The sequence below is a fragment of the Cygnus olor genome, chromosome 8 (genome assembly GCF_009769625.2).
Source record: "Cygnus olor isolate bCygOlo1 chromosome 8, bCygOlo1.pri.v2, whole genome shotgun sequence".
In the NCBI taxonomy this organism is placed as follows: domain Eukaryota; kingdom Metazoa; phylum Chordata; class Aves; order Anseriformes; family Anatidae; genus Cygnus; species Cygnus olor.
Window position 1 is genome coordinate 14912919 of NC_049176.1, and position 72089 is coordinate 14985007.

The following is a 72089-nucleotide window of genomic DNA, read 5'->3' on the forward strand; positions in this document are numbered from 1 at the left end:
GATTAGCTTTATTTCAGTGCATTGCAGGCTCTTACTTAGGCACAGGTACAGTTCCTCTTCAAAGTTGTTCAGAGTGGTTTCTCAAGGCATTTCACTAGCTGAACACACTTTTCTAAGATGGACAAGACAGCAAGGCACTCAGACCTTCTAAATGCTTGTGAGCCTGCTAGCTAGCACCTGGGAGAAGTAATTACAGAATGTGAAAGATGCTGAGAAAGTTATCAGGCTGATGAAGGATATGAAACACTAAAATACACATTATTTTATCACGGCTGCTTTCCTAGTTAGAAAATCAGCCAACTTTCTGGAAGCTGTTTTGGTCTCCCCCCATGCCTAATACAGTCCCTGAAACACTGCATGTACGGTGAATAAGGAGTCCTGTGAGGCCTTGCATTGTTCTGGTTATGGTGAACAGTGATATCATGGGTATTATGCTGCCAGTGTTATGCATGACTTCAGTTCCTTGGGTTTACTTAAATTATTTAAATAAATGAATTCTTTACAGAAAATATGTTTTCCCACATCCCAGTTTTAGATGACATTTTTTTAATAGCTTTACATTCTCACCATTTATGTTTTCTTTAAAATACAGTCAATAAGAAAAATAGTGGTTTTTTAAACAGTTCTAACAATTCTGATTTATTTCATTTAAATACAGACATATCCAAAACTTTCATCAGTATAGACTTCCAAATTATTGTTAAATAATTTGTTAATAAATTTGTTAAATATGTTAAATAACATCAGTTAAAACCTCACCTAAAGTTATAGAGAGAAATTAAGGAAATATAGCTATAAATGTCATTATCACTTACATATAAATATAAATTTCTGAATAATTCAGTTGTGAAAAAAAAATTTAAAAATGGCTTAACATGAAAGGAGAAAGCAGACTCTCAATTAGGACCAGGCAGGTAAGGATTGGCCATCCTGTATGGAAGAAGTGAGAAACAGTCTCAGAGTTTTTAGCTAGCATTCAGTGACAGAGGAAGTTTGATTCCCATATGAAAAATAGCTGGATTTTTACCACAAAATATAATGAAAATTCAACAGAAAGTCTCAATTGATTGGAGCTTTTTCCCACTCTACAGTGAAGTCCTGAAATGGGATGGTGTTTTTCTGATCAAGAAAATGTTGTGGACTTGGGTTTGTTGTTTTCTTCTGGAAGTGGGAAAAAACAAAACAAAACAAAAAACAAACCTTGAAACAGAAGCCAAACTGTCAGGAAAAAAATATAGCCTCAAAAAATATATAATTTAGAACATCTGCTGCTATATCTACAGTGAAATGATCAATGTAACCTGGGGAGATTCTCATGTTAGAGCCTTATTAAATAGAGCATGGTAAAAACAGATCACCAGCTACAAGAATATCTGAGTTTGAGAGGAAATTCTATCTTGATTTGGGACAAAAAGCAGAAGTTGAGATATTCCAGGCTTAAAATTCCCTCAAGTGGATTGGATCTCCTAAAACATTTAACTTCAACAAATGCAAAAATATTTTTTTTTACTTTTTTTTCTCATTGAAAATCAATTTTAAGATTTGGAACTTGAAATTTGGAGAGGTGACCATTTGCCAAACAAATCAAACAACCCTGAACATTAGAACAGAAATTTTATCAAAAGTAGCTCTTTCTTACAGTTTCAATTTTAAACAAGTTGGCATTTTCTGATAGAAAACCAATGATCAGCTTTAGACATAAACAAGTTTCCTAAGGCCATATGGTAAGCCCAGAGCATCTGTTTTTTATTATAACAAAGCTTCAATGCCCATCTTTTGTATGCGTCGAATCCAAGATGAAAGCCTCTAGCTTCAATGTATTTGCTTTTTTTTTGGCACAACAGAGGACAAAAAAACAATCTCTAGAGTTCAGGAGGCCCCCTGGATACCTCAGATCTATTAAAACACAGATTATTAAAACTCATATGTCTACTTCATACAGAATCTTTCTGAGAAAGAATTAATTCTCATGCAAATTGTGTGTCTAAATTACAGCAAATCAAGTGCATTTTACAACCACTGTTGGCTAAGACTCTGTGTTTTGTTCTAATAAATCAGTTTGAGGGATATAGTGCTCCAAAATATCTTTGTTATTTGCCAATTTGAGGAAAGTAATGCTGTCTCCTAGAAATGGAAGAGACAGTTCTTGAAGGGATTACCTAGTCCAAGACTGTAAATCATTGGAGTTAGATGCTACTGCAATATATCAAAGTCTTCTTGCATACTAGTGCCCAAAAAGCACTGAGTTGAGGTCAGGCTCTAACCGTATCCTAAAATTACACTGCAGAAGCCACCTGTTTTTTTCCCTACATCTGGTGGGTTTACTATCCAACAGCACAGTAGGAATTCCTGATTTGAAATCTCAGTGTGAGTTTCCCACATGCAGAAAAGCACTTCTCAGTGCTTAGTCTGACACTGTGGTATAATGACTCTCCAGGATCCCTGCAATCACAAGCATTACTATATTTCATTTATGTTCTTGATAACAATAAATACATGGAGGATTGCCATATGATAATTCAAAATTCCCATGCTAAGAACAAGGAGAGGGTAGGAAAAAAGAATGAACTGCACATAACATTGTCTTAATCACAGTACTCACAACACCTCTAGAAGGTACACAGTTTCACAATGACTGAGGATCTCTAAAACTGAATATCAGAAAGTAATGCTGGCAAATATCATTTGCTATTATATGGAAAGGAGCTAAGGAGCTTAAATGCCCAGCTGAGACAATGAGAGGGGACATATGAAAGAAAAGTCAGTGAAATACCTTATTTTTTTCAATAAGTGGATCAAGTCTTTTGGTAAGAAATCTGAAGTCAAACTTGATGACTTAGAAAGAAGAAAACGTCGCATTCTAGAAGCTTTTATAAAAACTGATTTTTTTATGTATATAAATCTTATTTAAAATCTTGCAAACTTATAAAAGAAGCAGAAAAAAGTCTACGTAAGTAGGAAAAGAATGAACACAAGGAGATAATCAGGATGTTAGGCACCAATCAGTTCCTGGAACTGATTAGAAATACTTTGGAAAGCATTATTCCATCACTATATCTTCCTTTCTCACCCTGTCACAGTCTTAAATAATATTTTTTAGTTTTTTGCCTGAATTTGCATGGGCAAGTCTTATTTGGACATTGATTTTGGAAGCATTTTGTAAAATGCGTGTGTTTTTTTCCAGTATTTCATTAAAGGAAAAAAAAAAGAAGAAGAAGAAGAAGAAGAACAGAAGAGAGAAGACCATTACAGGATTACTTTAATGTTTCATTACTGTACTATTTTTTCCAGAGTCTATAAATATGCAGCATAAAACATCAAAGGAAACACAAAGCAACTAGACTTATTCATTATGACTTTATTCAAAGTAAGTGTAATTTTGAAAATATATTTAAATGGTAATAAAAAAGGAATTTGACATTTCAAAGTTTCTTCATGTCTATCACGTCTTTTTTTTTTTTTTTTAAACTCTAGACATTACAAGTAACAGTGCTGGTTATTTTAGAAGCTGGACAGCACCAAGTGTTACCGTTAGCATTATGCAATAAGGATAATTATGTGCTGGCCTTGCATGTTTCACATTACTTTTCACAGTTTGGGATCCATGAGACAAACCATTATACAAGTCACTAAAATCTAATTTCCTCTGTGCTGAATGTCTTCAATGTGCAGGTCCAAGATTAGTATTAAATGAAAATTATATTGTTCAACTAGAGCTTTAGAGATTTAAAATTACTGTTTCAAAACAGAGTGAATATTCTTAGATAAACTGTGTTTTTAATTAAATATGTATGTATTAAGTTATTTCCTTAATTACAGTATCTTCATTGCCTCATATTGTTTTAAATACAGTTTCTTACATTATTATGTTATAAGATCAAACTGGTAATTGTCATTTTTCCTTTCTTTGTGCTTATCTAAGCTTGCAGTGTTAAGTCTCACTTCATTTGTCTTTTTCAACGGCAACGCAGTAATGAAAGCCTTACGAAAGAACCTCAGGTCTAACCAGGGCTTTCTGCCCACATTCCAAGCTAGCAGGGAACCCAGAAACCAAGAGAGTTTGAGCCACATCCCCAGAATCCAAAGGCACTCTTGATGTAGAAGCAGAAAATTAAATCTCAGGTTCTGGGTCTCCTGTTTTCTGCATTGTGCTGGGAATGAAGAGGGACTAAAAGCCACCACTGAGCAAGGAAGCCCCAGAAGCTGAGGTCCAGCCTCCAGTTCGTGCCAGGCTTCATTATTTCATGATTATTTCTAAGCTTTTTTTTTTTTTTTTTCCAAGTGTTCCCTTCTTCAGGAAACTCTCAGAACTTCATTTTTTTCTTTCCCAAATGGAAGAATGACCTCTTCCTCTCTTTCATCAAATCACTGATGTTACAAGGAATAGAAAATCTAATCTGTGACCCACTCTACCTCAGACAAAGCCAAAGCTAATAAAACAGAGATTCGTCTGGATGAAATATAAAATATTTAAAGATGTGGGGAAGTTATAGTTTTATTTTGCTGGTCAACTCAAAGGAGGCCCATTGACATTGTTGAGTCCATCATTTATCTTCAATAATAAATAAGCCAATCATTTCAACGTTTATTGGTGTCAACATCCTCCCTATGTCCACATATCTAATGAAACCTCTCACCCCATCTCTCCAGTGAAACTACTTAGAAGCCCTCACAAGGGTGAACTGGCATTTTTCTGTACTTGAACAGTAAATCCAACTTGTCAGGAGATACTAGCCTCGACTTGTATGTCCAGTATTACATGATACATTCAAGGGCCAATAAGCAGACTCCACTCTTTGTGGGCCTTGTGTCCAACCCATACGGCTGCTGAAACTGTGCACCCCCTCATCTGACAAAAGTCTTGGGATGGCTCTCAGGTGATCCAGGCTCAGATATCAGGGAGACCTCGGGCTTTCTAGGTACCTTCAGCAAGTCGGTCAGAATGACAGATTTTGCTACTCCTCCCTAAATAGACAAAGGGAAAATTACCCTAATTTTAACGTCTACTGACCAGTAATTCTGTCATTTTACAGTAGCACAGCAGGACTAACAGCAGGAAATACTTATCTCTGCTTTGTTTTTTATGTATAAAAAAATCAGTTAAGGAATCCGCAGTAGCCAAAACGAGAGCACTCAGCAATGCACTGAGCCTGTGTTAATGCTTGCAGGGTGAAAGTCTCCAGATTAGATGCTGTCCTTCCCTTCACCTGGATAATGACACACTTTATAACACAGAGCTTGCATGAAAGGATGTCTCTCTGCTGTAATCCTACTTAACAGATAATAAAATTGATATGAACAATACTGACAGGTGATGCTCAGAAAAACAACAAAAAAAATCCATCTGACAACTTGTGCAGAATGTCTGCAATCTCTCCAACACCAGTGTAGGCACTTCCACTTGTCAAAGTGGTTCTAGTGGTTATTTCAAGAGCATACAAATTCATTATGTTCAAACAGAAAAGGAAAAACTGAACTTCTTACAAGAGTAGAATCTGATATATAACCTGTTGATGGAACAAGGAAAACATTTTTTTTTTCCTTGTTAACTTACAAATCAGCAAATTAGAGAGAAGTGAGTTACTGTTCTACCTGTTTTGATAATTTTACTCACATAAATACATGAATTTTCTAGAGCATTTTTTTTCATTTTTCTCTTCCTCTTTTTTTAATTTTATTATTTTTCTAGAAAATGAAGTGGTAGCAAATGATGGAGAATCTAAATGTGTTAATGTCTTTCCTTCATCAAACAGCCATGAATATACATGACCATAATCTTTTGCTATTTCCAGCTACTTTGATTTATGTTATGGATAACATGTTTACATAAAGCTAATCTCCACAAGAAGTGACAAAAGAGGAAAAAAAAAAAAAAAAAACACAAACAAACTGTGGGGAATCAAATATCACCTAAATCAAACTGATCTCTAACGTAAGCCAGACAAAAACTGATGAAAGCACCCAGGATTTGTGAGAGTTTATTATGAAGATTTTTTTAATATCAAGATTTGTGATTCATGACTTGTGAACATGATTCATAAAGATAAGCAGACAAAACATTAGTAAGGGGTGAATTCTTCAAGTCATGATGAAGGTAATCAAGCTGCCCAGCCTACGAAAACTGATCCAACATCTAGTGTTTATCACTTTTGTTTTCATGTCAATGATTCCCAGTCACATACCCAAAAAACTAATTTAATCTACAGCAAGCTGTTTTCAGCATGATGGAAATGCAACTGAACAAATTTCTGCACATAAAGCTTCCACAATAAATGCCTTTTGACTGTGGCTGCCTTAATATCTTTTTTCTCTTTGTTCTGTTTTGTGCAGTGAGATTTCGCCGATCCCAGGCAGCCATTGATCCTGACTTTTGGCAGGTCTACTAAAATTGCTCCCAGCTCAAACTGTCCAAAATGGTCCAAAATCTAAAGATTTTGGGGGTGGTTCAGTGCTTACTCCAGACAACAGTTCAATCAAAATGACATTCTTCCACATGGCTCAGTGATCCCCCAGACAGTATCGTTAGAATTATCTAATGATCCTTAATCCTAATGATTAGCATACAACTAGTGACTCCCAAGCATTCAAGCATGAAGCATATCAGCTATATTTTGTCCATTGTACTGGGCATTTTCCTGGCCTTTCTTAGTCTTACAATAGACTAAGGTCTGATATAGCGTAATTAAGCACAATTCCAGTCTGAAATTCCAAGCCTTCTCTACCTGTCTCTTCTACAGGTACAGGCTGACAAAAAAAAAAAAAAAAAAGGGATTGGGAATAGTCAGCAGTGCAATGAGATATATACACAGACACATCCTATTCTCATGAGGATCCCCTGCTGTGTGCTCGCCAACCTATCTTATTCTTGCATGATATAGACATATTTTAAGACACCTCAATCTGAAAACAAATCCAGCCACCAGTATAGTCCAGGAAATGGCATAAGCTTCTCAGGGATTGACGTGAAACTGGATACTCTTTCTTGTTTCTCTTGAAGACAGGTGGAATTTTTACCCTATTTCGATCATAGAAATCTCTTCGCATTCCACTACCTCTGCTCCTCCAGACACATAGATAAATGCCTTCATCCCCCACAGGAGAAAGGCTCCAGTAATTATCACCTTCCGTTTTTAGCTTCATACATATTCTTGGTAAAGGCTCAGCTGACCTTGATGCCTCCCTTGATGGGACATCATCTTCCTTGCCTGTTTCCATCACCCTGTACCTGCAAACCACATGACTATTATGCAATTGCAGTACCATGGCCAAAGAAGGGGCATTTGTGGTTCCATTGGAAATGACAAGTGTCCACCCTCCCTATCTTGGGATTTTCCAACCATTGCTCTGTTGAGCATTGTCTCTCCTTCCTTCAAACATGGGATTCTGCTGTATGGTTCTATAGGATCTCTATGAATAGCTTATGGATCTCCAAGTTGTCCTGCTTGAAGGTAAATAGCCTGCTCATTTCATTTTGTTTGTGACTCAGCATCTCAAGCAGAGCATCCCTTCCACAGATGAGACCACCACTGTCCCTATCAGAGGCACACAGTGCTCCTGTCCACAGAAAACTGGGCAGCCCCATCCTCCCTCAGGAGCTTTGCCTTGGTCAAGGTCTCTAATGCGCTGTTATCTCCACCCAGTGTCAGAAATCACACCCACACAAGATCCAGGGCCATTTTGCATTCCTGCAGCTCTTGCCGATGGGTTGTATAGCTGCTCCCAGGTGCATTGGTGCCTACATAATCAACAGGCAGTAATAAACCACTAGACTGGGTACTCCTAAATTGGGAATGGCCAAGAAAAGACAACTTAGAGTGGCCAGAGCAAAAACCTCCAGGAGCTTTGAGAAGCCAACCCTCACTGGTGTTGGCACATCACCAGGAAGGATCCAACAAAAGGTGAGAGCTGAAGAAGCAAGCTGGGACATGCTGACTGTGTTACTGTGCTCACTAATTCATAGAATCATAGAATCATAGAGTATCCTGAGTTGGAAGGGACCTATAAGGATCATCGAGTCCAACTCCTGGCATCACACAGTTCTAGACCAACAATTTAGACCATATGACTAAGAGCATAGTCCAAACACTTCTTTGACTCCAACAGGCTTGGTACAGCGACTACTTCCCTGGGGAGCCTGTTCCAGTGTGCGACAACCCTCTCAGTGAAGAACCTCTTCCTGATGTCTAGCCTAAACCTCCCTTGCCTCAGCTTGACACCATTCCTGCAGGTCCTATGACTAGTGATTAAGGAGAATAGATTGGCATCTGCCCCTCCACTCCCGCTTGTGAGGAAGCTGTAGGCTGCAATGAGGTCTCCCCTCAGCCTCCTCTTTTCCAGGTTGAACAGGCCAAGTGACCTCAGCCGCTCCTCATATGTCTTCCCCTCTAGGCCCTTCCATCTTTGTAGCCCTTCTCTGGACACTCTCCAACAGTTTTACGTCCTTTTTGTACTGTGGTGCCCAGAATTAGAGTACTGAATAATACCATAATTCCAGGAAGATGTCCACTGGCTTTTCAGAGAAGAAAAAAAAAAAAAAAAAAAAAAAAAAAAAAAAGGTTCTATTTGGTGGTTTTGTGTGCTCTGTAACAAATAGAAATTTTGCCCTTAAACTCTCCCTTAACTGAGGCCTGTGGTTTGTCAAGATTTGTTTATCTCCATTGTTGATATATATATATGCATATATTAAATTACAGAAAACAAAATTATTGCTGTAATTATTCACTGACAGAATCTTCACCAGACAGCTCATAGTCATTATGTGATAATATCTACCTTTTACTATTTTTCTGCCAAACCCCAAGTAAATCATGAAATGTAGCCTTCTTTTTTCAGTGCAATATATACTTTATTTATTTTATGGTTGTTCTGTATATGTGAAATGCACTCTGTTCAAAGAATTGCATTGCTGTTATTAGAAATAATGATCCAAATGTATTCCAGGACATAATCTATAATTCCTTGAATGTTTCATGTGCAGCAGGTAGAGCAAAAGGTCTTTAAGATATTTTTGAGTAACTATATTACTGTCTGTACAGACTTTTTTTTAAGCAGGTCTTGTTATCAAAATTATTTCATTTATATTTTTACTGTATTTATGTGCTCTGTTTTAATGCTGCTTTACTTAATTTGGAGATCAGCGTGTGGAGGAAGAGGCATTTTTTCTGACCCATGCTCAGTGAAACAAGGAAAAATGTTAAAAATAGATATGCAATATGTATTAATATTTCAGTGCACAAAGAACAAAATCTGATTTGCAAATTCTTCAGAAATGAACCGTGTAGAAATATGGATTCAGACCTGATGGCCATACAAAAAAAGCAATTTAGATTTGATCTGACTGTGAGGATGTTTCTGTTCATCTAAATATATATATTATTGGAGAGAAACTGAGCAACTTTTTTTTTTTTTTTAAACAATACCTGTGAGTATCATTCTAGAAATCTCTCTCTTCATGAGCTTGTAAAAAAGAACCTTAAAGCAGACGGAAATCATGCCAGTTCTACACATCCATTTGTTATGAACACGAAATGAAAGCACTAATAAAGCAAGATAGCAAAAATGCAGGGTTTATTCAGTGGAAAGAAAAAAAATAAAAAAAGTTGGTCAATGCCAATACATTTGACCACCTTTTTCTTTGGGTAAAGAGTCCTGAGGCATGAATGGGAGACAAAAAGTCCCTTTCGTAATCAATCTACAAAAATGGTACTGCTTTTTCCTCCCAGATCTTCCACATATCTTAGCTGAATCCTCTCAATATTCCTTGGGTGTATTCTTCAATAAAACTGAACCTCTGCGAACAACACACACAGTTCCCTCATGACATATCGATAGCTCTGTAAAATGAAGTATAAATTAGTATTAACATTTGCAGATCTGAAGCATAAATCCTACTTATCAGGCCTACCTTTACTGAATAGGCTGTTTTTTTTTATTTTTTTTTTAAAGTTATTTACTTCCTACAGCAAATAATGCAAAAGGAAAATAAAAGTCTATAGAGAGAAAGAGGAGAGGAGAGGAGAGGAGAGGAGAGGAGAGGAGAGGAGAGGAGAGGAGAGGAGAGGAGAGGAGAGGAGAGGAGAGGAGAGGAGAGGAGAGGAGAGGAGAGGAGAGGAGGAGAAGGAAAAGAAAAAAGAAAAGAAAAGAAAAGAAAAGAAAAGAAAAGAAAAGAAAAGAAAAGAAAAGAAAAGAAAAGAAAAGAAAAGAAAAGAAAAGAAAAGAAAAGAAAAGAAAAGAAAAGAAAAGAAAAGAAAAGAAAAGAAAAGAAAAGAAAAGAAAAGATGTGAGGGCAGTAATACCCACTTCTCTCCATTCCACACTGCTATTGAACTGTCAAGACTCTTCTCCCAGCCTTGCATCTGGAGACTTACTTAACAATGTAAGAAACAGCCACCCTGAGACAGACCAAAAGTCTATTAAATCCAACCTTTTGTGCTTAGTGGTAGCTATTTAGGGAAAGAGCATTAGGAAAAGACAGAAAAAAAGTGATCTTTTCCCCATTATTCCCTGCCAGCTTTTGCCAATCTTTAGTTTAGGGACTTCCTGAACAGAAATTTAAATGGCAGCATCATGTTAAACCACCCTCAAAAGACCTTTCTTCCTGAATTCTAACCCACTTATTCCTTGCTTTTGCTACAGCTGTGGGTAATGTTAAGATTTTTTCCTTTTTCATTTGTTTGGTATCCACTGTGAAAGAGTCCCTTTCCTTCTTCAATTGCTGCTGGCTCTGGATGCATGTTTAAGATTTTATCAGTTCCAGCACTGAAGGAACTTAGTGAATGAAAATGTGCTTTTGTTCACATTTTGTGCCTTTACATTAGAGAGGAAGAAAGTGTGCTTGTCTAGGTGACAGAAACTAAGTGGTTATATCTGTTGTAGCCTGCTTCCTTATCTGCTGTTTCCTATTGTTTCAAGAAAAAACCTTTCTAATGGGGGAGGAACAAGATATAAAGTGTAGAATAAGAAAATAACTGATTCAAAAGGACATTTTTCTATCCCTGGCTGCTAAAGCCATGACCCTGTTTGTGAACAATGATATGTGAATGGGATCTATGGCCGTTCACTGTGTCACTACTGTGCAGAGAATATCCATAATCTTTTCAGATATCCTGAGAGATAGAAGACACAGGAACACTCTCTGCTTGTCTACTTATAAAGATAATAGAAGACACTGAATCTGCAATTTTCATAGGTGTAATCCCTAACACCCATGCTGAAATCACTCTTTCTTCCTCTGTCAACTCCCCCTTGCTGCAGTTCTTTCACATTTGAACTATTTCTGCTCTTGCAGGGAGCCTCCCCTACCCTGATGTGGTCTGCAGGAACATAAAATAGCCTGCATGTAAAGACTGCAGGCTGCAAGCTGAGCAGAGTTCAGTGGCTTGTTCATGTCAAGGAGTTTATGCCTAGTACAACAAACAAATGAAAGCTGGAAGAAAAAGAAGACTTGTATTTGGGGAAGGGAGAGGGAATGGGAGTCACTCCAGAGGCCTAACAGATATTCATTCTCTGTTATAGGTACTAAATTTTTTCTAGTGGAGTCTACAGTCAATTTCAGTACCAGCCAAAAATGTCATATCAAAAATTCAGGTTCTTCAGGACAGCCTGTTGACCCTAAACATTGCCCGCAGTATGTGTTGCACCACCAACTGCTATGTGACTTCAACTATGGTGTGTAGACAAACACCTAAGAATTTGGCCAAGGGTCTCCAGCTCCAGGGTCTGTGCAATCAGGGCACCCAGATGCCTTTTGGGGCAGGGAACCAAACCTCTCCATAGCCAAATCTTCCGCAAAGTGCCATAAATTCATTTTCCCCTTCATTTTTATTAAGGTGTCACATTATGTGGACACAGGAAACTTTATGCACCTGTTAATAATCAGCTGGTTATGCTTGGGGTGGGTGAGCATAATGCACTACATTGGTGCCAACATCTGAAATTACAAATGAAACTTCAGAATTCTGGCACTGACTGCTTACATATAAATGTATTTCCCGAGTTTGATAATACACAAATAATAGAACAAAACAAAACAAAGCAAAACAAATGATGGTTCTAACTGACAGTTCCTATTGTACTTCAAAATGAAAGCATACTTCACTAAAGAGATTTTGCTGTGAGACAACATCTTTCAAAACTAGCTATTGGAAAAGAAATTTCCATTTGAAATAATAATCACATATATACCTGTGACTGAACTGACACTGAAAGGGAAGGCATTGAGATAGTCATAAGCCTAAAACAGATTAATTTGTCTGGATATGATACTGTTTTCCTACACTGCCCTTGCAAGACTGAATTATGCATCAGGTGGTTACATTTCATTTATCAGATTACTTCCCTTGCTCTGCCATCCATGAGCAGCATTAACTACGGCAGTACTAGCACAATGCCACACGAGCTTCTCATTGTCTAAACTGTAGTAGATTCTCAGCCCAACAGAAAGTACACAATGGATTTTCTTATCATGCCACTCACTGTCCCAAATCTAAAAAGGACTTGGTTTCCCACTTATTTCTTACTGCTTTCCCTGTTTTTCTGTTGCAGCTTTGCTGTATGTCTAGCTTTTTGTCATGCTGAGCAATAGACAATCACTGTATCACAAGGTTTCTCAATTGCAAATAGCAGGTCAACCATATATTTTAGTTTTTGTTAATCTTATTTTCAAGAGACCCCGAATTCTTACAAAAATGAGAAACTCAGGCTGCCTGCTTATATTTTTTAATAGTTTTCTTCAGTGACAGCGATTCTGTTGTGCCATGCTGGGCTGTGCAGAAAGACACAAGCAGTGATAATGTGGATTTGAATTAGCAGGTACCCCTATGGCTCATGAACCCATAGAAGGTACAGGGACGCAAGTATATGCTCTTTCCTAATAGCAGTGCAGCGGCTAGTACTTTGGCTTAAATGCAAATAATATTTCAGTTCCTTTCTCCTCCCTCCTCCTCCAAACACCCCCCTCAGTCAACCAGAGAGACTTTAACAGAGGGTATAGCCATAGCAAAGAGTGATGAACAAACACGTTTATTGAAATCATGCATCACTAAGTCCCTCTTCTGCTTTGCTCTGTTGTGCTGCTGGACACACAACCAGCCCAAAGGAGGGTACAGAGAGCCATTAAAACAAAAGGAAGGATGTGGTAGCCGAGTCCCCGGCACATGGTACAGTCTGGGGACTATTACACTGGGATGGGAGGTGGCATGTGTAAGGGCAGAAAATATTTAAGTGCCAGCTTCCTACAGGCATCATTCAAAGCACAATGACAATTTCAGTGGGTTTGGACTAGGTCCAAACTGCACCAGTGAGGCCTGAGTGTATTGTTGGTAGTTACTGGTTTTCATCATGCTTTTTTGACAAAGTATCTGAACCCCAACCTGCAACTTAGGTACTTTTCTACCTAATGGTGCCTGTTGAAGAGTGTTGTTCATTGTTCAACAAACACCAAAATACACTGCAGATGTGGTGAAGAATTTTCAATTAAATAACATTTTAAAAAAAATGTAAAGATTTTAAAAGATAAAAAATAATCAAGTTCAATAAACATATTTAAAACCCAGATATGTCCTTCTGAATGCACCCTGCTGCAGATGGATAGAAAGTGGTGGTCAGTCTCCTTCAGCTGATGGTTATCATTTTAATTCGTTCTACAATAACTTAAAGTTTAAATGAAGACTAGAAGGGTCACTAGAGGCCATTTCTGATATTCCTAAAATGCTGCCATCTACTACCACTGCCACAGAGGAAAGACAAACATCATGGAAGACCTTGAAATAAAGACCTGATTAAAGCAATCTTTATTCCACTGAATTAGCTGCTCCTGTTGGCTGTCAGTGACATTTGGCTCAGGCCTGGGCACAGCAAGAGCACTGGAGGCTCATCTCAAGCATCCCAGATGGCTGCCCACAGATTTACTCATTCTGTAATTGCAGTGCAGTGGTCCTTTAATAAACTGTGTGATAACAAAGACTACAATAATCTGCATTGGCCTTCATCATACCAGTTTATTTAGACTCAGTAAAAGCTACTGTTTTGGTAGAGGGGAAGTAGAAATCATTCAGTCTGCCTTGGCTCTTTCCAGGTAAGAAGAGTTATCAAAACAAAGATGCTGGCCTTTCTCTTCTGTCTGAAGAAGAATGGGATGAAGTCATCACCAGGAAAACACACGAGTACTCTGGCAGTATCCGTCTCCTGAAAAATAAAAAGACTTTGTGACTCCACTGGAATTATGATAAGGACAAAATGAACTTGATGGCATCAGCATTCCATATATATATTATATTCCTTACAAATAAAAGTCTTAATTAAAAAGCCTTCTACAAGTGTTTGTAGGAATACTTATATTTTTTTCACAATAAATGCAAGGAATTGCAAGAAGTACCTTCTCCCTCTCTAACATACCCAAATATGTATCTGTAGAAAGGAAGGAAGGAAGGAAGGAAGGAAGGAAGGAAGGAAGGAAGGAAGGAAGGAAGGAAGGAAGGAAGGAAGGAGAGAAGGAAAAAAAAAGAACATAGAATGAAAAAGTTCAATGTAAGTTCAATTAATAACACATTAAAAGTGAACATCTGCATATTTATCTCATTTACAATGAGAGAAGACATTGGGAATGTTCTAAAATCCCGTAAAAAATTGAAGGGCTTTACAGTCATTTGGAGTTTACAAGAAAAGTAACAAAAGTATCAATGCATAACTTCTGGACCTTTCATGAAATTTTGTACCCGAAATGCAAATTTCTTGCAGAAATATGCAAAATATTTTTTCAATCATATCAAATATGAAAAAAATATATGATTACAAATTGAAAGTAAGTAAAATTCAGACACACCAAAATTTTCATGCTGGTACTATTAAAAGGAACAGGAGACTGAGAAGATTGAATTTTTATTTTCGATATTTAATTTGCTCTTTGTTTGACTATGAATGAAACACCCTTTAAAATATTACAAGACATTTAGTAAGTGATCTAAAATGATTAAAAACATTTTTTTTAAAAGGAGAAGCATTTCCAGTAAAGTGCTTGTCAGCATCAATTTTCTCATCAAATTTAAAACGAAATAGCTAATGAGGGCAACTCAGCCCCACTAACACTGTTCGAGATGCAAAGTTAAGTTTCAAAATACTCCCTCCATTTTTAATATGGTGATTACAAGAAAAGCAATGCTCCAATATGTTAATTTCATGTCTGTTTTTCTGCTGATGTTACTCTTCATTTGAAGATTACTGTCAACTTCTATTCCACAGGAGATCAAAGTGAAGCATCCAGTTTGTACCAGATGCCATCATACAAAATTACATTTAAGAGATCTCAACATAATTAAAAATGTTTCATAAACCATCTCAAAGAGAAAGACTTACTGTACCATTTTTTCACTCTTTAAACATCTAAAGGGAAGGTGCCAAAATGTGACTAGAAACTTATGCTAAATATACCATCCTTTTCTTTTCAAGTTCTTATTAATTATCTCACCTGGAAACCACTATAAAGAGGAGAGTGCAGGTTGCCTTTTGAATGCTGAGACATCTGGGTTCATTGTCCCTCTGTAAGTGTCCCACTGATGCACAGGAAGACTGTGGCAGGCTGCAATAAGTTTTCCCAGCTTGGAAAACGAAATACAGAATATAGAATATGTCCCCAGTACTGAGCTTATAGTACTGAGCTTATGGTGGGAATATAACCTTTCAGGAAAGGCTCACCTGTGTCGTGTAATCAGCTGGAGTCATGCAACAGGGCTTACTTCCTCGTTGCACCATCCTGACCCCATAGGGCAGTCCTGTCAGAAGTGTGGACTTTGTCACCCACTGGAGCACTGTGAATGGGAAAATGCCAAAGGCCAGAGGAGAAGAGATAAAGGTGGCCCAAGCCACATTCTGTTTCCAAAATCCAGCACATAACAGCACCAAGAAGAAACAACAATGCTAGAAAAAAAAAAAAAAAAAAAAAAAAAAAAAAGTTTCAGGATTGAACCTAGTTTAATTTAGCTTGTAGAATCCTTGTAGTTTTAAATATCATGCTTTTTTTCTACCTGTTTATTGTAGTTTTTTAACAAAAGCATTGATGACTGGTACCAAAGCTCAATGGTCATGCATGGAGTAAGACACACTCCTATACCAGTCAGACCACACCAATATACACCAGGTAGCATAGGCTGGTCCAGGCCTCAGAGTCAAGCCATCACCCTTCCCTTCCCTCTCCAGAATTACTCAAAAATCATCCCCCTTGTCACCCAGGAAACCAAGAAGAGATGCAGCTAGCCCTGAGACCACAACTGAAAAACAACGGTTTCACGCTACATAAACTGTCACCCGCTTCCAGCATCACCATTTCCTTCCACATAGCTGTCAAGAGTTAACTACTAAGGCAAGGCTGTTTCCCACTGACTTTTTTGTATTAAACAGTTCACAAAGGTACTGTACGGACTTAGTACCACAAAAGAGACTAATTGAAGTGCATCCAGCTGATAATGATGCCAAGAATATGACTATAAGTGGCTTCAACTGTTTATAGACTTGAAAAAGATGAAAACATCCGGTCTGGCATGAAAAGGGGCTGCCAAATCCATCCTGCAGAGCAAATAACAAAGTTGGAATTCATTAACCCTTCTCTGTTTGCTTCTTTAATAAAATGAGATAAATCTTCGCCCAAACTATCAATGAGATTTATTTTTTTTTAAATGATAAACAAATGGATAATAGAAGGTACTTGGCAAAGTATTCCATTGAGTACCTTGGCAGCCTGTCATTGATAATGGAATTGTTGTCTGATCTTCAGTCATTTCTAATTTAATTTACCCCCAAAACGTACCACTTCTTCTTGCAAATATTTCTCCACAATGTGCCTATTTACCTTCCCAAACCAGGAAGAAATACATTAGATGATTTAAAGGGTAGCCTTTAATGCAATTTAAAGCCTTGCAAATTGATTTTCCTTAATGAACTTTATATCCTGACATCCTGTCGTTTTTCCTCTAGTACATTCAATTAGGCTATAATCAGTTATTAAGGGTTAGATAATGGAAACGTGACATCATCCACACAAGGCAGAAATTTTTGCAAGAGATTAATTAAAATCTAATTTTCATGCAAGATTAGGCCATCTGAGCCAAGAGGTGCCTATAATAATTGAAAAAAAAAATCTAGAAAACCATGGTGGGTGAAATGAAGAACACCCAAATTGGGTAGATAGATGTTCAGATGAAAGGGAATGACAACACTTTCCTCTTGGGCTTGCAAGAGACAGAACATTTGCATGTTCATTTAAGAAATGAATTTGCTGTATTCACACAGTAGGACAAACATGAATCAAAGCATTTCCATTCATTCCTGTAAAAGAGCTGAATACATTTATTTGTGGATAAAAACCAATAGTCGTTCATGCTATACTTTCAGATAGACACACACACATTAGTAGCAGTATTTAAAGCAGAGATTGTTGATTTTTTATTTTTTTTTTAATATTAACTTCTGATAAAGAGGAGCTTGGGGCTGAAAGTATGTGTCTAATCTTAACAGAGAACACAGCTCAGCAATTCTATTTGCCCCATATCAAAGAAGAAAAAATGTTGTTATTCTGCCAGGAAAATTGATCTATTTATCTGATGTAACATTCACTGTCAGCATTTCTGTACAGCTCTCCCCACTCAATATCACTACAGGATATCTGTAGAGAATTCACACCTTCAGAGGTCAGTATGTCAGGTCCACACAGGGTTCATTTTTCCTTCCCTCATTCCCTTTCTTTCTTTCTTTGGCTTATTCTAGCTATTCTTGAAACAAACTGAAATATAATGGTAATATTAACAAATAATAACTTTGTAATCGTAGTATCCATATTGCTGCAGCAATTTCAGAAACCCTTATATTTCAGAAAAATAAATAAATAAATAAATAATAATAATAAAAACAGCTAACAGAGCGTATGTTACTTCTTATCATTAATTTTTGCTTCTCAAAACAGCATCTCCAAAGAATGCTAACCTATGAGCAATTTGGGGGCCATTACCTCAAAGGGAGGTGTTAGAGGTAAAAAAGGTTCAAAGCCAATAGTCGCTCCTCATCTAGCTAGCCCTCAGCTGACACACTTTGTGATGGTCTTACCAGCACCATCTATTGATTTTCTTTGATTTTGTCTCCATTTATGTTCAGGAAAACAAGAATCAAGCCTGAGGGTCACAACGTTCCACAATGATCTCTTTGTGGGATCTGGGATTTGAGTTGGTTCTTTTTTTGGTCTTTCAACTCTTTGCTGTCTCTTTTTTTGTGGGATCAAAAGTAAAACCTGAACTTTTCAGATTTTCACTTATTAGATGGTTTTGAATTGCTGGATATCTCTTTTTCTCAAAATAATTTACCGAAGTTATAGCTTTCATTTAATTTTTAAAAATATGTGCTCAATATTACATTTTTTTCCCTGAACTTTCTAGACTTTTTTTTCCCCACAAACTCTCCAAGCATCTATAACCATAGTCTTAATTAAGAACAAAATTGTTTTGGATCATTAGTCTAGGTCTGTTTGGAAAAATTGTTACAAAATTGTAACCGAGGTTTTCAATGACTATATTTCTTCCCCAGAGATAAGGCAATTAAAGTCATTTCACATAAAATCAACCTTTTCCCCATTGCCTCAGTGTAGGTGTGCAGAAGTAAGAACAAATCAATACAAGAATCTATTCACAGGGAAAAAGGAACAAATATATCTTTATAATTACAATATGTAACACATTCCACAGCTGCATGCCTCTTGTGAATAGTTCTGATCTGAATGTAAATACATGCTTTATGCTGAGAATAATTTAAAAGAGGAAATAGGAACACACACAGAATAAGCCAGTGCTTTATATCTGGTTTTAAATATATGAGCCAAGTTAGTCATATTTCCTTTGCAGTCCCATGATATACTGAACAGTAGCCTATGTTATAATATATGGTGCAGTGGAAATATAAAATAAGAACCCGTTAACTCACCAAGTACCTGCAATCTCTCTTTAATTCCACGCTGTTTATAGGCCTACCAATATAACCTAATTATTAGTTAGGTGAGATAGAGAACATATCAGATAAGGAAGATGTCTAGATTTAAAATGAGGTTTATCAAAGAATTAGAGACCAAAGATGAAGATTTCTTTACTGACTTCACAAGCTCGAATGATTCTGAAATGCAACTATGATTCCTCTTCCCATTGCCTGGCTGTACAATGATTAATACATGAAAGTCACCTAAAGCATTCTATGCAAAAAATAAATCATACTACTGACAGGACAGAGCTAGGTATTTGACTAAGTCCTGAAGTCCTTTTAGGAAAATGTTCTTTTAGTTACATTCTCAATGAAGCCATATTATTCTGATTTTGCCAATTTGCAATGGTCTCAGAGGTATTGGATAAGTATTTGGGGCTGTAGGGCCCTCAGGGTTGAACCTTGAAGGACAATGGGATTGGGGCAGCTTGGGACACGGAGACCACTAGGACAAGTCTGAAAAACTTACTCAAATTTGTTCAATACTTGCACAGGTGGGCAAATATTACTCATAACCATTCCCATAAAACTGAATTCCTCCAATCCATGAAAACACAAAATGAACAAAAGCAGACTTTTCTGTTTTTCAGTTTCCTTGCTTGGGACTTCTGTAATTTGCTTATCCTTTTATTTTTACTGCTCCAAAGCCACACCAGCACTGATTCATGGAAAATTTCACTGACAAAGTGTTTCATGCTTGTCAGCTGGAGAGGACATGCCCAGTGGACAGGGTAGGGCTGTTGGAAGAACAAAAGTAAGTGGAATATCCCCAGACCAAATCACAAGTCATTCCATTTCATACACAGAAAAAGTAGCTATGGAAAACATATGCAAGGCATTGAATGCTTTCAGAGAAATTTATATTCTTCATAATTATTTTTTAATTTAGGCTCTGCTGGATGAGAACTGGAGCTCTTCTTGTCTCCTAGTCAGCACAAACTTTGAATTTCTTGATCTGCATCTGAGGCTTACTGAAAAATGAATATGTTGATTACAACTTACCCCCTCCCCTGCTCAGCCCCAGCTGCTGCTCTCTTCATGCAGTTCCAACAGCTGAAATTCACAACTATTTTTTTAATATATATAATTTACAAGAGTTCTCATCTCCTTTTTCAACTCCCTGAATGTTTCTGAAATGAGCAAGCAGTACACTTTTAGTTAAGAGCCAAGCTGCACCCTAAGGCTTGTGCAGGACCATGGGAGGGAAGGACAACGAGGCAGTGCCACCAAAACCTAACGACAATAACAAACCCCAGAGCCCCAGCATTCATAGTTCTTCACTCCCACTTCTCTACTTCTCTCTGAGAGTCTTGAAGTTATTAGAATCTGTGAGGGAAAGAAATTGGGGATGGGGAAGTAACAGACAACAACTCTTCTGTGTGTTCTCAGTGACCCTAATCCTTTGCAAAGAAATGTGATTTTGGGTGAGACATACTTAAAAGGAGTAGGGCCTCCCCAACGTAATCCTGATTGCTTTCCATATGTCTCCCAAGAGGAACTCAGCTACATACATGACTTGCCTGGTAAACTACTCCCATATTTTCCTTTCTAGTCAACACATTGTGATCTTCCATCTCTTCATTCACAAGAAGGTGGATCTTATTGTGTTCTTGATTTCTTGGATTGAAAAAAAAAACAGCAACAAAAAAAAATCCAGAATGAAATTTTGCTCTTCCCCTTATTACCTTTCCTCTCAATTTATTCTAATAACCCTGAAACTTTATGAGAGCATCTGGATCACAAATAAACAGAAATAGCAGAACAATTACTTGATGGAAAAATCTATTTCAAATAATGTGTTTTTGTTTGTTCATTTGTTTTTTTTTTCCCACAGAAAATTTACATTTAGGGTGTTAGTAAGAGCAACTCCCTGCTCACTGATGTTTCATCTTCAGTAAGTTTTGTACATTAGATAGCATCAGCCAAGAGGCTTTTCCAATAGTAAAACTCACCAGCTTGTGATTCACTCAGCAAATGGATTAACTAAAGATGGTGCTTCAATGATATTATTCCAATTGCCATTTCTCCACCCCCAGAACACATCAGAAGCTTACAATCTTCAACAAAAAACACTACACCCATATCAAGAAGTCTTACCTGGTCTCCCACTGATCAGTTTTGCATTTATGTAGAAACCTTCTTTTGCTTTTTCAATGTCATTTCTCCCCTTAAAGAAAGTTACTTCCTACAGCATTGATCTCTGGTAGATTTTTTAGTTGCAGAGATTCCCAATTTACCTGGGTGTTGTTTCAAGACTCAGCAGGATGTCTGATTTTTAATCAGCCTAGCAAGTCACTTGGGTCTCTTCTGGCCTAACAGATTTACTTTAGGATTTTCAGTTTTGATGAAAACACAAGTGGGAAGGAGCAAAGCTTCTACTCCCTTTGTAATTAATCACAGGTTAAAGTGTTATATGAATTATACAGATCTCAGGAGAGAGATCACTTTTTGAATTTTCAGCAAAGCACACAACTTAAGACATACATTGCGTTGTGTATTTGTCTAATAGAAGCATTAGTCACTGAGCTGGATATTTATTTATTTATTTTTTTAAGTTTGGAAGCAACCTTGATAATCTATGGTAGATGATTTGCTAACTTGAGCTCTACCTGCAGCGCAGTTTGTGAATTGTAGATAATTTGGTTCTCTATAAATTTATATATCAAGGAAACCTGGTATAGTACAACAGAAAATTCAAATATATATATTTTTCAAAAAACAAAGCGCTCAGATTTTTTTTGGGGGGGCAAAGGAGGGGTAGGAGGAAAAGTCACTCAGCATGTTAATTTGCAGTAAAGCATGTGGGTGAGAGTAGCAATACAGTCAACTGCAATTCTTGCAAATTTATCAAGTACCACTCCAGCTTTTAACATCTTTCCCTGCTATGACTCCAGACCCATCTGGTTCACACCGCAGTAAGAGACAATTGGTTAAAAAATATCACTATCATAAGCAATCCTTCAAAAGGTGTTAGATCTCTCCATATGTGCCATTTTCACAGATCTTTGGATTAATTCTGTTTTACTTCATGTGAAATACTTTCAAGTTCAGAGAAAAAACCTCTGCTAAAAAAAAAAAAAAAAAAAAAAAAAAAACTTTTAAAGATAAATTCACTTAAATAGTGAATTCACTTAATATATTTCATTATAAGTAAATAGGAACAAAGCTAGAATAATGAAACCAGCCTTAGAATATTGCCTGCTACAACAGCTAAGGCTTTCCCTGTGCTGCTGGCAAATTCAGTCGTGCCACGGACTGCACTACCAAAAATAGGATCTGCATGGAAACGGCTACATCAGTGCTTGAAATATCTCTCAAGAAGGAAAGAACAGCTGTGAGGTGGTCAGTGAAGGTTATCTCCAAGGCGTGTAAATCAACATATAAAATGCCAATAAACATCATTTTTTGGTAGCTGAATAAAGTCAAAACAATCCAACCCTTTTCTTTCATCTTCGCATGCAGCCAGGTAGAACAGCCTTGGTTCTATTTCTCTTGACTATCAACAGCAAAACATATCCCTTTAGGGAATTTAAGGTGCACAACTGTATTCCAACTATATTGCTCTGTGGTTGGATATATTATTTACCCTCTTGCTTATTCAAAAATGCCAGTCAGAATAAATGTAGAGACTCCAATCTGCCAATTTGTTCTCATATATATTCAAGAGCCATTTTACAATATCCAGTTGCTGGAAAAAAAAATCTGATTGTGTGACTGGAGATTTAAATATACAAATTAAAAATTTTTGAGAATATAAACCTTTTTGAAAACTGTTTAGGGAGAGAAAAAGTCCCTACTGTGACTTATGTGTTATGCTTCTATTAACAGTGCAGAACAACTGTCCTCTTCTTTCGTATCACTAACAGCTTTTTTTCTTTAATTAGAATTTCTTAAGTTGTTTTAAAACACAAAAAAGATACAAATGCTGACAATAACATACGAACAGAATTTCAAATAGTAAGGAATGAAATGGAAAAATGCAGAAATATGGAAATATTTTGTCTTTCTATTGCCTCTAACAAAATGCTACTTTTTCTGTAGATTGGTTAATGCATGGTTTGCAAAAGAAATTCAGGAGGTAATCTTACTTCAATAATACTAGGGCAGGTCTGCATGGCTTTAAGGTCATTTAATAGGGTTAAATACTAGGGAGCGTTAAACAACTATTGTCACATCTGGAATTTCTAGGTAGCTCTAGACATGCCTAATGGAAGAATTTGGGCCTCAGTGAATATCAGTAAGTCTATTTTATTTTTTAAGACTTGAGAAACATTAAAAAACCATCAATCACAATTTTCTGAACAGAGTGTTACAGGATGGCAATTATGTCTCATTGGATCATAGTACAATTTGGGTCAGGTTTCAGAGACTGATTGTCTGAAGTTGTTACTTCTAAGCAAGAAAGGCTATCTTTATAGCATTAAAATCTAAGATTTCAAATCAATTTTTTTTGGACTAATAAAATCATAAAATGTCCTTATTTTAAAATGACCTCATATTTTCTGTAAATTCTATTAGAATCAACTAAAATTTTCTAACAAAAAGTTAAGTTAATATTTTTTTTTAATTTATAGAAATATTACAGAATGATAGAAATTTCCAGTTTTCACACTTTCTATTATGTTTTCAAACAGGAAAAAAAAAATCAGGAAGAATCAGTAAGACCAGCTTTTCCAGCAGAAAGGTTGGTCTTCAAAAAATCAGCATCAGTAATGGATATGAGAAAATAAGTCACCATCTCCAAAATATATTTTTGCTTCTCACATTTCTGTGGCACCAAAAGCAGTTGCAGAGTCTTCATGTCTTAGTGATTACAAACTTCCTACTGCTCTCATCTAAGATCCTCTCTGCCCTGAAGTTAGCTGAGCTGTCAAGGGAGGATCTTGCACGGATAAACTGTTATATGATTTGTTTCCTGGGCTCAGAGCCTAAGGAAGTACATTCCCCCTTTTCAAGTGCTCATCATGATGGCATGTTTGGACTATGTTCTTCATACACATTTCCTGACTGCATCCTATTCCCATAAAAAAGAGAAGAGAAGAGAGAGAGAAGAGAAGAGAAGAGAAGAGAAGAGAAGAGAAGAGAAGAGAAAGAAGAGAAGAGAAGAGAAGAGAAGAGAAGAGAAGAGAAGAGAAGAGAAGAGAGAGAAGAGAAGAGAAGAGAAAGAGAAGAGAAGAGAAGAGAAGAAAGTAGAAGAGAAGAGAAGAGAAGAGAAGAGAAGAGAAGAGAAAGAAGAGAAGAGAGAGAAGAGAAGAGATAGAGAGAAGAGAAGAGAAGAGAAGAGAAGAGAAGAGAAGAGAAGAGAAAGAAGAGAAGAGAAGAGAAAAGAGAAGAGAAGAGAAGAGAAGAAGAAAAGCAGAGATAGAGAAGGAGGAGGCGAGGAGAGGAGAGGAGAGGAGAGAGAAAAGAAGAGAAGAGAAAAAGAGAAAAAGAGAAAGAGAAAGAGAAGAGATAGAAAGAGAAAGAGACAGACAGAAGAAAGAAGAAGAGAAGAGAAGAGAAAGAAGAGAAGAGGAAGAGAAGAGAAGAGAAAGAGAAAGAAGAGAAGAGAGGAAAGGAAGGGAAAGGGAAAGGGAAAGGAAAGAAAGGAAAGGAAAGGAAAAGGAAAGGAAGGAATGGAAAGGAAAGGAAGGAATGGAAAGGAAAGGAGGAGCAGGAAAGGAAAGGAGAGAGGAGAGGAAAGGAAGGAATGGAAAGGAAAGGAAGAAATGGAAAGGAAAGGAAAGGAAAAGAAAAGGAAAGGAAAAGGAAAGGAAAGAAAGGAAAAGAAGAAAGGAAAGGAAAAGGAAAGGAAAGGGAAAAGAAGGAAAGGAAAAGGAAAGGAAAGAAAAAGGAAAAGGAAAGGAAAGAAAGGAAAGGAAAAAAAGGGAAGGAAAGGAAAGGAAAGGAAAGGAAAAAAGGAAAGGAAAGGAAGGAAAAGGAAAGGAAAAGGAAAGGAAAGGAAAAGGAAAGGAAAGGAAAGGAAAGGAAAGGAAAGAAATTTTTTTTAATTTGCTTTTCACATGTGCCCCATCTACCTATCTATATTTATCTTCTGTGATGAGCATTTGAAAACCCCTTGCCTGCAAGACTTATAGAGACAAGAATTTATTTCCAATTCTCTTCCATGTATGGCAGAGAGTTATCTGCTGAATTGAACAGCTTTGTTTCAATTTGTCTTCTTTCTCTTTTGAAAACCTAAAATCAATTTTTTGCTCCGTGCATTCTTGAAAAGGCATGAACTGTGCAAACTATGTCCTGGAGTTTCCAGCAAGGCCAGACCAGATTTCAAGCTTATTTTGCAATGCTCAGGCAGAGGAGAGGGCATGGGAATAACGCTGTTTTAAGGATGTGAGAGAGGCCATCTTCAGCCCTAGACTGGAAAACTCAAGCCACAGAGAGCTCCACTGATTCTCCAGATAACAGTGGGTGATCTGTCTCTCTTTCCATGTAGATATTACATGGAATCATAATTATTATATAATCCCTCATAGTTATTAGGAACATGGTGCAAAAGCATGGCTGCAGGCCATGAATGCAGGCTGGCCTCTTCAGTGCTTACCCAAAGTTTTGGGAAGTATTTGCAGCCTGTGGTGAATTCCAGATTAGCTAATAATAAAGCAAATGTGTTTAGATCTTTACGAGAACAAATACCGCCAGACTATGTTTTAGACACACCCTGAGTCTCGTTTGATGCCATTTACATGAACGAAGGTTATTTTATTACTAATGTTTCTGGGCCACACCTAGCCAAATGACTACTGCAAGTGGTGGTGGTCACGTTGCAAATGCAGTGACTGTGTTTTGCTCATTTTGTTGTGGGAAGTTCCACATATGGTTACATTTTATGAGTGTCTTTTTTTTCCAGAAAGAATAAATGAGACATTTCTGGTTTTATTCCCTCCCTAGCATTTGCCAGTAAATGGTGATGCCAGGGCAATGATGTCTCAGACTCAAAACTTCAGCTAGAAGCCACAGTTATTTTACTTTACAAAAGTACCCATGGAGGGGCTGAATCCAGCTCCTGCTGGTACTGCTAGCCCATCTCCCAAGGGCCACAGGTGAGTCATCTCTTTCCTAAGGACTGGTAGGAAAAGAGGTTGGGACTGATTCATTTCGAAGGGAGTTCATAAAAACGCAGGTTGTCTTCCAAGTTTTTCCAATACAACCCATCTGCTTGTATGCCCAGATAAATGAGATATCTTCTGCTATGCATTTCCAGCACAACAGAAAACCCAGACTTCGTACCTACCAGAGTAATGCAAATAAACAGAATTCATAAGAGTGTGTTTTAACATGATAGGATGACCAGAAAGATTAACAAAGCCAAATATCCCAACAAGATAAATTAGCATTTGTCTTCTGGTATAACTCACAGTAATTTTCCACAGGCAAGTCAATAAAATTTGCTCTAATCCTTTTTCTTTTTTAGGAGATGCTCTTTTCCACCTGCTTCCATTTTAATGTATCCTCAATATCAGTTATTTTTGCTTCAACTCTAAGAGGCAAATAACTAGGATGAACAATACCTCTTCCTTTTATAAGCCAAAATATGATATTGCTCGTGAAAGAAAATATAGAAAATTGCCATGGAAATAAAATCTCAGCAAGCATTTTCATTTGTCAGATTTGCTCAGCAAGAAGGTCCTCAGTAAAGAAAATACAATCCATAAAACCAGCATCAATTATCACAGACTGTAGGCACTAGGCTGCATTTGTTCTTAATTTTTGCATATCGGAAAATGATGATTACACATACTCTATCAATGGGGGAGCTGTGAATTCATAGAAATGGCAAGAATTCACATCTCTTGCTGGGCATTCTGGAAGTCTATGAAAATCTGCAAACTTGTAAACCCGTGAGCTGAAACACTAAGCTGGATTAATTCAGATCACTGACACAAGCAATGGAACAGATGACGTTTCAGGAAAGCATGAGGAAGAAGATACCTTGTTAACTGCATTCATTCTTGATAAAGACAAGTTCTTCATGACCTTTCATCCCCTAATGGGTTTGCACTTTGAAAAGTGCACTTATCTTTGTCCTGGTCTTGATCCTTTCTATGCAAACATTGTTACAGGTGCTGCTTTCAGGCTGTGTACATTTGTTCTCCTAAAATGAGTATATTAACCAGGACTAATAAGAAAGAAAATGCAGGTAAAATGCCTATTTTGAATCCTAGATTTCTCTCACTGGCTGCTTAAAGCCAAATTCCTGACCTCACATCTAGAGAACAAGGAAAATAGAACAAGGTAAGAATAAGAGTGGAAATTACAAGAATGAGGGTATTGATTACATAAATTAATGGAAATTGCTTAAATAATAAATAAAATAAAATAAAATAAAATAAAATAAAATAAAATAAAGCAGCCCTAAACAGAAAGCATTGCAAAAATAGTAAATACATAGATGGAGAACTACAAACATCTTAGGAAAACTCAAAAGCTCAGAAGATTTTGAGCATTCTTGCTTAAAATTAAGCTAAAAATATTAGGGGCTTTAGCTATAACCAACAGTCCTTTAAGAGTAGGCCTCCACCTTCCATGTCCACCCATTACCCCCTCCCCTCCCCCCCCTCCTTTCTTTATTGTCATCTTTGCAGTGCTGAGCTCAGCCTCCTTCTTAAAATACATACACATGTCTTCTGAAGTGTCATCAAGCAAATGCTGGAAGCCAGTCCACTCACTCTAAAATAGATTAAGAATATTTAAAATAGGCAGGTGGGACCATGAAAGGCAATTCAGAATTATTTCAAACATCCATTTGGAGGCACAAGGTACTGTTGAAATACTAAATCTCATAGGATGCATCATATGTTGAAATATTCCAATGCCAACATTTCCAAGAGAGGTTTACTAATGGACTAGAAATGAGCAGTATGCTCAGTGCTGTCCTCAGCTGTGGTAATCCACTACACACTGACCTTCAGATCCAATTAATTTGCAGTTAATGGAATTTTATGTTCAAAGGAATTCTGAGTATTACTTGAAATTCCCAAAGGATGCTGTTAGCCAACTATTTTGGAAGGACTGATAAGCAGCACATGCACGGAGGCTACTGGTGGTGCATAATTGAGTTTTATTTCTAACATATGCTGCTTGTATTTTGCACACAAATTGTATTTTAAGAGTCTCTTAAAAAGTTGTTGTATTTTTTTTCCTGTGGTACAAAGGCCTCTGTGACACCGCTTAATGTTAAATGGCCCCATGAGAGTGCATTCGCTTGACCCTCAAATCACCCTGAACATCTTAATTGCTCCACACCCAACTTCTCCTCTGAGTTTGCAGAGACAGTTGTGAGGTCAGCGTTCATTGCTATGCAGCAAGTAGGCTTCCTCAACACTTACTTGGTGTTATAGATGCAAATAGTTACAAAAATAGTTTTTGTTATAGTTACAAAACTTGGTGTTATAGTTGCAATACCTCCTCTAGCTGCATGGTTTTGGCCAGCTTCTCAGTATAGTCATCTAATTTTGTGGCAAGGATCTCAAGGTAAAGATGAAGTCTGCTTTTTCCTGGCTGTGGCTGTCAGCCTTCTTCTTGGGCTCCCTAAGGGGGTATATGATGTTACATGGGATAACTCAGGAAGATATCAGAGTCTGCATCAAACAATGTAACCTAGGGGTATAAGTCATAAGAACAAAATGAGAATTACAGTCATGGTGCCGCTGGGCATCGGGGCTGTGCCTGCGTGCACACCCAGCACACTTGGTCCTTAACTGCCTGGGAGGACGAGGACTTCCTAAGCCAGTCTCTGCATTGACGAAGCAACTTGAGATGAGACAAATTTGAGTTAAAGGACCAAACTGAGTTGATTGACTCTTAGCCAGTGTCACGGGGAAGCACTTGAATAAGTGTCCAAGGAGCTCTCCAGGAGGTGATTTTGGACTGTCCCAGGTATTTCCCGAGGCAGCTCCAGTTGTGCATAGACCAAGCAATGGGAAAAATGTGTATGCTACGTGACTTGATTAGTACCATGGGTGGAGAATCTGCAGTCTCAGCATCGACCCCAGGCAGCAGAATACTGCAGAATCAACCAAACTGTACCTAGGTGGGACTCTTTTAATTAGTAAAAGCTGTACCTGTAGAGCCAGGAGTGGACAGTTACACAGAACAGTCCTTTTTATGTAGCTAAAACTGGTGGGAAGTGTTTTGTATAAAGCTTAAAATAATAAATATTCATGGATCTTACGTGTATGTGAGTGGTCACAAAGTCCACAGGCCAGCCAAATAAGTGGAATTCACTAAAACATGTTAGAGTAGTCTAGTCTGATCCCATTGGTGATATCGTTGCAAGGGCCCTCACAGCCAACTCTGCTACGATCTAGACAATGATTGGCCATCCTCTTTGACAGACACAGCTTCCTACATAAGCATTACCTTATTCAAAGGATTCAGCAAAATGTTGTGGGTTTTTTTTTTTCGTTTGCCTGTTTTTTGACAAAGATTTGTGAATGTCTGTACAATATTGCAGAGTATCCACAGCAAAAACTGTGGTGCAGGGGCAGTTGCGGAGCTCCTGTTACACTATAGCTACTGGTTTCCATCTCCCTAGAGCCAAACTCTCTCATTCAGAAGCCCATGAGAGCAAATCCTCTCTTTAGAAAAGGAAGTAGCTATGGGGCTGCACTGCACAGAGTCATCTCCTGTACTCTGGTGCTCACACAGACCTCAACTAAGCCCATGTTCAGGAGACGTGAAGCTTCTATGACATGCTCAGTATTAACCATTCACACTTTTTTTTTCTTTTTTTTTTTTTTTAATGAAAGGGAAGAGGTGTTTTATCTTCTAGTGTAAGATTTACCCAAAGGAAAACTTTTACTGAATATGAAGCACTACAATTCTGTAGCTGCATATTTTAAACCTAGTTCTGAAGTATTCAAGTCATTATAAATCCACTGACTTCAGCAGAGCTGTGCAGAGTTATGCCAGCTATGAATCTAGCTGTTCTCTATTTAAGTACTTTCCAGGCATTAAAATTCTTTTAAAAGTAAGTCATCCAGATGATGTTTGCCCACATATAAATCAATTAAGACATGAAAGGTTGTATGCATGCATAGGGATAAGAAGGGAACAAGGAACATGGGGGAAGAGGAAGGGATATTTCCCTTTTTAATTTTCTAGGTGGTTTTTATTTTCTTTCTTTTTTTTTTTTTTTCTTCAGCATGTCCTGTCTTCAGCCCACTTTGTTCTGTATGCCCAGAGCTACCCATTTTCTAACACTCACACTGTCATTAAAGGTTCATCAGGATTTATAGTATACATACTTAAGGTTATGTTAATAGTATATTGCTTCAAGAAATGGGAGCTTTGCAACCTGAGGTACTTATATGATGAAAGCCTTTTGGTAGAAATACAATTATGAATCACCTCTGCATAGTCTTCCTAATGAAGTGACTGCTTTTTTGTGTGTGTATTTGTGTGTGTGTGTTTTGTTTTCTGAAACAGGCTATCAATTAAAAGTATTATCCTTTAAAATATATACTTATTTCTACATTCTTATACATCAGTCATGTGTGTCCTCCACGCAGGTCCTTAAATGTGAATCTTCTCTGGAATTTTGATTGCCAAGTGATTGCTGAATTGTACATTTTTTCTTCTTCTTTGGGCTAAACCTCAAAATAAGAAGCTGTTGTTGTTCTACAGCTAATGTCAGGATGAAGGTGGCACCATCAAAGGCTTAAATGTTTCTCGGTTGGAGAATGAACTGTGCTTTTAAACACACGGAACCATTACAATTTTTTCAGTCATCATCAAGATTCATTTCTTCAATGTGAAATAGTCTTAATGAGGAATATACCAGATCTGTGCTAAATGAACTAACACTTAACAGCATTAACTTTGGGTCCTTATTGACATGTTCAATTGCCTGTAGTGTCTGAGCTGATCACTCCCTTCACTGTAAAGACAAAGGGGCAGGTTTTAAGCCCCACCTGACATTGAAATGTCATTTTAAAAGTGGCTTAAAGGATTAATGTTTTTTTTTCAGCAGTGCAAATCATTTGATACTTACCAGTGATTGCACAGGTGAGGGAGCAAAGTGGCCAGGGTTAGCCAAGAGCCTGGATCACTGGTCCAAGAACATGTGGCTGCTCCATACCAGAGCTGTCTCTAGCACAGGCAGCCTGACCCATATGATAGGAAGATCATCTCTGATCTTGGTTTGTACAGTGTGCTTCAGGACTCTAGTCATATCTTCTAAGATTTGAAACTGCAGCAATACAGCAACAGGAGTCAAAATCACTCTGTCTCAAAAGATTAGAGAGTCCAACAAACCATATAAATCTCAGTTAAGATCTCTAGACACAGCAAAATCTTTGTGTTGGTCATCTTTCAAGAAGAGATATAATATTAATAATTCCTGCAAATCATCAGGACTTCAATATAATGAGCTATTTACCAGTAAAAAACAGTGGGTTTACTGATAAAATAAATAAATAAAAAATTAAAGGGCTATCTTAAAACTGTTACTATTATTAACCCCAAAACAATTGCAAATACTAAAATTTCACATCAAATCAGACTTTGAAAATGCACTGAAATGAAGAGAAATCTGATTGTAAGAATTAAGCAGCTGAACATTTGAGCTGAGTAGTGGCATCCAGGGTTTCATGAGAAGGCAATATTCCTTCAGCTAAGCAACTCCTTACTCTGACCCTAAATCAGGAAAACAGGATCCCAAAACTTAATTTATAACTAAACTCTTATGTTCCAAAGAGTGTTAAAGGCTGTGATCTACTGCAAGTTCACCCTTACTCTTCTGCCTCTTGGTTCTGGCAAGCCTGGAGGGAACATGGCTTTACAGCAGCTCTTGGCAGCTGAGGTCCACCTGGTTGAGATGGCGGCAAAATGGAAGGACTGTGCAGCCTAACAAAACAGGTGTGGTGAAGTCATCACGAAGTAAACAGATCAAAAAATAAGACAGCTTAACTGAAAGTAGATGGAAGAAGAAAATGTGAGAAGCAAACCATAAAACTGAACCAAGAATCCTCATCAAATACAGCCAATCATAATGACTTTAAATGGGAATAAATATTCTTTACATGTCATATAAATCTGCACTGGTTTATAGTTATTTTATTGACAACAAAAGAAAAAGTGAAATTTTCCATTATTCTTTGCTTTTTATTTTAATTGTCCATTATAAATTGGCAACTGAGAGCACAAATTTTTCTGATAATAATATTTTTTCATTAAATATTCTTCTGAGATTGTGTTTGGTGAGATATCATACGCAAACAGTACACGGATGACAAGAAAAACAACAATACTATCACTAGGGAAAAGTAACATTGCACTCAAGAAAAGCATTTAATTAGAAGTTAGAGAGTTCTTTGCTGAGTTTGCAACCCTAAAATTGCACCCACAGATTAGTGACTGAAAATTGAGAGAGCCTTTAAATATATTGCAAATTGAAATTCCCTTGCTTTCTCTACCTGGCACCTTAAAAATGAGTATAAGAACATAAGGAACATGAAAAAAGGTGAATGAGAAATTATGAAAGTATTTTTGTTTTAGAGACATTTACATCACAAATGAAGACTTTTGCTTTTTCTCGGTTGTACTTTTAACCTGATTCTGAATAACTTGAGACAAGCTAAAGGAGGGTTTGATAAAAGAGGAAAAATTCTCTGAGGTTTCAGATTTATCTTGCAGAGAACTTGCTGAACCAAAAAAACAGACGAATAAAATCACAGTCCTTAGCTACATGCCCTTTATATTGATTCAGCTCACAGGAATCTGCAGTTAACTCCTCCATTCCTCTGCAGTGTTGGCCCTGCCAAGCTCTTTTGTGACAGCTGGTTCTTTAAGCTTTTGTTTCAAGAATCTTGCAAATGTGTGAATAGATCAGTCTTGTTTTTACAAAATGGCCTTGCAAACCCTGATAGCTGCAGAGAAAAGCTTCAAAATGTGACCCAAGTGAATTCTAAAGTGTTCAGAATCTAATAACAAAAAAAGGAGCCTGGCATCTTTATTAGATTCCATCATTCTTCAATATTTGGGTTCAGCAACATCATAAGCATAAAAACAGCACTTACAGAGCTTATGTAAAATGAAGGGGGGTTGTTTAATGAAAAGGTAAGGAAGTTCAGCTCCCACCTTTTCCTCAACTTCCTTCATATCCTAGACCATGTCCCTTGCACGTGCTTTTAGTCAGGTACCTGATCCAATTCTGTCCACACGAGCCCAACACAGGGACAGCAGACTGTAACTTGAAATCACAGACTGCTTTACCCCAGCCCTCAATCCTAACATGTGAACAACCTTCCTGATGGTTATGACAGTTTCAAGACTCTTTCTCTGGTTTATGAATCACATATCAGGAACAATATTCATTGTCCATGCAGATTATCAAATGCAACCTTTGATTTCCTTGGACCTCTTCATAAAGACATAGTACTTCTTCTGCTAAGCATAACTTGGCGGTAAGAATGGCAAACTTCACATTTAAAATGCTGTCTCCTTTTCTCCACTATTCATGAACTCATATTTGGGAGCAAACCTCCTGGCCAATGGCTGGTTTTTATTGCACCCATAATATGTGCAATGGAGCCCAGAGGGTGGTGAGCACCTCTAAGTGTTTTTGTAAAGCAGCATATGATTAATACCAAGTAGAGAGCCATTCTGCCCCTCAGAAATAACATTAATTCTGTGTAACAAGTCTTGTTTATTTATTTATTTATTTATTTATTTATTATCTCTGCACCTAAAGGATATGGCTGGAAAATTTCTACAGCAACACATTGGGAGGCACTGTTCCCAGAAGATTTTCTGGTCAGGTTTCTGCACACCGAAGGTTTGAGAGGTTCACTCACCAAGAGGTGCAAGCAAAGTTGATTATGCTCCTCCAAACCAACAACTAACATTACTAGTTGTAAAATCATAATAATGCTACTTTAAATTCTGGAAGCATCTCTACCCGGAATAATACTTGCTGATCTCAAAGGAGTTCTCAGAGTCATAATTATTGCAATTGTCTGTAGGCGTCTGTCTCAGGAAGCAGGAGTGCCGCAGACTGTGCAGCACAATTTCTTTGTCAACAGCACCATCTACCTCTAATAACTGAACGGTGGAGCAGACTATGCTTTATTAGTGCTCCATTGTACCAGTTGTTTCATTCTCCATACCTACCAATAGCCATGTTACCAGAGGGTCTCTTCCATATGTAACCAAGGTTTGGAAACTTATAACCAAGGTTTTCAATTTGTTTACCTCATAAACCACTCTGAAATGGCCAGCACAGTATATTTATTTGAGTAATTACTGGGAAATTGGCAGCATTAATCAGCACTGCAAAAATCATGGCTTTGTTGCCATATGTGACTGGGTGGAAAGCAAGCACAAGCACTGTGTAGCAAAGACAAATCCTGATTATCTTTTTATTATTATTATTATTTGTTTCAGAGGACACAAATATGTAATTTGTTAATTTGTTGGGCTTTTTACAGACAATATCTGTTCCTCAAAAACCTCTTCCAACAACATGTAAGGAGCATTCCCACTGGCAAAATTACCAGGCTGATCTTTAGCATGGAGGTGCCACAAAACACTGTGCAGAGACTGCAGCGGCACAACCATAGTAACAAAAAATGCAGAAACATCTCTGAGTGGGGTTCATAGCCAGATTAAGGCTACCAGCAGCCTGGGGTTTACGTATTGGGTTTACGTGGCAAGGTTTTCATAGCAGGGGTGTGGTAGGGGGGTGGGGGGCTGGAGCAGAGCCCAGCAGCTGTACCATTGTCAGATCAGACCAGAGCGAGGTCCAGGCGACTCCAAAGGGACCTGCTGCTGGCCAGAGCTGAGCCAGTGAGCAATGCTGGTTGGGCCTCTGGAAGAGCAGAGTTAGGAAAGGGGTAAAACAAAATCTGCTGAGCAACAGCAGATGGGAGAGAGGAGTAAGAACCAGCCCTGCAGCCCCCAAGGTCAGTGCAGCAGGAGGTGCTCCAGGCAGGCAGCAGAAGTTCCCATGCGGCCTCTGGAAAGGCCCCTGGTGGAGCAGGCTGTCCCCCTGTAGCCCATGGGTCCCACATGGAGCAGATCTCCACGCTGCAGCCCGTGGAGGAGCTCCCAGTAGAGCAGGTGGATGTGGCCTGGAGGAGGCTGCGGCCCATGGAGAGCCCCCGCAGGAGCAGGCCCCGGGCCGGAGCTGCAGCCCGTGGAGAGGAGCCCACGCAGGAGCAGGGGGTCTGGGGGGAGCTGCTGCCCGTGGGGGACCTGTGCTGGAGCAGTTTGCTCCTGACGGATGGTCCCTGTGCTACGGATCCATGTGGGAGCAGTTCTTGAAGAGCTGCTGCCTGTGGGCAGCCCCTGCAGGATCTGTTCAGGAAGGACGGCATCCCGTGGGAGGGACCCCACGTGGAGCAGGAGCAGAGAGCGACCGTGAAGGAGCAGCGGAGATGAAGCATCAGGGACTGACCACAGCCCCCATTTCCCATTCCCCTGCACCACTCGGGGCTGGGGGGGGAGGGGGGGCGTAGAAGAAGGTGGATGGGGAGGAGGTGTTTTTAGTTTGCTTTTCTCACTGCTCTAGTCAACTAGTGATAGGCAATAAATTATACTAATCTCCCTACACCAAGTCTGTTTTGCCCATGACAATAATTGTTGAGTGATCTTCCTGTCTTTATCTCAGCCCTTGAGCTATTCTATTTTCTCCCCTTTTGCTTTGAAGAGGAGGAGCGAGAGAGTGGTTGTGGTAGAGCTCAGCTGCCCAGCTGGGTAAAACCACCATGGGTATTTGCCAGATTGCTTATCTGTGGTGCAGCCTGGGATCACCGTATGACCCATGCTGTTAGAAGAAATGCAGATGAGCTGTGCTATCCACTCAGCCACATCAAACACTTGGCATGGAATCCACGATAAACAATAATTTTGTGATATAATTAGCTGAAAAGTGGTACATCATACCCACTGGGAGTACAGAAAACAAATGTTGTAGGCATAGTGCATTCATAGTATCTCCAAACCAGCAACGGTCATATATTTAAATATGCATTGTACAAAATCCTTCTGGTATTTCGCACTTTTATATGCTCACAGAGCATTTTGCAGGGTTGGAATAATGAGAGTTATGTGATTTTGCCTTATTACCTTCTTTTCTGAATGCTGGAGATACTGGAGAATGCCACAGCTGCTTTGGTTTCCTCTGTCAGTTCAAGGATCGTCAGGTGAACATGGGAGATCATCATAAATAGACACAGAGGTTCCTGGTTCCCTACTGAAAACCACATCCTGAATCAATGGCAAGATCCCACAGCATCAGTGGACTTTGGCCCATGAAAATGGAAAGTTGAGAAAGGTAAAGAACAGTGTGAGTGAGTACCTTTAGCAGAGGCCTGAACCCTTACATGAAATTCAATGCAGTGTCAGTAAATAAGTAGATAAATTAATAAACAAAAGCTGAATTCATATCAGTCCTATTAGTCACCTATTTAAAATAGTTTACCACCTGGATTGCAAACATGGCTTGGTAACCTGATACAGTACATGATGCATGTCAGAAAATAAAAACCAATTGCTTGTCCTCTGTTTAGATTTTATACATTACTGCCCTTTCCAGCCTGCAGGAAGCATTGATGGAAAACAAGCATAATCAAAATCGCTTCATGTTGTCATTCATGTTCACATGCATGACAGGAACTCAAGTCCTGTCTAAGCTCTCGAAGTACCATAGAACCAGAAAGAGTAGTTTAAATCTCAAAAGCCAAATTAGTCTAAAATTAACATAGTCAACCTTCCATAAAGTAAAGAAAATACAAGTGAGACAGAAAACAATTGAAAGGTTTGTTAAAAAACTGCCCCCTGCAGGGTGAGTGAGACCTTCCTTTCAGCATCACCATCAGTGCTGTGATACTTGTTCCCACAAACCTAGGTTGCACCAAACCTGCACCATCCCTCAGAGCCCCTAGCGAGACTTTTATTCCTTCTTTTCTCAAGCCTGGCTATGCATCTGCTCCTGAGTATTTTCTAGAAAACATGGAGAATTAAGTACCTAAATATTATTATTCAAAAAAAAATTAAATATATATATACAAATCCTTAAGTGCTTGAAGCCATTTATGAAAAACAGACTTTGCAATGTAAATTATCACAAGCTTAAGGATTTAAACACAGTGAAATGCAATGTCTGAGCACCTTTAAAATACAGGACTTTGCTCTTTTACCAGGATTTTTACCAGGAAGGCTCAGCACCTTACAGGATTGGACTGCATTTGTCCAAAATCGGACAGTCCTCAAGGTTATCAGTACCCACACATCAAATGTCACACACATTTAGATTTTTTTTCTAGGTAATAGAACTTAATACGTATACTTTTTGTTTCCTCAGAGAATGTGGTCCACCCCTTTTCTTTATCTTGATTCTTCCATATTAATAATGAAAACTTAAGAAACTTGAAAATATATTTTATCTTTCTGTTCATTCAGTAATCTGAATTACTGAACTACCTGAATCTGAACTACTTAAAATGAGCAAGGAGGGCTTGTCTGTACAAGGGTGCTGAGGAGAACTTAAATTACATTCTTTTACCTTCAACTCCCAACTTGCATTTTCCTTTATCACCAGCGCAACCTTGTTTGAAACAATGTTCTTCCTCCCCCGATTTCAATGGCCTTGGACTTCAGGTTAATTGCCTGATTACCAGACCCAAACATCTCTGCAAGTGATGGGTGCAAACAATGGCCTTGATACTTTTTGATGGGAGAATTTGTTCAGAAGATATGTGGAGGAGTAGAAACCCTCTGCACACACTGTTGCCTCCTACATGGACAGGCCAGGGGTAAGACCAGCTCCTCCTGGGTGTTTTTTTCTGTAGAGCTGAAGCATGTTACATACTTCTCTTTCTGGTACCCACCCTGCCTTCAACCACAACCGGTTCCATACAGCTTCCTTGATGCACCCTGAAGAATTAATACATGGGAGGAAGCATCATTTCTCTTTGTATAAAAAAGTCCTGTTCTCTTGAAAAAACAAAAACAAACAAAAAATACTTTCACAACCTTAAGGACTGTACTGAGAGAAGCCACCTAAATATTACACAGCTGCTAAGATATACTGGAGAAAATTTAATGTGGCAATGTGTTTATTGTAATGACCTGCATATGGCATTCCCAATAAAACATAGGAGGAAAAGAAAGCTAACAAGCATGCAAAGACTGGGGAAGCAACTGTACTGCTTTGGGAGTTACTTGTTTAAATTCCCAGCCACCGAGATAAGCAGTTTGGAGGTTGAGAGAACAGCAATTATGGATTCAGCACCACCACATGCTAAGCAGTAGCAGGCAGAATGTGGTGGAGAAAGGAGATGCCTACTTTCCCCACTGGACCCTATGAAATACAGCTCTTTCTTTCCCTGCAAAAAGGTTTTATTGAAGCTGTCAATCTGCTTTAAAATACTGACAGGTGTTACACAAATCAGCAGCCTCCCTCTGTTTCTTACTTAACAAAATGCCAGAGTCTGGTCTAATAGCACCAACTAAAATATATGAAAAATAAAAAAATAAAAAAATAAATAAATAACACAACAGTATGAAAATGTCCTACGCTTTGGGAGAAAAAAAAAAGGGGGGGGGGGGGAAGCCTCACGTGCTCTTGTTATTAAGGCACTGGGAGATATATGGCAGCAATTTTAACATAATGGATATAAATACTGTGGATATTTTCATTTACAACACCCTATTTACATATATTACCCTGAGCTGGACATGCAGGAGAAATTGCCTTTCACCTCACTCTTGTAAGGTGTTTTACTTCAACAACTGTAACTAGTTAGTAAAATTATGATAACTATAGACAGATTCTAACATATCCCCTGAAAAATGGTGAAATCTTTTCACTGAGAGGAGGAGACGGACTGCAGAGTTTTTTCAGTTGAGGTTTGCGCTGTGAAAAAATGTCACCCAGCTATTCTGCTGTGTTGTTCTTACATTTCCATGCTGTTTTCACTGTTAAGTCTGGATATTTTTAGCACTGATAGATAAAGACTGATAAAAACAAACTCATGCAGTGCTGAGAGGACTGACACACAGTAGCTAAACCAGTGCCTGAGAGCTGCTTGGGGTTTGGCCAGCCGCTGTGCACTGGGACACTGACCAGTCTGTGCGCTGCATAAACATCTAGCATCATGGTATCGTGGGACTGAGGTGCATAACCTGACAGAAGTAAGCATATCCTTACTACAACCACATGATTTCGGTGGTATTATTCACATGCTTTGAAGTCAGCATATTCTTTGATGCCTTGTTGAACTAAAGCCTCAGGACATTGACACAAGTACCTCTGGTCTGTGAATGCAGTAAAGCAGTTAGATAGAGGACTCCTCTGCAGCACACAGCGCAAATGTTACTGGCTGGAATATTCCATCCACTCCCTCACCAAGCTCATACATCATGCTGCCTCAGGGGGAATGGAGGAAATCAGGGAGAACCAAGCAGAAGGAGAATGGAGGAAGTCAGGGAGAAATAAGCAGAGCATACACAAGCCAGAATGGCACAGACCATCGTAGCAGGCTCCTTCACCAGCAGCATTCACATGTACCCAGAGATACCAGAATGTTCAGCTACTGGGTTCAGCTTCACTTCTGGAAGCAGGTCCACGAGGTGGTGCAGCACCATCAGAAATCCACCATGCATAGGCAAGGCAGCACCTTCATCCCATCACAGTGAGCAGAGGGACCTCCTCCTTGGGACACAGCACTGTCCCAGACAGTAGCAAGAGGAGATGTCTACTGACTGAGGCTTTATCTGTCCTCCTGAATCACCTTTTTCTGCCAAAGAAATAGCATGGACTCAGACAATAACACTGTGCTCTTAAGTAAGTCCTCAAAAATCGGCAGTGTCCTTGTCTGAATACACTTAGGCTGAGACCAAGAGAAGCTTCCTATAGTGCACAAAGCTGTTTTCCCACATGGGTTTTAATTTTCCTATACAAACTTCTTTCATCAGAAAGTGTGTTTTAGTGCCCACTGTGGCTCATCTGCAATGCTTTAGGTAACAGTTTTTCACATCCTACTTTCCAGTTAAAGAATTTTTAGTAGTAGTTACAGTAGCTGTAGTAAATGAGTCTGTTTTCCAATTCCGAGAAACCGTTCTTACCTGTTTAAAGTCTTTTACTGAAAAACAGTGGTGGAAGGATTCTTTTGTGTGTTATCTCCTAAAACTAAAGAATATGAGGTTCCTGTTACAAAAGCAAATTGTTTTAAAAATATTAAAAATATTTTCTTAAATGAATGTGTGCCCACTCAAAATTCTAAAAGAGAGTGCTCTTACCATATGAATTTGAAGTGCAAAACTTTATCTCCCAAAGTCACGTGTATTTCTAACACATAGAAGGAAGACACCTGAGTCTATTTCAGAAAACACTATATTGTATCTTGAACAATATACCAGTGTGAGAGAGACATTAAAGAAAAATACACTCCCAGCTGCTGCTCTGATGAGGAACCTTGGGATGGGACTCATTTAAGTTATTTGGCATGGCAGAGGGGCGGGGACAGATAAAATTTTGGGCACAGCACCCTAAACCAGTCCCCTGAACATTTCAGGGTGAGCTGGGACCCTGGAGCTGTTGAGCTCTCTTCTTATTTGGGTTTCTTAGCATTGTATGGCAAGTCTATTGTCAAATCTTGATGCAGAAATCCTGAAAAAAAATAATCAAAAATTCATTAAAAATACCAAAGCTGCTAGCGCTGCTAGTGCTCGTAGACTGTGAGAGACTAAAATTATTTGTTATTGCTAAGAAGGTGCAGCATAATTCACTCACCTGAGAGGCTGCTAATGTCTTAAAACTCCTGCAGCTTTCCACAGAGACATGGAAATACTGGAGCGAGTACTGCAAGGGGCCACAAATTTTATTAAAGGACGGGAGCATTTGACATATGAGGATATGCTGAGAGAGCTGTCACTGTTTGGCCTAGAGGAGGGAAGACTTCAGCTCTCTAACAGGAGGATGAAAAGAAAATGAAGCCAGACACTTCTCAGATGTGTGTGGCAATAACATAAGAGGCAATGGATGCAAAAAATAACAAATAATATTTTAACTAGATAAGTCCACAAGTCAAAAACAAACAAAAAAATCCATCATGCTGAACATAAAGCTTCACAAAGTATGACCACTGGATGGAAGCCAGAATGATGGTTACAGAATGTTTATAAAAAATCTTGCACAAGTTTTTTATATTTGGTGTTTATATGTCTTAAAAATCTGACTCCATGGATGTAACTTTATAAATACACAATAGTGGTGTTAAGGTGTAATTGATTCTTTTAGGAACAATTCTTCCTTATCTTCCGAATAACTTTCCTTTATAACCACAGTCAACATCTGTTCAATACTTATCCAGGTGTGATGGTTATCAAGGAAATTTTCATCCTAACTGTTGAATGGAAAGAGTAGATTTCTGTATTAATACAAATAAAAAAATAATAATAATAATAAATCCCAGATGAAGTGTCTAAGATATCAATCCAAATGCAATAATCTGTGCTTTATCACTTTGACTTTGACCTAGTGGTCCCTTAAACATACCCTTTCTTTGTCTGTTAAACACTGAGATATACCCCAGTCCAATTCTATCTTACTCCAGTGACATGACGGAAATGAGCCTGAGTATTAGAGAGTGAACAGTAAACAGCAGTAAAATGAAATCAGACTCTATATTCAGTCAGGAAGACCAGTTCAATAATTGGAATGAAAAAAAAAACATTTCTAAGAACACAGAAAAGCATGCTTGCCAAATTTTTCACTTTCTCAAAAAAGTTTTTAATATTTGGGGTATATTTGTACATAGAATAAATTAAACATAAGAAATAATACTAGATTTTTCTTTTGTTGTTGTTGTTGTTTCTTTGTTTTGGTTTGATTTGTTGTTTTTTTTAGCAATAAGAGGATTGTCACTGTCATTTGTGGACAGCCCCACCTGTCCTTTAATATCCAAAGCATGAGTAGAGGAAAAAAATGTGAATATTATATTTACAAACAAATTAGGAAAAGTAAAGGTTTTTCACCTTTAAAAATCAGGTTCTTCATTTATATTTCCTCAGTTTTTCTCAGGACAGACATACACTCAGAAACATAGACTGTATTAGCACTAGATACTCCATTCTCTGACAGAAGAAGAAACTTTTGAAATGAAAATCAAAAAATCCCGACAAAAACAAAGTGAACAGAGATTGGTTTAAAGTAGATATAGTTGCATACATAGTCATAGTGAGCTAAATTAATTCAGATTTAACACCGTGGCTCTGCACAGTCTTGACTCAAAACCAGTCAAAATATGTAGCTATTAATATTTCAGTTTAATTTTGACTTGTCAGGTGGCAAATTGCCTCAAGAAGCCACAAGCACCTGCTCAAAAGACAAAGAAAAATCAGAAAGAGACCCAACAAAGGCAACTCCCCGAATGCTGCCCAGCTCTCATTATCAGTGCTCTCTGTGTTTCCGTCTCTTCAAAGCTAAGAATACCAATCAGCTTTAATGGCTGAAAAGAATTATTCAGTCTGTTTAATAAAACTGCCTTCAAGACACGTACAGGCTGTGACAAAGTTTTCTAATAAAACAGTTTAATTAAGCATCAGAGCATACCTTTCTAAATCCCAAAGCTGCTAGCTCAGGGCATGATCCTCCTCCTACTGAACTCCAGAGGAGCAGGATCCCCTTATTTACATCTCTCCCTGTTCTGGACATTTTCGGAATCAATAAGTAAAAGTTATTCTATGTCTCAAAAACCATACATTCTCTTTGGAATTCTCTGGGTAAATTACTTATTGATTTTTTCTCAGCACATACGGCTGATTTTCATAGATCTCAGATTGTTGTGGATTTTTTTTTCTGGCATCTTGTCATGTAATCATAAAAACTTTCATCTGATAATATGGATATGACCCAAATTTATAATCTGAGTCAATATACACTTAGACTGTCTTAGAACACCAAGATTGTAAGGTTAGTGTAGCTAATGAACAAACATTATTGCTAGATGCATATGAATCACTTCAGAAGAGCCTAGACGGAGACAAACTGCCTGAGATGAACATATAGCCATAAAGTACCTGGCAGGTCTGGGAGGGAGGAAGGTGAGGTTCCTGCTAGTCACATGAGGAAGACCTTTGAATAAGGGAGACTCGAGCCCTCCACCTGCCATGTGGCTCATCTTGGGCTGTGTGGACCCTGTTGTGGTCCCAGTGCAGTGCCATAACTCCCACCTGCCTTCCCATACCTGCCATCTGCTCATCTGAGTGATCCATATCTTCAGCCCACACGCTATGATGTCCCTGCCAATGAAAGAGGTTTGTTTTAGCCCCCCCCATTAAATTCACTCCCTAAGTCCCTGCTACTTATACCCTTTCAATTTCCCTGTATATAGCTTGAATCACAAGTGTTGAAATACCATAAAGAAGACTTCACCTACACCCTTCTAACCTCAGCTGAAGCTAGAAGCACAAAAAATTGGATGTATAATATGTCATGGATGTATTAGAAAGAGTCCAGAGGGGGACCACGAGGACGATCAGGGGGCTGGAGCACCTCTCCTATGAAGAAAGGCTGAGACAGATGGGGTTGTTCAGTATAGAGAAGGGAAGACTCCAAGGAGACCTTGTAGCAGCCTTCCAGTACTTAAAGGGGGCCTACAAGAAAGATGAAGAGGGTCTTTTTATCAGGGAGTGTAGTGACAGGATGAGGAGTGATGGCTTTAATCTACAAGAGGGTAGATTTAGATTAGGTATAAGGGCGCTGAGGCACTGGCACAGGTTGCCCAGAGATGTTGTGGCTGCCCCAACCCTGGAAGTGTTCAAGGCCAGGCTGGATGAGGGTTTGGGCAACCTGGTCTAGTGGAAGGTGTCCCTGTCTGTGGCAGGGGCTTGTACCCAGATGATCTTTAAGACCCCTTCCAATCCAAACCATTCTATGATTCTATGAAATTTCAATGGTGTAAGTCAGGAAGTCCCAGGAACACCCAAATGTAGCTCGTGGGCTCTGGGCAATTCCCCACTTACACATGAACAAACTTTCTGGAAGCAGTTGTCAAGTAGCCACTGTCAGGTCCTCCCTCCACGTCTCTAACAGAGTCTGTATCCTACACAGCTGTGTATCTGTTTGTGAGGATTTTCAGCTGAACTGACAGGTTATAGTTCTGGATTCAAAATACATAGTCTATGTGGTATAAGGTATTGCTAGAATTCTCCCATCCAGCTTTGAAAAGCCCAAGCCTTTAGAAAGACTGCCATCAAGCAAGTGTACCAAAGACTTTAAGACTTGGCATGAAATAATTTAGAGAAAATGAAGGTCACAATCTAAAAACCTTGACCACTCTAATTAACCTTCCAGAAGAGTCTCTTTCTCCCTATTTTTAAAATAAATGGGAACAACACGCAGGTCAACAGCAATCTCCCTAGTAGGCAGGAATGTCTGTGTGACTCAGGGAAGATATTAAGGCTGCATGTGAAAATATGTAATAGGTCAAAGGAAAGCATCAGGGGAAAGAGACATGTCTTCCTGCATCTGTTCATAATCAGCGTGACTAAGGAGAACAGGATCTGTTTTATCAGTGTTACATCTTTCCATGATGCTGTTCCAAGCTGTTCAAAACTTTAACGTTGTTTAATTCTTTCAGTAGGAAAATCCAAGTTTTTTTTTCTTTTTTTTTCTTTTCTTTTTTTCTTTTTTTTTTTCTTTTTTTTTTCCAGGAATGGAATGTCATGTTTAAGGAGATTTTTTTTGATTTTTTTTTTAATCTCCCTCATCTAAGAGGGAAAAGAAAATAAAGTTTTTTTCCATAACACCATATGAGTTAAGCTAGAGCAAGCATGTGGCCATTCCCTGTGGACTGCTTTAACTAGAGAGGAGAGATCCAATGTATCAGACAAAAACAAGCTGGAGCGACCCATACACTCACGCATATAAATAATATAGACTATGAGACATTTGTGTGAGCACAGAGATTTCTGGAGGGCACTTTAATATTTTGTTTACATCTAAAAATAAATATAGTTCCTTAAACAGCTGCCTCATGATCCCCAGCTGTTTGTAAATATATAAAGAAAGTGACATTTGCTTCAAAACAGCTAGTAAATTATATATCTCGAACAAAATCTAGCAACTTTGCTTAGATTTATAGTGCAGTGAAAACTTCAGCCATTTTACAGAACCATACTGCACACTAATAGAAAGTACACTAACTTTCCTGGTAATGACCAGTCTAGAGCCTGAGGTGGGAAGAAAACAGATTTTCCTTCCCTGAGCTTTCCCAGCAGCTGACACCTGTGGCGGGGCAAAGCCACTCCTGAGCTGAGACCTCTCCTAGCGCCCCGCATGGCCACGGCTCACCCAGCGAGTTGTGCTTGCGTCCCCTGTCTTCGGGAGGACCGTGGCTGAGGTGGCCCCAGAAGCAGGCTGGAAGGCAGGGACTAACCTCATGAGCCCTTTCTGTCACATGCCCTTATCTCCAATCACCCCAGCAAAATCCCACTGAATACCCTGGATGCCATGCTGCTAACGGGCTTTTTGGAAGGGTCCCACAAAACCTTCCAACCCCCCAACATCCCTTTGGATCTCTCCCAGCCCTAATCCACCACCCTCTTTCAAGAATCTATTCCATCATTACGGTACAGCTTAAATTTTGCCTGCGCCGCTGAGAAACCTTGAATTACTACTTCTGGGGGTTTTGTTGTTGTTGTTTGGCATTTTGGTTGGGTTTGGTTTTGCTTTTTTGATTGGTATTCACTTATCTCAGAGGAATATAGTTTGTAGGTTTGCTTTTCATTCCTTGGTCTTATACGTATGAGCTTAGGAAGGACTTACACACCTGAACACTGTTTTTTGTTTTGTTTTGTTTATTTTCCAGATACAGCAATTGTTATAAATAAAGTAATTAATTAACCTTGTTTGACCGTACCTTGATGATATTAAAATAAATTCATTCTGAGCGAGCTGCTTTGTCGTGGTATCTAGATTGTTCCCAAGCCTCCTCATTATTTACCATTTCAACGGCCCTCTGTCATCTCTACAATTTATCAGCACTGTTTTTGCACTACTTCTAGATAAAGATACAGAATAGCTTCTATCTACTCTTAGTCCATGTAGACCTCAGCTATGGGGGGGGGCGGGGGGGAGTAAAAAAAAATATATTATTCTCCAGAAACTACATCTTCAGCTGTGTCAGTCACTTTTTAATCCAATTAATGTGAATTTCTCCTATATGGTATCACTAATTCTTTTACGGAATGTAATACAGACCAGGTTAAGTGCCTTACAAAAACCTACTGAAGTATATCACACTGACCCCTTCCTTTACCACCCAAATTTGTAATCTCATCATGATTAAACAATTCTTGCTTGGCAAGAGCCTATTTCCATAAACCATGATTTCTGTTGTTTATTCTATTCCTATCCTTTCGTTCCATATTAATTCAATACCATATTAGATCTTGCATTGTTACCCACGATTGATGTCATGTTAACCAAGCTGGAAATATTCAGATGACATGTGGACTTTGTATATGGATGGTTGCTCTTTTTAAATATTTAACCATGTTGCAATTTCTGAATCAGTATTAGAGATTTTATCAGCATCTACCAGACACCCTGTAATAACTGCAAAACTTTCTTCTGCTAAAGCTACATCAGAACCAGATGTAGCCAGACATGGTTCTGTCAATATCTTTAGATTTAGATTTTTCATATTGACAGCTATGTCCCTTCTTTGTACCTTTTTGAATTCCTTTTTAATTATTATTATTTTTATTTCTAATTCTTTGCCACTGTACTGGAATGGACTTTAATCTGGATGTGGTTCTTTTTTTTTCTGATTTTGTTTTTTCTCTGATTGCCGAATTGTGGCATTTTGAAGGATTCCATTCAGTTTGCTCTTTTTATTTTTAATTTAATAGAAAAAAAAATTAAAAATTTCATTTTGTGACTGGCTGACTGCCACATGACCACTAAGCCACTCTCTCACTTTCCCTGCTCAGCAAGACAGGAAGAAAATTTGATGAAAAAGCTTGTGGGTCAGTATTAAGACAGAAAGATTGCTTGCCAATTAGCAGCAGGGACAAACAGAAAAACTGGGCTTGGGGAGGGTGAATTTATTGCCAGTTAATAACAGAGTAGGCTAGTGGGAAACAAACCAAATTAAAAACACCTTCTCCTCACTCCCCTTCTTCCTAGGCTCAACTTCAACCTTGATTCTTCAACTTCTTCCTGAGCAGTGCAGGGGGATGGGGTCAGCTCATAACACTTTATCTCAGATGCTCCTTCCTCTTCATGCTCATCCCCAGCTCCAGTGTGGGGTCCCTCCCATGGGAAGCAAACCTTCATGAACTGATTCAGCATGGGTTTGTACCACAGGGTGCAGCCCATTAGGAACAGACTGCTCCAGAATGGTTGATCCCTTCACAGGCTACAGTTCCTGCCAGAAAACTTGCTCTACATTTGCTATAATCTACCCACAGTCAATGATCTTTAAGCAACCACCAACCTCCATTTCACAGATTGATTTACATCACATTGATTTACACGTCACTTCATCACAGTGAGGTCCAGCATGTTGTGGAAGGCACAGTAGCTTTTGCGTTAGAAAATCATCCTTGATACTTTTAGAAGCTGTGTTAAAAACTGGAGATAACCAAATGTCATCCAACTTAAAGACTTTTCTTTTTTTTTGGGGGGGTGGGGGGTGGGCAGGGAATAATTTTGCATTCTTCAGTGTGTTGTGTGCTGGTACATCTCAGAGACTGGAAACAGAGCAAACATCATGATTCTTTCTATTCCATGATTTGCGGATAGTTTTGTATTTTAATCATTGCATGGTCATTACCTATTTAGACAACCCTTCAGATAAATCACTAAAACATAAATAGAGTGGGAAAAAAAGCAGGCTTCCACTGCAATTGGTTAAAAAGAGATTTCTGTAATTCCAAGCTCCATGTGGTCTCTTAGTGCATCTATCATCTTTAACCACAGTCTCAGATGTGCTCAGATGTTCTACCCTGGGCTTGACTGGCAGGTCACTACAGCCACCTTGTGAAGCCTTTGAGCCTTTGGAGGCACAGCACGTCTATTCTCAGCACCTTACCTGAGAGACCTGACAGTAGTACAAGCTATTGTCAATTAATTTTGGAAAAATGAGGCATGTTTGGCCCATTCTGCAGCTCATCAGCACACCCTACCTTCCTAAACACAGCGTTTCAGCCCGAACTAAGCCAGGCTAACAGCAAGCAAAATGAAAGGAAAACAAAAAACAAAGCAAAACAAACAAGAAAACATAGCAAAGCAAAACAAAACAAGAAAACAAAACAAAATGCAATTTAAGAATTCAGCCTCCTGAAGTTCACTCTGAAGTTGTTTGTCCTGTTGTAGGTGAGATCTTCTGTAGATATCTTCATATCTTCATATTCTTAGGGGAAAATAAAACCAGTTCTTCCTTAAGATGACAGCTCATTAATGTGTAACAAAATCCCAAACTCTTATTGCAGTGAAAACATACAGAGACTTTACTGTCCCATCCTGTCTTCTGGTTATGATTCTGGTAGGAACATTTGTGGCAGAGGGCAAGTCCACCTTCCACTAAGTTTGCTAAATTACGCTGATATCTTGAAAATGGTTGTAAGCTTTTCCCCTTTTCTTCTTTATCTGTAGCTGCAGAGACAGCCCGCAAGAATAGATTTCATTTCTGAAGCTGGCCAACAGTAAGTTTTGTCCTGAACTATATTTATTTTTGTGTTTCCAAAAGTTTCTAGTGAGAGTATCAACTTTAGTTCTTATCAGATAATTATACAGCACTTGCCTCCTGAGGCAATTTTAAATCAATCTCAGGAAAGGCAGTAACTATACACTGTAGATAATTATAGTCCATTAAAGTACCTTAAGATTAGATTCAGAGATCAGTAATCACACAAGGTCATAAATGTACTGCACCTTTCTGAAGTGGTGTCTGAATTTTGATGTATAGCCCTTTTGCAGGAAAAAAAAAATATTTTCTAGGGTTTTTATTGAGTAAAATGTCAGAGGCAAATAGAAACCTAATTAAAAACATGCTAAATTATTAGCCTAAAAGTGATTTCAATTCTAACCAGTCAGTCACAGAGAGAAAATCAGAGCATAAAGCAAGACCGTCATTTTAAAGATACTCCTGACAAAACATGTCATATTTTATATTTAAAATAATGTCTCACCAAACGCCTTCCTTACTTCAGGAAAATGGCTTCTTTAATTGCTGTGAGAAATGTGTGAAGTGTGCTTGACAAGTATTTGATTAAACGAAGAAGCTTCCTTGAGAGTCGCACTGATTGGAAATTTTCCATCTAAGTGTTTTCCCTACAGCAAAATATCATTTTTGATCAAAACACATAAAATCCATTAAAAGGATCAAAACAAATCTATCTGAAGTCAGTTTATCCCAAGCTGAAACGCTCCCTTCATTCTTTGATCTCATAGGGAATTGCACTCGGGATGACCCGTCACCATTATATGTCATTTTTCATGGTTGTCAGTGACCACCAGTGACAGCCATTGGGGTTTTTGCTGTTGCTGTTGTTGTGGGGTGCTCTTGTGCCAGTGCCAAGGTCCCAAGTACTGCAATGCCCATAGACTCTTAGTCAGGAGGTCCCTGCTCACAAACTTGTCCAAAGAACAATCTCTGGTGGGTTTAGAGGCGACAGCTTGGACAGTTATCAAACCCAAGAAAAGCTACATCTTCACGCTAGCGAGTTTTATTTCTAAAGGTAAGCCCTGTGTTTCTAGGAAAAATGGAATGACATAGCTCCAGAAGGCTTCCACTGAAGTCACCACATTTGTCGCCAGATCATTTTTCTCATTTGATGGCTTATGCAATACATTTCTTCCTTATCTTTGTTGTATGGGAATCCTGTCTGAGATCTCCCATTGCAACCTCACCTGGATGCTCTCGCACCTGGTCCAACCCCTCCTGCCGCCAGTCCATTCAGGTTATGCACAAAGCACCCTCAGTCACCCTCGGTTTGGAACTTGCAACTTCAGTTTATGTAAAAGGACCGTGTACCTGTCAGACTTGGTAGCAGGGCCAACTTTATCAATGTTTTTTATGAGCAACTTATAAGGAGCATTGGCCACAGTATCATGGTAGAGATGTCCACATATGCTCCCTGCCTTCGGAGGTCAAATAAATATACCCGTGTTTGTTGTTAGCTATTTATCAGGTCACTGTAAAAGGGCATAGATACACCATAACTGAAAGATTTCAATGCTTAAGCAGCTTTAGCCCTGCCTTGCAGCAGAAAATCTCCAGAAGTATTTCAGAGGTGCCAGCCTCTCTAGTAAACATCTGCTGACAACTAGCAGCTGAATGCAAACCGTCTGACCTCCTGAAGACCACCAAAGGTGGGAGCTTTCTGATTCACACTTTCATCTGTCCAAAATTCAAAGATGGAAGGTACAAGACAATGGGAAGGTAAAGATTTATCCTACAGTCAAAACCAAATCTTGATCTGATGTAATTGTAACACACCATTGCTAATCCTGCAACTACATGGGGAGTGGCTCCTCAGACGCTCACAAGGAGCAGACCGCAGCTCAGATGAGACATCAGAAAACTGTAGCAGGCATGGATTACTGTCAGACCAAGTCAAAACAAAATGTTTCAACAATTTCCAGCTAATATCTTAAGGCCCTGCTCATTCCACAAACATTTTAAACCTTTTGATCCAATACAAAATGAAAACAAATTTAAAAAAAAAAAAAAAAAAGGAATTTGGCTTGGGACAGCCATCCAGTTTTGCTTTGGCCCCAGATATTAGCATCACAGAAATTGTGAATGGCTTCCATACTGCATGAAATACTTCATTACTGTCATATACCTGGACTAAGTCACCCTTTACTGGGGACTTTCCAGACCTGTTCAGGCCCATCTTGGCCTATATTATCAAAGCTTCTCAGGATTTCAGTAGGCTATTGCTACTATTTCTGATTCTGCAGTCTAAAGTTGTATACTGATTCTTCAGGAGCCATCACATGCTTTTTCCAAGGCCCCAGCTTTCTAGATGAGTTATATCTCAGGTTATCCCTTCTGTAGTATTTCATGGCAAAACAACAGTATAGGTTGACAAAGGCTCCTACAGTGTTTTAGAAACTTGTCCGCATCCAGACCAAAAATGAGTAATTATAAAAATAAAAAATTCTACATATATTTGCCTGCCTTGCCCAAACTGCCACATTCTTTGAGACAAAGAGAGATTCTCTGAAATATTTCAAATTCCTTTTGTTTGAAACAAAATATCTATCTTCCTCATAATGCAAGAAAACTTCTTCTGAGTTTGGATACTCCCGCAGAAAGAAACTGTCTTCAGAGACATTGAGGCAGGTTCTTTTATCTATCCTGTGCATCCATATCTGAGTCTTTAGGAGTTTGCCTATGGTCCACTGCAGTATTTGTCTCACCCAACAGCAGGAAATTCATCAGAGCAAATCACCCACACCTTCTACAGAGCAGAGAAACAGGCACTCTTAGACAGTACTCAGCTAATTTTCTTAGACAGGAGATTAATTTGTGATACAGTAGCTTTCTAACCTCAGTCAGAATCTGTGAAGTGTACATACAGAAATATCCCAAAACCGCTGACTTCTTTTACACACAGAGAATTGGCTCATTAATTTTGGGTTGCACATGATTAAAAGACACTAAAAAGCCTGAAATGGCATGGCTTTCCTTATTCCTATAGTGAGACAGCTAATGCAGAGAATGTGGCGGCACTTTCATTGAAAATGACTGTTTTTGAGGGCTGGAATGAATTGTTTGTAAACATGTTGTACGTTCAATAACTTGGTCATGCAAGGGTCAGAAGTCAGAAATTTTCAGTGCATGTTGGAGAATATTTGTGTGCAAGATCACAAACTAGCATTTCAAAACAACGAAAAAAAGATCATTTCTTTCCAATTCCACAATTCACGCACACACTTAACATTGCAAACACGAGCAGCTCTACTCATCAGTAAAACTACTCAACTGTATGCTCAGATTTGCAGACAAGTCATTATAGGACTGGGAGCTTAGTTACCAGAATTTAAAGAAAGGAACACAGAAAGTAATTTATTTTATTTTATTTTATTTTATTTTATTTATTTTATTTTATTTTATTTTATTTATTTTATTTATTTTATTTTTTAAGATCTGAATGTCCTCAGAAATTACTAGCTGCTTTAACTTTCGTAATTGAGCTTTAGGATGCTCAGCTGGAATATATTATTAATCATGACTATTATAAATGTTACATGGTAATGCCTAAAGTCCCTTGGTGAGATCAGGGTTGCATTGTGTTTGCTCTGTACATTTCAGTAAGTAAAAATCCCGTTCCCTAAAACATTTGCATTCTTTGAGAGATGAAGCAGATGAAATGTAGAAGAGAAATAGGCATAATTAAGTAATAAGTCTGTGAGTAAATAGGAGGTTTGTGATAAAATCAAGAGTAGAATCGAAGTCTCCCACATCCTAGGTCAGTGCCTTATACACAAAATCATTACATTCTAATTAAAAATCTTTGTCAGTAGTAATTGAATGTAGCATAAATCTGGGATGAGTCTGGTTTCTATGAGAATGCTATCTAAAAATAATATTCTGAAGAAAATTTTAAGCACAAGGAGGAAAGTCTCCTGAGAACAAAATTTACCACGGAACACATCACCATTTGCTGAACATTAAAGAAATTAGCACAGTGGTATGAATGAGGCTCCAATGAAGTGAATAGGAAGCCTCATACTGATAGCTACTGTCTCAAGCTCTCTGCAGACCTAGGCAGAAGTGGCTTTTACATTGCATTTATTACATTACATCACATAGGTACATGAGTAACATTTAGAGGGTTTTCTCTGCAACACTTTAACTATGTATTTGCAAACTACAGTCAAGATCTGAGGGATCAACAAAGTCCATCACTTCAGAAACCATCACATTGGAGTAACATCTGTATCGATACAGATCCATGAACAAATACATTCATTCATTCATGTGACAATGCAACTCAAATGGAAAACAATACACTTTGTATTACTAATTACCCATTTGCCATCCTACTGTTTTAAGTAATGTGGGATAGGAGGTTGCACATAGCTTGGGAATGACCCATGCCAATGAATAAAACATAGAAAACCACCAAATATACTTTGCAGTCAAAAAAAAAAAAAAAAAAGCTGTACGTTGAAAAAGAGGCAAGAGGCAGAAAGAGTAAGGGCAGGTCTTAGAGGAGTGCAGTGTGTAGGCACAGCACTACACTGTGATGTGCAATGCAGGAACCAGAGTGAGATAAGACCTCAGAGACTCTGGACAAAATCCAACCCAGCTTCAGCTGTCCTTTATTTAGAAGTAGCTAAGAAAGAAACTGAGGACAGAAATAAAACCCAGACGTCCTCCTGTGCCTCTATTCAGGAGTGGAGAAGAGCTTCTGTCTGTGACACCGGAAGAAATATATATGATATATCATATATGTACATATGATATATATACATGCAGAAAATGGCTATACACCATAACAATTTACCCAGATGTTCAGTGTTCAATTTCCTACTCTGCATATGAGAAATTAAATCAATATCTTTAAGAAATGACTGGGAGAGATTATCTTCACCTTATCCAACATGGAGAAAAAAAAAAAAAGATTACTGGGCACAAAGAGAGAGGAAACAAGAAAGATGGAGCTTTGCAATGTAGTGACTTACATGTGAGTCCTGGTTCTTGTCCTTGTGCCAAAGGCTATTTAGGTATTTCAGTTAACTACTGTATAATTTGAAAGGGTTTTAAAGGGAAGAAGTGCAAGTTCTTCCCTGTGCCTGTCTTAGGCACAGCCAAGGGAGACAATACTACAGAGCCCTGCAGACTTTTCATGTTTCTATAATCAAATTCATGTTTGCTGAGGCTGCACTAAAGGGGGTTCACTAGCCTTGCTTCTTGCTTGCCTGCAGAAAGGCAAGCAGCAATCTAACACCACGGGAAGATAACAGTATTTATCATGGGCACCTTTCATTTCAAACTGCATTTATTTCCTGCAGAGGGATACACAATTTCCATTTTCATAATATTTCATTTAAATACATCCCATGTAATGGAATCTTGGTATTTTAATATCACATCACTGGTAAATGAAACTTTCATCTCATCTCATTCAGTAAGAACAATGTTTGCTTTTGGCCTAGAGCAGAGAATAGTGATTGAAACACTTGGGAATTCATTTCAAAGAACTTTGGAATGCATTATCATGGCCACATCCTCTCCTTCAGAAAACACCCACAAACAATTCCAGTCCATAGGGTGCAGTTTTTGAAAGCATGCAATTGTCAGAAACTAAATGTGTGCCTAAAGGAATGAATAATTAGGAATAAAGCCGGCAAATTGGCACAAATGGTGAACATGAATAACAGTTGTCTCAACAAGCATTTACAATTTCCTTTCATATTGTCAGATGCAAAGATGAACACAGGACCAATTTTCAAAGTTTTAACTCACTTTGATTGGATCATTCATACAGTACTTGATCCACCTTAATTCCATGAGCAGCAACATTTCTCTTTGTACAACACAGTGGCAGAATCATCATTAAAAACTAAGATGGCCAAGAGAACAAAAAATGAAAGGGAGATGTTACAGGCAGAAGCTGGGAAAATCTGTTTCATATTGCATCAAACTGAAGGAAAAGGAAGAGGACATTAGTTAATGATCAGTCTAAACTTTTCTATGCTGGAGAATTCACAAAAGGTAGTTACTCTACTTTAGAGATAAGAAAGATCATATCTACATCACGATCCAGGAGTTCCTCAATCTGAACAGCTCTCAAGGATTTGTGATCAGGGCAGTGAAGTCTTCCCATTGTTGCATTACAGGCAAAATATTTCTTTGCAAAGATCCATTATCCCTGTTCAGAAAAAAACACTAGAAATAGAATATCCAGGATCATTTTACCTTCATCCATCACCCAGAAGTGTTCACCAAGCCTTCATCACTTGAGAACTTGAGAAGTTCACCATTGAGCCCTCCCTTTTTATCCAAACTAAGATGAAGCATTACTTTCTTTGGAAGCCAAGTGAAGGAAATTGCTAGCATAATATTTCTTCTGCTTGAATACATTTTCAGGGTGCCCTGTTTTTACTGCTTAAGTACACATAGTTATGTTGCAGTGGAGTATGAGTTTTGAGGAATAAAAACATAAAGAAATGAGTTGGAACAAGACATGAGTTCCAGTAGCACATAAACTGAACAGGTTTAACCTTGAAAAACAGGTAACAGAGGGAATCTAATCCCATTCCGTAAGCACCAAAGAGACCTTATAAATTCATCCAAGAGCTGTGATGAAACTAGAGAACAGAATCCCTGACCAGCTAAACAAAATAGGCAATTAATAAGCACAGCTTCTTTACTGCAGAAGTGCAGGATAGCTATTACCAACTACCAGTATCTTCAATGTCTAGAAATGATTGACAGGCCAAAATTTATTGAGAATCATGATGAAGTAGCTAAGAAAACTCTTGATGCTCAACTACAATAGAAGCCACCAACATGAGTATTATATAAAAAGGATAAAGCAATATGTGGTGATTTTTTCTCAAACTAACACTCTGTTCTTCAAAAAATCTCATAGTCTTCAAAAAGATCACTCACACAAAAAAAAAATTGTTTGAAATTTTTCTGGTCATTTCTTTCCAGTGGAAAGTTTGTCTCAGGTCAGTAACACATAAGTATGCTAGAAAATTTCTGTTTTCAATACTTTAAGGCATTTTCTCATGAACACTCAGAATTTAAAGGATTTGACCATTGAGTTTTGTTTTTTTTTTGGTAATAATTTAGATTATTTTTTTTAGGACAAAATAAAACTTTGACCAGTTTAGCATTACGTTAAATAAGATACTACTTAAATAAATATCTAGATGCTGTTGATATTTCCCTTGTGAAAATAAATACTTCTTTTTCTAATCTGTTGAAAGCCTCTTTAAAAAAGATTAATGAGAAATCATATATGAATATGTGTATACATATAAAAAGGAAAAGTGGTTCAGAACAGGCAAAGGTTGTAAACACAGAACTTCTTATAGATGATTGGGGCAGTGTAAATATTATACTGTCCCCAGTTGTTTATTCCTCCACTCTTTTCAGATTACAACCCAATATAATGGGTTCTATGAGAGCTCCTAGTGTCTCTAAAGCAAAGATATCCCAGATGGTTTAAACCATCTTCAGAAGTGACTTTCCACCAAGCCAGAGCAGGAGCCCTCAGAAGGGCTGCTGACACAGATCAGCCTTGAAGGGAGGGAGATCTAATAGAAGGGCAGAAAAGAAGGTGGAGGACAATCATGTTCTACACTTGTATAGTAATTTGCAAAGAGATAACCTGTCTACTGTAAAGATCATAGGAAACTGTCTCTGTATAAGTACTCAGCACTTTATAGAAAGGGGGACTTTGCATGTACCTTACAGCAGACACTTAAAGGTTGCTCATCAAAAATAGATACTGGCTTGCAGGACAGTCCAGAAATTTGCTGCTCTCACAGCATATTTCTGATTTTAAGCCCATGTGCCTTGATATCCTTTTATTCAACAGGCTCTTTATATGCCATACGTTCCTGTCTTCAGATGAGCTTTGAACTTCTGCCACACCTACCACCATCTTTGGAAGATCTACTAAACAAGAGAGCAGAAAACATGGTAAGCCAGTTTACTTTCTTGTGTATAATTATAACAATTGTGATAACAACTCTCTCTGATGTACATTTTTTAAGGGAATCAGGTTGATTTTTAAAATAAAATATTATACAATAAGCTTACAAAAAAAGCAGTGATTTAAAGGAGGGAGGTTATCTCATACAAATAAGCTAGATATTAATTAAAAATACTCCTCTCTTGATCTCTGATCCCAGAGATTCCCTTTACCATATAACCTAAGGAATGTATGATGAATACAGCTAAAAATAATATTATTGCTTTTCAAGTATTTAAAGTAAGTTACACAAACAAATAGTCTTAAAATGAAATGTGGATGTGAAATACATGGTGGAGATTGGTTTGTTTATTTTTTTTTTCTGGAACCTTCATGTCTGCATTGGAGAAAACCTGCATTTAGTACAGTATTATATTTAGTTCAGAAACAATGCAGTCTATAGCCTTTGCCTCTTTCACGGTAGAAAATTCTGTGATCAAATTCCAAAGAATGCAATTGTTCTAGGCATAATGAGTGGAAATGGTTCAGAAACCAGAGTGAATCCTGCAAAAAACATTGGCTATCAAAATAGCAGTCCGTAAGAGGAAGCCAGTGCAAAGACGAGAATTGCCTGCTGGTTTTCATGCAGTTTGCTGCAATAGCTATTGTAGGGTACGTAGCGTCATTATTGTATCCATACCAGCATACGTTAATTAAATTTAGAGCGTTGTTAGATTTTTGTTTTAAGTAACATATTCTGTATGAAACACATCCAAAGATAGGAGGGTTGGATGGAGATTGGAAGATTCACAGTTCAACTGATTCTCCAAAGGCTCATGCACATCAAGGTTAGATTCATTTTGTGAATTTAATTCACAAAACAGACTGAAGACCCTTTTGTGAACAAACACTTGTCTTTAGCTAAAAATTCCACAGAAGCAGCCATCCTTTGGCATATTCTCACTTATCTTTTTATATTTTTCTCCTGAAATGAAAGGTCAAATAATATTTTTTCAATCATTAAAAAACAAACAAACAGAAAATTAATCTGGTTTTCCTTTTACTGGAAACTGCCATAAATATATACACCAGGTTTCAGTCATGGTCTTTAAATTTCCTTGCTTATATTTTGCATGTATACGTATTTCTTAATTCCTCCATTCCTGCAGTCCATGAGATTATCTGTTTCTGCTATCCTTATAGAGAAAGGGTTCCAGCAGCAGCAGTTGAAAAGGAGGATATCGGTAACATTGAAATTATATGAAAGATGTGAAAACATTAATCAGGTAGGAAAAAAAAAAAAGAGAGAGAGAGAACACAAAATAAAAAAGCCTTTTTAAAACAAACTTTTAAGACATGCAGGGCAAGCTTCGCTCATAATTTTTCAATATTTCATGACCACAATACTAAGTACTTTCACATAAATGACAAAGAAAGAATCTCCCTCTGGATAAAAATTTTGGTTTGGGGTGGGGTTGGTTTGTTTCTTTGTTTTATGGAATCACAGAAGAATGATGAATCATTTCCAAAGGAAGAATTTCTGTTTGGAAAAAGAAAGGTTCAGATTAGTCTATTGGTCTTCATGAATGTAGGATTTAATAAATTCCTCTATGAAGTCCTCTATATACTCTTTCAAGAAACAATGCAATAGGTCACTTGATTCATCAATGGAGGGATTTAATTACAACATAAATCATATTTAGCTGTCTTATCTTCAGCATATTAGCTTTCAAACTAAATCCTCCATGGTACAATGACTTGCTTAGCTTTGTACTGATTCCTTCAGGTGAAGAACTGGGCCAATAGTTTGGCCCAATAATTTTCTAGGTTTTGCTAGTGTTCTCTTACTGCATCAAATTTATCCCTATGCTTTTTTTCTGAAGTGGTCTAACAGAAATGAATGAACGAATCTGCATTGCTGCTGTTGTTTCTCATCGTCAATTTTACACTAACAAATTCCATAGGACAGCATAATATCCTTGTTCTTTCACTTTTCTCCTTTCTCTTCATGTGGAATGGTAGCTATGTTTTGTTCTTATACATATTTGTCTGATAAAATAAACTGAATAAAATTTGCATGGGAATTGTTATGGTAAGATCCAGCCCAAGAGAAAGACAAATATTTGAAGGCAAATAAGGCAAATTTGAAGGCAAATAATAACTTTTTCTTAGCCTCCTGCTACTCCACCATATAATTCATTACAGAATGAATCAGAGCTATATTTGTCCATACTTAATTAGCCCTCAACAGAATAAATCGAACAGAAGAAGATAGCCTGGATGATCCAGCTGTCTCACAAGAATGCCCTGATAGAAAATAAGATATTTTAAACCACTGGTGGTACCATGGCAGCCTGTGAGCAACATAAAAGAAGTGATCTCGGAAGCAAATGACAAGCAGGAAGGCAACAGCCACCCAACCCACAACACCACCAATCCAAGGTGTCTGCCTTGGTCTTCCCAGATTTTCTGCATCTCTGCCTTTGGTACATTAGGTCCCTATTGCTCCAAAATTGAATAGCTGACTGTATAACCATGTCACTGCACTGATCCAAATCCTAAACTGTCAACATGGGGAGATTGGGTTGAGGAGATATATTTTCTAAGCATAAAGAGGTTGTCCATCCAGTCCTAAGCTTTTTGAGACACTATTAAGCCACTGCTTATGTGACTGGTTCTGTCTACAAACATAGGACATGGATAGGTATCTCATGTTTTTATAGGGATAAACAGGTTGTAGATTTTCCATCTGGATATATATAGAGAGAGAGCAAATGTGCAAAACTCTGAGAAAGCTAGAGTGACTCCAAAAATTAGCTGTGCTCTGAGTGAAGGAAGGAACAGATGACCTCTTGGGTCACCTTCCAACCTAGAAGGTTGGAATGAATCCAATGGAAATAGAATAGAAATAGAATTAAAATGCTGCAAAATTATGTGCTCTTTGAATTAAAAAATTGAGCTTTACTACATGAAACAATTCCATTTTTCATGTATGCCACCAATCAGACTTCTAACTGTCTAAGATAGTTGATAACAAATTCCCACTCAAAGTAAAAATTGCTTTCCATTCTTCTGTAAAGCAGTAGGAATTTATTATAAAATGCTTGAAACCATGTATTTAAAACCAAATTACACATATGTTTGAAAAGAACGTGTCCTGACATCGAGTGATATAAAGCCTTTGTTTGTTTGGTTTTGGTTTTGGTTTTGGTTTTGGTTTTGGTTTTGGTTTGGGTTTGGGTTTTGGTTTGGGTTTTGGTTTGGGTTTTGGTTTTGGGGGGAGGGGGCAGGGAGGTGATCACAATATTGGATTTTAAAGTACAGTCCATTTTAAAATACAATACAAGCCTAAGATGGAAGGCTACTTAAGGATGCAAAAGTCGGACATAGTGTGAAAACCTTTTAGGGCCTATGGGTCAGTGAAGCACAACTACGTAACGTCTCACTGTGAAGGACAATCTCTCTTCTACTGATAAGGGCCTCTAAGCTCTATCATTGTGTAAACAGCAAACCCCCAGGAAGACAACTGACCGCACAAGGGACATTTGCTAGATTGAGATTGACATCTCTTAGTGCTTGGATAAACCTGTATTTTATTAATATATTTATTATATATTTTATTATTGTATTAAACTTGTATTTTATTCTTATTTTCTGGGACTTACACTTGCATGAAATTCACACACTGTTTGTGGAAAAATACTGTGGGATATTTTTCAATTCTCAGAAATATTGTTCCACCTGGAGTGAAGAAAATAACCTGAACCCTTCAAGTTACTATCTTTTCTCTGAGTTATTGAATATTTTATAAGAATTTCATAACAAGGTTGTTGTAAATGTTTGTGCATAAAGAATGATAATATTGATTTAGTTCCCATAGTTACAAAATATAAACCAACTACCAAAGAACAACTATTCCCAATTTTCAGTTGTTGTATTTTATATTCCATTTCATGTTCACAGGCTGGTACAACACATCTATTTATCTTGTTGGCAAAAATCTTTGCTGTATCATGGGAGTTCATTATGGGTGTTTTCAGGGTATCATATACATGAACCTTTCCCCTGGATTTGTAATTCATCAACAAAATATGAGTGATGAGTCTAACAATGATTTGTACTTATTTTGAATTTCCTATATGTATCATTATTTATCACTTACATATGAGGACCAACCTGCACACAGGCAGATTATCCCACAGGCTTAGACTGAGTCTTTTTGCCATGTATTTGCTGCATTTCAAAATGAAAACTTTTTAAAAGTACTGAAAGAACATATAGATTCCATTTCAAAACTAAAAAATCAGAATTCACATGTTGACCTAATTGGCTAAATTCATTCCTGGGGAAGTCAGTAAAATTACTTTATATACTCAATTTTCTTCTTGTACCAACCAACCTATTTTGAGTGCATAATATGTAATTCACAAATTCAATTCATTTAGCCAATGGAGTGGAGTTTGGCAGCCTTATCCCTTCTGTATCCTAGCTGTCCATGGATTCTTCTGGGGAAAAGAATAGGACATGTAAGGAAAGATACAGCAGGATGGACTTCCCAGGAGATGCCACCACATCCTGTCCCATTATCTACAGGAACAGAAAACTCTTCCCAGATTTTCCCAGAAATGTTACCCTGTTTTCCTCATTCTCTCTTCACAAATGCAGATTTCCCCTGCATTTTTTCATCTCTTCTGAGTACCTACTCAGTATGAGACAATGAGCTCAGGGACTCAGGTGGATTTAGAATTAGATGGCTGCATGACTGAAGAAGAGATATTAAATCCCTTCTTTCCACCTTGCAATCCACCAGTTCCAGCAATCCTTCTTATTTCAGCCAAATCCTCACTGAATTCTGTTTTTGCCAGTCCTATTTCCCCCCCTAAACCTTCCTGTCTCTTCCCCTCAAACCTCAGCATCCCTCTTCAATGGCTTGTTTTACTGCTCCAGCAAAGCTGATTTTTGTCTGCATAAAGATGGCTTCTCATCTTGGGGTCATTAGTACTAACTGATCAAAAAAAGAAATAATAATAATTAAAAATAAAAAAAATAAAAAAATATGTTGAAAGCTCCTTTGACTTTGGAAGTCCACATTCTGCCTTGTGATCATATGCCTACAGCTCTACAATATACAAAGGCAAAAGAACAAATCCTACATGACTAGACCTGTAAGTAGGAAATGACTTTTTTAACGATCTTTTTTAACTTCCACAATAAATGTAGTAGCAAGAATATTCATAATCTTCAGTCATTTTAACTAGCAACTCTCATCAACTAATTCTACATCACTGTGATCTGTTAATTATTTCAGTAAAAATTGTTTAAAAAACACTGATCACAGAAAGAAGAGAAAAGTAAAACCAACTCATACAAACCTATCACAGAAGCATTTTCATGATGAGTAAATACTGAAGACATAGAATATAAAGTTAACACAACCCAAATAATTGGGTCATCTCTTATCTATGATGAAGTAAGAATGCTACTTTCCTGAAGATGGAGAATGGATCAAAAGCAAAATTAATACCAGAAGGGTAGAAATAAGTTACGCAAAGTCTGAATATTGAATTTTCTTTGGCTTAAACAATGTTTAATTTCAGTTTTATTCTAATATTAAAAAAGAGCATAAAACAGTACCTTTTTAGCAAAGAAAAAAAATGGCAGCCAATATTAAGCTATCAACTTGTAGTCACTTGTCCTATACAGACACAGACACAGACACAGACACAGATTTCTAGGTTGGAAGAGACCTCAAGATCATCGAGTCCAACCTCCGACCTAACACTAAGCACTCCACTAAACCATATCGCTAAGCTCTACATCTAAACGTCTTTTAAAGACCTCCAGGGATGGTGACTCCACCACCTCCCTGGGCAGCCCGTTCCAATGCTTAATAACCCTTTCGGTAAAGAAGTACTTCCTAACATCCAACCTAAAACTCCCCTGTCGCAACTTTCGCCCATTCCCCCTCGTCCTGTCACCAGGCACGTGGGAGAACAGACCAATCCCCACCTCACTACAGCCTCCTTTAAGGTAACTGTAGAGAGCGATAAGGTCTCCCCTGAGCCTCCTCTTCTCCAGGCTGAACAAGCCCAGCTCCCTCAGCCGCTCCTCGTAAGACTTGTTCTCCAGACCCCTCACCAGCTTGGTCGCCCTTCTCTGGACTCGCTCGAGCACGTCCATGTCCTTCCTGTAGCGAGGGGCCCAAAACTGAACACAGTACTCGAGGTGCGGCCTCACCAGAGCCGAGTACAGGGGCACAATCACTTCCCTAGACCTGCTGGCCACACTGCTTCTTATACAGGCCAGGATGCTGTTGGCCTTCTTGGCCACCTGAGCACACTGCTGGCTCATATTCAGCCGACTATCAACCAATACTCCCAGGTCCTTCTCGGCCAGGCAGCTTTCCAACCACTCATCTCCCAGCCTGTAACTCTGCTTGGGGTTGTTGCGCCCCAGGTGCAGGACCCGGCACTTGGCCTTGTTGAACTTCATACAGTTGATCTCAGCCCATCGCTCCAGCCTATCCAGATCCTCCTGCAGAGCCTTCCTGCCCTCGAGCAGATCGACACACGCACTTAGCTTGGTGTCATCTGCAAACTTACTGAGGGTGCACTGGACGCCCTCATCCAGATCATCGATAAAGATATTAAAGAGGACCGGCCCCAGTACTGAGCCCTGGGGGACACCACTTGTGACCAGCCTCCAACCAGATTTGACTCCATTCACCACAACTCTCTGGGCCCGGCTATCCAGCCAGTTTCTAACCCAGCGAAGCATACGCCAGTCCAAGCCCCGCGCAGCCAGTTTCTTGAGGAGAATGTTGTGGGGAACGGTGTCAAAAGCCTTACTGAGGTCAAGGTAAACCACATCCACAGCCCTTCCCTCATCCACCAAGCGCGTCACTTTGTCATAGAAGGAGATCAGGTTCGTCAAGCAGGACCTGCCTTTCGTAAACCCATGCTGACTGGGCCTGATCGCCTGCTTGCCCTGCAAGTGCCGCGTGATGACCCTCAAGATAATCTGCTCCATGAGCTTTCCTGGCACTGAGGTCAAACTGACAGGCCTATAGTTCCCCGGGTCTGCCCTCAGGCCCTTCTTATAGATGGGTGTCACATTGGCTAGCCGCCAGTCAACTGGGACCTCCCCCGATAGCCAGGACTGCCGATAAATGATGGAAAGCGGCTCGGCCAGCTCCTCTGCCAGTTCTTTCAGTACCCTCGGGTGCATCCCATCGGGCCCCATCGACTTGCGCACATCCAAGCTCCTTAGCAGGTCGCCAACCATTTCCTCATGAATAGCGAAGGCCACATCCTGCTCCCCATCCCCTTCCTCCAGCTCAGGGCACTGGGTGTCCAGAGAACAACCGGTATTGCCGCTAAAGACTGAGGCAAAGGCGGCATTAAGCACCTCAGCCTTTTCCTCATCCTTAGTAACCAGGTTTCCCCTCGCATCCAGTAAAGGATGGAGATTCTCCTTAGTCCTCCGTTTCGCATTGATATATTTGTAAAAGGATTTTTTGTTGTCTTTAATGGCAGTAGCCAGGTTGAGCTCCAGATGAGCTTTGGCCTTTCTAATTTTCTCCCTGCACAGCCTCGCTACATCCTTGTAGTCCTCCTCAGTGGCCTGCCCTTTTTTCCAAAGATTATAAACCCTCTTTTTCCTGCTAAGCATAAGCCGCAACTCTCTGTTGAGCCAGGCCGGTCTTCTTCCACGCCGGCTCGTCTTTGGGCACGTGGGGACGGACCGCTCCTGTGCCGTTAAGATTTCCTTCTTGAGGAGCGCCCAGCCTTCCTGGACTCCTCTGCCCTTCAGAACCGCCTCCCAAGGGACTCGGCCAACCAGCGTCCTGAGCAGCTCAAAGTCAGCCCTCCAGAAGTCCAATACAGCAGTTTTACTGGTCCCCTTCCTGGCCTCGCCAACAATAGAGAACTCTACCATTTCGTGGTCACTCTGTCCAAGATGGTTTCCGACCACCACATCTCCCACCAGTCCTTCTCTGTTTGTGAAGAGAAGGTCTAGCGGGGCACCACCCCTGGTAGGTTCACTGACCAGCTGCATCAGGAAGCTATCTCCCACACTCTCCAGAAACCTCCTAGACTGCTTTCTCTGTGCCGTGTTGTGTTTCCAGGATATATCCGGGAAGTTGAAGTCCCCCACGAGGACAAGCGCCGACGATTTTGCAACTTCTGTCAGTTGCCTATAAAACTCCTCATCCGTCTCCTCATCCTGGTTCGGTGGTCTATAACAGACCCCCACCAGGACGCTAGCCTTGCCGGCCTTCCCGCGGATCCTAACCCACAGGGATTCAACCTCATCATTCCCAGCCTGGAGTTCCACAACATCAAAAGATTCTCTAATGTAGAGAGCCACGCCACCACCCCTTCTGTGCTGCCTGTCCCTCCTGAAGAGCCGATAGCCAGGCATTGCAGCACTCCAGTCGTGGGAGCGGTCCCACCACGTCTCCGTGATGGCAACCAAGTCGTAGCCCTCCTGCTGCACGATGGCTTCCAGCTCCTCCTGTTTGTTACCCATGCTGCGTGCATTAGTGTAGATGCACTTCAGCTGGGCCATCGCCTTCTTCCCCAGCCTAGCCATTGTTTCCCCCGGCACGGCTCCAACAAGCCTTCTTTGAGCCCCGTCCCCCTTCTTGCCTAGTTTAAAGCTCTCTCTATGAGCCCCGCCAGCTCCTGGCCTAGGATCCGTGTTCCCCTTGGAGATAGGGACCCGTCTGGGGCCATCAGGCCAGGTGCCGAGTAAAGCTCCCCATGGTGAAAAAAACCAAAATTTCTGTGCTGGCACCAGCCTCTGAGCCACCTATTAACCACGTGAGCTTTCCATGTCCTCTCTGTGCCTCTCCCTTCCCCCGTAGGGATAGACAAAAACACCACCTGCACTCCCGCTCCCTCCACCAATCGTCCCAGCCCCCTATAGTCCTGTTTGATAGCCTTCAGGCTTCTCTTTTCAAGATCATCACTGCCAGCCTGGACTATCAAAAGCGGGTAATAGTCAGAGGGGCGAACCAGGTTTGGAAGCTTCCTGGTAACGTCTCTGACCCTGGCCCCAGGGAGGCAGCAGACTTCCCTATGCGTGGGGTCAGGCCGACAAATAGGGCCCTCCGTTCCCCTGAGGAGGGAGTCGCCCACAACAATCACCCTTCTCTCTTTCTTGGTGGAGGCAGTCCTGAGGCGTGGAGCCAACTTCCTCACCTCAGGCATCCTCCTGGGTAGGCTTCCTACCTCATCCTCACCCACCGGTCTCTCAAGCTCCAGGGTCTCAAACCTATTGTTCAAGGGCACCTGGGAAGGCAGCGCCGGAAGGGGAGGGCATCTCCTGCGAGGTCGAGAAGGGACCTGTCTCCATTCCTCCTCAACTCGGAGGTCCCCTCCCTCTGCCCAATGGCAACAGGGCAGGGGGTCCACTCCCCTTTGGGGCATCTCACCCTGGTCCCTCTCCCTCCGGTCCTGCAGGGAGTCACTCCACCAGTCTATCTCCCGCTCGCACTCCCTGATATCCCTCAACCTCTGCACCTCCTCCTTGAGTTCCGCCACCATGCGGACCAGGTCGTCCACCTGCTCGCACCTCACGCAAGCAGTCCCCCTGCCTCCCGCCGATGGCAGCAAGAGGCTCAGACACTCCCCGCATCCGGAGACCTGAACTGCCGCATGTTTGGACGGGCAGTCGGTCTGGGCGTGTACAGCATACACAAAATCTATGAAATAAGATGAGTGCTCAAACATTTCAGCAGAACTAGAGTCAGTTTACAGAAATGGAGGATCTGGACTTTCAGATGAAAAAAAAAAGGAAAAGGAAAGGGAGTGTCAGTTTCTTTTTGTGTGTGTGTACACGTGTGTGTGTGTGCATGTGTGTGTATGCATGTGTGTGTAAGTAAACATCTCAGTTTGGCTTTTGTGTACCTTTTAAAAGAGGAGGGATGGAAAATCACGTCAAGTCTATTATGCTTTTTTTGCAGAAAAACATTGGAATCTAAAATATCCATGCCCCAACTTGCCAAAAACGTCAGAAAACTGTCAGGTTTTATGTCTGCTTAAGAACAAAATAGTAATAATACAGCTTCTGCAAGAGCTCTGATTTTCATCTGACATGCTGATAAGACAGACTGAGCAAAAATTAGACAGGTCTGGAAATGACAAGGGAACAGCAAACTCCAGCACTCATCTAGGTTTTCAACAATCTACATCCCTTCTGCATAGTTATTAAGATGATGATTTAATTAATAGGATCACAATACAGTCAAAACTATCCTTATGAAAAACTCCTGCCCATCCTGTTTATCCAGGTGTTCTTAGGATTCCTGAAATAACTCAACTGTCATTGTGTTTTGCTTTTTTTGTTGTTGTTGTCATTTGTTAAGTTTTTTTATTGTATTACTGTTCTAATGCTTTTAATCGTAATGTTTTAATTTATGTTTAATATATTTTGAAAATCTTTGAAATATGATGCCTACCAGACAAGCTTCTGCTTTAGCATAATTTTACTTACAGGGGAAAAAAAAATAAAAATAAAACCGAATCAATATGGATCAATATGGGTCAGGCTTTTGAATTTAATACATCTGAGGAATCCCTCTTCTAGGGTTTTTCATAGATCACTAGCCAGATCATAGAATCATAGAATATCCCAAGTTGGAAGGGACCCACAAGGATCATCAAGTCCAATTCCTGGAATGTACATGTAGATGTACTCCTGGAATGAGATGTAGAACTACTGAACTACGTTCAGTAACAGAGTTGACTTAGAAGTTGATTCTGGCAATTATTTTAGCAGTGACTGTAATTCTCCTAAATTGATATGAAGTTCATGGACCTGAATCATCTTAGACCTTTTGATTGTACGCTTCCACGTCGTTAACATAATTCTCAAGAGAATTCTTTGTCATGTGAACGATGCTGTCTCCACCCAGTTGTACGTTCTCACCAGTAATGAGTGTGTTAATGAGCCCACATGAAAGTATGAACTCCCTCAAGGACCTCTCCAACCTCTGTCTTGGATCTGTCACTTACCTCAAGATGTACAGCAAAATTTGAACACATTTCAGCATTGTGGGTCTCCACAATCTCCTTCTATAATTTTCATTCTGATGATCATGTACTGTTAAATAGAAGATAAAATATGAATTTTAGTAGCATTGGACAATTAAAATGGGCTTTTAAAAGTAAACATTTTAATGAAAAACCCATAACATCATATAGTAGTTTAAAAAAAAAAAAAGAGAGTATTTTTGGCAAAATTGCTTTGCAAAGATAGAGAAAAATAATAGCAATTTGATAGTCTGTGACTCATTTTAAAGTTTATACCCTGAGGACAGGATGAGAAAATCTTTCCCTCACTAGGTTATGTCTTATCTGGATGAGACAGGATGCTTTACAACACCTGGTGAGCAGCGTGCTGAGAAGTGGTACATGCTTGGGCTATAGATGAGAGAGGCAAAAAGCGTGTCAGAGGTGCCCAAACTGCAGGCAGTTTAGGATCCAGATTTATGCTCTAAACTTCCCCAAGGGAACATTCTGGAACAACGTTGTTCCTGAACAAATCTCTGATGGCATAAATATTCCCCAAACACCTGCAGTTCTGCCTTTGTGTCCCCCCTAGAGCTGCATCCACATGGGTAGGCACCATGTTCCCACTTTAGCTCAGTTTAACTCTTCACATGCTTCAGATAACTAATGCAACCTGCCAGGTCTAGAGCACACCCAGACCTCAGGCAGGACTGAACATTTCTCTAAGTATAGGGAATCCCTCTTCCCCACGACTTTTTGCCTATAAGTGCAAAACGGAAATATGGGATGGTAACACAGAGGGTGTCTGCCACAGTGTACATGTTTGTACGGCCTCCTCTTCTTCCTTAAAACTGAGGCCAACAGTTGTGCAGTATGGTAGGCCACTCCTCTTGTATTAAAGGCTGTGCAAGACTGATGGCGTTATATGGGACTGTAAGATTTATGGTGGTAAGGAGAAGCAGAGTGCAACGCCTTCCAACCATTTACTTGGAAGGGGTGGAAAGAGTCAAAGGTTTCCGTCTCTGCTCTCACAACAGAGCACATTGTACAAAATAATAGTTTTATTAAAAAGAAAAATAAACCTGCCATCTTCCCTTTCTTACTCAGGCAAATTACAAGCCACGAAGAGGAATGTTGAACAGTGTTTTCTTCAGCATGTACTGATAATTGGTTAAATAAGAAGGAGCTAAAACTCTTCAGAAAAGGTTTTCTCTTTCCCTGATTTTGATTTTGAAGGGTAAATTAAAAGTCAATATTCACATCTAGCAGCACAATAAACATTTTGGTGCGTGCATCACTTGGAAAGATTCTCAGTGGATTACAGCACACAGGATTTGCCTTTCAGATGAGGTTTTTGTGGTTGGTAGAATATGTCCTTTAATAGAGTTATAAACATTGCTTGAATTATTTGTCAGTCATGATTAGCACTGACATAACCATGCAATCAACAAGCTAACAAGTGCATCATCTTCAGTACTATATTATACTAAAACTATTTCAGCAATATAAATAATGCCTTGCCTGAATATCTTCAGTAAAGAAAGGGTAAATTAGTCAAACTTACATTTTTATGTATTATGGACTGCATTCAACCATGCTCATTTATAAAATTCACTCGTTACTTCTAATATCATCAGAATTAAGTTCATGTTCAGTAAAAGCATCTAACCTCTCCAATGAAGTAACTGAAGGGTAAAAAATGTTTTTATTCTAATCTGAGGCCTTGACTGTGGTTATAACAGTCCATTAAATCAATTTGGTGCCTCTTTGTCAGGAATGACTTGTACTTAATGTTATGCAGAAACCTGTCTGAATGGCAGAAAAAGCTTCACTTTTTGTGTGAATCCTTATCACTTGAGCTGAGTGCTTTGGTCACCTGTACAATAAATGTTAAAAATGAATTACTGAAGGTACCCAACCTCTTAACTCTAACCACACAATATTTTCAGATAAAAATTAAATGAGAAAATAAGTAATAGGATAGCATTGTGACCAAAGAGAAATCAGACTGTTACTCTCTATTCACATAGAGACACTAAGAAAAGGAACAAGGCCAGGTGGGCTTTCATTGGCCATAAGAATACCAGGAAACTAAAATTCACACAGTGATAGAACTCAAGGCTGGTGGCAACACAAGGACAGTGTTATATGCTAAAAAATTGTCAGGGTAACAAATTACCTCATTTCCCAATAGAAATTATTACAGAGAGTACTGGCATTACAGTCCTCTTGAGCTTAATGGTAAGAGCTAGGCAAAGTTAGGACAGCAGTAAGTGAACAAAGTGTACGCACCAGTGATCCAGTAACAGCACTGGCACTGGGCTTTCTTGGATTTAAGAAACACCACAAACTCTGAAGTGCTGACCAAGATCATCACAACAAATTTGGATCCTGGGTCCCCAAGCATAAATCTGGGGTTTCCAGAACAAAAACAGTCAAATAAACAAACACAGAGTTTCTTGGTCATTTTACAGTGACTTTGCATTGCAAAACCAGCAAATTCGTGCTTGGAGCAGACACAGGTTGCTGATAACTCCTGTCCTGAGCACCCACCAGATCCTGCGCCATGAACAGTATTACAGAGAGCCACCTACAGCATACAAGGCATTTTATAAGCAATTTGTGACACTAAGCCATTAGTTTAATCTGAGTTAAAGCAAGGTGATTGCACATCTTCAGTGTACATCACACAGATTCCCCACCATGAAACAGTGCTTCCTTTCCAAGCAACTTGTCACAGACAGGAACAACTGGGTTCTCCTGGAAGGAAAGGAAAAAGTTACACCTTGAAATTCCTTGGGTTCATCTCTTTCAGACTGCTCCAAAGTATGGAAAAGTAGATTTATATGCCTACTATTATATGCTGTTTTAAATCAACTCTCAGAATGATGCCCAGAAGTTCTACATTTCAGTGATTTTTCAGAATGAGCATGCTCAGTCTGTAAGTAGAAATATTTCCTTACCATTCGTCATAGCGACCAGCAAACAGTGTATGAGCAGTATTTCCCCCTGTCTCCTGTCATCATCAGCAAGTAGCAATATGTGGTAAATCTACCTTAATACATACTTTACTCATTTTTTCTCCTCACCACCCTCCTACTTCCCAGAGTTGGATGTATAGACACAGATGAAGACAGGATTTGGTCCTGCAATTTTCTGACAGTGTCAAAAAAGAGGGAGGAGAGAGAAAAGAAAGCCAGGCTTCTCAAGTACTTTTTATGTTGCTGTGTCTAGTTTGCTGTCTTGGGGATAAAAATACATCCAGCTTCAATAGATCCTCCCACATTCCCTTCAGAAGACCAGCAAGCCTAAAGCAGCAAAATGCACCCAGTCCTGGTGCAGTTTTACCCACTCACAGACTAGCAAAGTCCCCGTTCTCCTCATTCCCTGCAAGACCCCAAAACTGATGTGATGAGTTCATTGGACCTTGCAGTGCCTCGGCTTTAATCGCATCTGAGTGGCTCTATGTGGCTCACTGAAGCCACCAGGCTTTTCAAGGGGGAGGCTGTATTAACCTTTGCTAGTCACAACTGAGTACAATCCTGAAAATGATGAGATACAGGGAAAACACTCCAGCTCCTTCCTCTCCTTCACCTCTGTGTCATCCCTGGGAGTTTAAATGAAGCTACAATGTGTTACAAAATGCCTTCTTATTTTAATCTCCAAGGAGGGTCCTGACTGCAGTTAGCAGTAAAAGAGGTCGCTGTTTTATAGGTATGTTTTGACTGGAACTGAATTGCCGCTAAGTCCCTTAAATCAAAAACTATATGGAACACAAATAACTTTGAAAGAGCTGTTTAGTAAAGAAAGCTGGTCCCCAAGGATCTGCACTGCATTTCAGCCAGGAGGTCTGTTCTTCACAGCTCCTGGCAGCCCTCATTGAAGGGCAATCCAAGCAAAGTGCCGATCTTAAACCTCTGCCAGCAGCCCTAGAGCAGCATCCTTGCTGCTAGCCTTGAAGGAGTAAGCAATCACAGCTACTGAAGAGTCCTTTGGCTAGCGCAAGGCTTTCATTCCTCAAATGTGTTGAAACTGTGCCTTCCTACAAAGGGTTGCTCTTGACTGTAGAGAATGGTTGAGAATGTAGCCTTCAATGTACAATTACTTAGCCATGAATGCTGTTGCAAAGTGCATGTGCTGAGAATAACTCTTTAGCTACATTCCTAAATGCACACATGCACATGTCTTGGAGTACTTTGGAAAATACATTTTTATTGGCTCATCGACAAGGAAAATAAAATTGCTGGCAGCAAGAACTTCACATGCCCTAAAAACAAGAAATGCATTAGCATCTTTATTACAGATGTAATTGGTTTTTTTTTAATTTGTGACTGGGGAAAGGGTCACCAGTTAAAATACACCACTGTAAAATTTGCAATTTAAATTTCATTTCATGCTGGAATTTAGAAACAGTTTACATAAATAGTAACCATTAATCATTGA

At 39.0% G+C, this 72089-nt stretch overlaps 1 long non-coding RNA gene across 4 annotated transcripts; it reads right to left on the minus strand.

Annotated features, from left to right (window-relative positions):
* Positions 1 to 4979: 4979 nt before the first annotated feature.
* On the minus strand, positions 4980 to 53964 carry LOC121074154. Of its 4 annotated transcripts, none has more exons than XR_005822174.1 (6): positions 53663 to 53963; positions 40078 to 40135; positions 15691 to 15912; positions 15464 to 15593; positions 13994 to 14184; positions 4980 to 5207 (listed from the first exon to the last, which is right to left on the minus strand). It is a non-coding gene; the product is annotated as an uncharacterized LOC121074154 (long non-coding RNA). The 4 variants fall into 4 exon arrangements; XR_005822175.1 differs by lacking the exon at positions 4980 to 5207 and adding an exon at positions 36076 to 36202 and having other exon boundaries at positions 13978 to 14184; positions 53663 to 53964; XR_005822173.1 differs by lacking the exon at positions 4980 to 5207 and having other exon boundaries at positions 13978 to 14184; positions 53663 to 53959.
* Positions 53965 to 72089: the final 18125 nt, after the last annotated feature.